General features: G+C 39.1%; 2 protein-coding genes across 2 annotated transcripts; both read right to left on the reverse strand.

Annotated features, from left to right (window-relative positions):
* Positions 1–1435: 1435 nt before the first annotated feature.
* LOC150080169 (rhomboid-related protein 4-like) lies at positions 1436–15110 on the reverse strand. The gene is made up of 2 exons (XM_090381742.1): positions 15008–15110; positions 1436–2572 (listed from the first exon to the last, which is right to left on the reverse strand). Exon 2 carries the CDS (start codon positions 2542–2544, stop codon positions 1531–1533), a length of 1014 nt encoding a protein of 337 aa, XP_090237868.1. The 5' UTR covers positions 2545–2572; positions 15008–15110; the 3' UTR covers positions 1436–1530.
* A 12072-nt stretch (positions 15111–27182) lies between these two features.
* Positions 27183–27935, reverse strand: LOC150080170 (rhomboid-related protein 4-like). Its single transcript, XM_090380633.1, has one exon. The coding sequence runs from the start codon at positions 27933–27935 to the stop codon at positions 27183–27185; it is 753 nt and encodes a 250-aa protein (XP_090236759.1).
* Between the last annotated feature and the right edge of the window lie 30088 nt (positions 27936–58023).

Genomic DNA, 58023 nt, shown 5'->3' on the forward strand with positions numbered 1-58023 from the left:
CAGGTGGTGTTAAAGTTTTTTGAAGATTTTTTTCAGTGTAAAAGTCAAAAAATAATTTATACTCTGGGTTAGAGTGAAGTATTTAGACATGGCGTCATGATCTAGTAAAGGGCCTGATGGCAAAATTGCTTCCAAAAGAATTTGAAGGTGGGTGGGGGAGGAAATTCTTACAAATAAGGTAGTTTCCGACTGTTCCATATGGTGTGACTGGGTTTAGGTTTCACTAAATGAACTAAGGAAGAATTTGAGTTATTATCAACATAGGACTAAATGAAAAAAAATGATATAAAGAAATATTGGTATAAAGAATTATGATTAGTATAAAACAGCTACGATGCACAATGTTTTACATCTTATTTCAATATTTGAAGAAGAAGAATAAGAGAAATTTACATCAATTTGATATATAGAACACTTCCTAATGACACTCTCCAGCAAATAAATGAATATAAACAAACCTATTTTCTGGACAGTGTCATTAGGAAATGTTCTACGTATCATATTGAGGTAAATTTCTCTTATTCTTCTACAAATATTGGTATAAAGAATGGACAGACAGAATTAAATTTTTCAAGAATGTATTTAGCAAGAAGAAATTTCTGCAGACATTTTGGATGTTGCATCTGTGTCCACCCACAAAAGGACAAACAAGAAATTGAAAGTAGGAGTTCTAAAGTAAAAAACAATGTCAATTATCTGGTTGGAAAGTTTTGTTAATATTTTTGTTTGTTTGTTTGTTATTTGGTTTTTAGGAGCATTAGCAACTAAGGCCATATTGCTCCGGGGATATGCGGTGGTCATTCCCTGACCTTTCCGCATCCTCCGTATTTTGTGGTCACGGGCTCGAACCCCGGTCTAATCAAGAAGCATGTGCTACGCACTGCTGCTCCTTCCCACCTTGCTACAGTCAAAATGCATACCATATTCTGTTTTACTGGAAGCAACACCAGGCCAACAAATGAGTGGCACATTTTATGTGGAGAACTGTTCTAACTGCTAATTTTCCCCCCAAATAAAAACTCCTTTCTCTACTGAGACCCATCTTTCTATGCAATAAACCAGGAATATAACAACTGGGAAAGAGACCTAAATATAGTTTAATATGCTAGTTTTCTTTTTAAATTCATATAGCAGTTAAGTATCATCCATAAAGGTATCATTCATATTGCTTTGCTGGTATCAGTATCATGTTTAAAATAAACTAAAATATGTAAAATCATTATGATAAAAATATCTAATATCACAGATCACAACTCCACAGAACTCCACTGTTAAAAAAGTTTTAGCAGCAGAATATAAAAACATTTGAATTCACTAATTCATAGCTCTTATACAAGTATGCAATAAAGAATATTACTGTATTATTTCAAAACTGACTGGAAGAATATTAAAACAATAGTTCACAAATAATGGCAAAATAAAGTTGAGAAATAAATAAAAATAAAATACATATTTTAATATAAATAAATCAGTATTACACATCAATTTTCAGTCATGATGAAAACAAAATAATTTTTTAAAAAAATATGATTAATGGAAATAATATTGGCTTCTTTTGTTTCTAATGTTCTGCAAGTCTGGATACAGTGTAGATGGATAAGGAGATGGGTGCGTGGGACTATTATAAAAATTACTCGTTCCAGGTGGAGCACTAGGCGCTGAGGGATAACGGTTTTCTGAAGTTCTTTGACTTCTTTGGCTCTCCCTCAAGCTAGCTTCAATTGCTTGCCTAAGTTGCTCCTCCTCAGTCATTCCAGGAGGAACATGATGTGCATATGAAGGTGCACTCGTATAAGATCGATAACCTGTTGGACCAACATGAGGTGTATATCCTGGATGTGAAGGATATAAGATGCCAGTAATAAGAGACCATGGCAAATCCACCAGAAATTTAAATGGTGTTTTAACATAAGCAAGACCAATTAGAATACCTGCTAAATGGCCAAAAAATGAAGCATTTGGGGTAAACAACTGAATTAAAAATAGTTCAGCCCACACAGCATATACAGCAGGCAATGGAAGAGGCATGCCTAAAATGTTGCGATCGTAACTTGGAGAGTAATATGATGTCAATACTTTTAAAGCAAAGATTACTCCAGAAAATCCCACAGCACACTGATTATTAAAATTTCCAAGAGAAACTTCAGTAAAAAAGTAACAAAGTCCAACTAACGTAGCATTTGTTAGTATTGAAAATATAAACAAAAGATATAAAAATTTAGGCCCTCCAAAGTGTCTCTCAAGGCTCTTCCCTTTTAACACAAAAGATACCATGTTGTAGTACAGATGCCAATCATCAGCATGTTCCAACGCAGCATATAACAACCTCCTCCAATCCTTCTGATACCATACTGTTTTCACACTCACACAGACATCAAAATCATCATACCATGGCAGTTCAAACAACCTCAGGTATATTGCAGTTTGTAAAGCTACACATAACAACGTCACTGGAGGGATATTCTGCATACCAACAGATCCAAATATATAGTATGCTAGATAAAGAAGCCCCATTCCAGGAGCACGTCTCCGTGATGAATTCATTTTACACTCTCCTATTTATTCCAAAAATCTGAAAAATAAATATATAAATAAATATATATATATAAATAATGGAATTAGATTTATGCATAATCTGAAAAGTAATATATTTACTTTGAAAGCAAAAAATGCTGTTATCAGTATCATGTTTAAAATAAACTAAAATATACAAAATCATTATGATAAAAATATCTAATATCGCAGATCACAACTGCACAGAACTCTACTGTTAAAAAAGTTTTAGCAGCAGAATGTAAAAATGAAGATGTGCGGGTATATAGGAGGACTAGTGAAGTGAAACCTTGTACTCGAAACTTGTACTGAGTAAATTAAAAATGATAATTAGTGCCAAAATGTACAAAATTTTGGCATTAATATTATCATGGACAAAAACCAAAAATTCCAGATTTGCGAAGAGCCATTAAATATCGAAACATTTTTGCTCAAAATGGAATTCCTGATGCCAACATGGACAATGGAAAAATTTGAAAGAACTTTGACAAAAGAGATAGTAATAGTGGCATGTGATGCAAGAAAGCAAGTGTATGAGCTTTTTTTTTTTTTTTTATGTGAACCCCAAATACGAGAGGTATTAGAACCTATAGTACTTATTACCGTGCTTGGGTTGAATTTATATAGTATCAGCCAAAAAAAAAAAAAAATTCAAAACCATTCCCGCCAAATGCCTGTCCAGTTCCTCCTTAAATTAATTTAACCTATCAACTTCCACAACAACAGATGAAGTTTGTTCCAGCAATTAACCACTCGCTGCTAAATGCAAATTTCCACACATCTATTCTACAGCTATTTTTCCTCAATTTGAATTTATGCCCCCTTAGGTTCGTAATCTGAAAAAGTGGAAGAATCCCATCAGAATTCAGCGTGCTCAACCCATTCAATGCCTTATACACCTCAATCAGATCACCTTGCAGGTGTCTCCAGCCACAGCAATTTGCAGAACTTAAGCCTCTTTTTATTCCCCTCACTAATCTTGTTGCCCTTCTCTGTACACACTCAAGCAAATCTACATCCTTCCTAAAATGAGGCCTCCAGACCTGTATGCAGTACTCAAGGCGTAGCCTAACCATTGCCCTATACAGAGGGACAATCACCTTTTCCCTGCTAGCAAAATTCCTGTATATCATTGACAAAACCCCATGACCTACTCTGGCAGCCTTGTCTGCATTGCTCAGAAAACTTCATATCTGACTGCACAATTACTCAAGTCTTTTCATTTTCTACCACCATAAGTGTAGTACCACGCAGTTGGTATGTTCCTCTGGGGTTACTTCTACCATATAGAGTACTTTGCATTTGTCAAGGTTAAACTTCAGTTACCACTTCTTAGTCCATCTTCCCAAATTTTCTAGATCCTGTTGCAGTAGCACACTGCCATTACTGTCATTAACAACCCTGCCAACCTTTGTATCATCTGAAAACTTTGACATTAAGCTTGGTATACCTTCATCAATATAATTGATAAATATATGGATAAAAGGATTGTTGAGTTAGAGAAGACAATAGTAATCATTGGACATTGCTCTTTGTGGACTGATGTTTATTAGTGGTGTCCCCCAGGGTTCTGTGTTGGGCCCATTGTTAGCATTAATGCTAATGCAAGGATTGGAGCATTGTCCAGAATTGGAGCGAAGAGAAATGTCCATTGATCACTACTGTCTTCTCTAACTCAACAATCCTTTTATCCATTGTAGCAGCTTGCCCTTAATGCCATACTGCTCCAGTTTGTGCTCCAGTATCAAAAGCTTTCCTGAAATCAAGTATAGGATATCGAAATTATATTTTGCATCTAGTTCCTTTGTGACCACGTCATAGTATTCAATAACTGGTCAGACAAGACTTCCCATTAACAAGCCCATGTGTCTGAATTTTACTGAAGCCTTGTCTAGTTGATCCTGCAGTGCTTCTTTAACCAGCGACTCGATTATTTTCGCTGTAACAGAAGTCAAACAGGTCTATAAATAATGTCAAAGTGGTTACATGATAGTATCCAGCAGTTGTTTCTCAAAGGAAAAATTTCATAAGACTGGAGCAAGGTCTCTAAAGAAATTCAGAGACAACCTGACTGGATTAACTGTATCAATATACAGGGTGTCTCAAAAATATTGGTAAGAACGTTTACGGTAGGTAGTTAACATCTAAAAGGAATGCGAATCACATAGGAACCCATAACTGGAAACGTCACTGTAAGTCTGTGCACAGCGCTGTTCATCACTTCGCGAGAGGGAAAATTTCTGGTTTACTCATTCAAGCAGTAGTCACTGCACAAAGAGCATGCATCAATATCCGAACTGTGAGCTGGCAGACATGCACCTAGTGTATGGATTAGCAGAGGGTAATGGACAAGCTGCTCAACGAATTTATGGAGAACGCTTCCCAGACAGACATGTACTGGACCACCATTTGTTTGCGTGTGTGTACCAAAATTTGTGTGATTATGGGTCATTTAGAGGTAACAGGAGTAGTGTGGTAAGACCACGTTCGACACGAACTCCCGCTATGGAATTTTTTTTTTTTTTTTTTTTTTTAGTTATTGGCGCATCGGCTTCTGTGGCTATAATGCACCTCCCAAGGTTTTTGCAGTACTCTGATCCATGACCGAGGCGGGATTCGAACCCGCGACCTTTGGGTTGCCAGGCAGGCACTTTACCCACCCGGCTAGCCCAGTTGGCCCCGCCATGGAAGAAAGTGTTGAATGCCATCCAGAATAATCCTACTACCAGCACACGTGCCGTTGCTTCTGCCTTAGGAGTGTCTCGTTGCAATGTACAGCATGTCTGGCACGACGATTCCTTACACCCCTTTCATCACCAAAGGGTTAAGTTACTGCTCCCCCAAGATCATCCTGCACGTGTGGCTTTTGCACAGTGGTTTCTCCAAGAAAGTGTTCAAGACTTGAATTTTCCAGCCTATGCTTTGTTCACAGATAAGGCTTATTTCACTCGGGAAGACTTATTCAATCAGCACAATGCTCATGTGTGGGCTCACGCCAACCCACACGGTGTACACCACCATACAGCACAACATCGCTTCACAATAAATGTGTGGGCAGGTATGGTCAGTGACTGCTTAGTCGGCCCATACCCGTTAACATCTGCATGAACTCTGCTAAATATCAGATCTTTCTTGAACAAATTCTACCAGGGTTACTTGACGTTGCAGCAAATGTGAGATGCAACATTTGGTTTCAACATGACAGGGCACCTGCCATTATGGAAGGGGTGTTCGTGACCATTTTAACAGGAATTTTGGGCGTCGATGGAATGGCCGTGGTGAACCCGTTGCCTGGCCCTCACACTCACCTGATTTATTGAGCCTTGATTTCTTTCTGTGGGGGGCCTCAAATCTATCGTGTATGAATCTCCTGTGGAGACAGAAATGGATCTCAGGGTGAGACTCTTCTGAACTGCTGCTACTGTCAAAGAAACTCCAGGTGTGTTCGACCACGTCCACCAATCCATGCTGCGTCGGTGTTAGGCATGCATCGCATCTCATGGTGGAACCTTCGAGAATCTGTTGTAATATCATGAAATGCATCCATTTCGAACTCCATTGTTAATATTATGTCAAAGAAATGTTTGCCACTAATTACTGTCTTGTGTCATTTCTGCTTTTTGTGCCTCTGCTACTACTACTTTCCTATGATGTTTCCGGTTATGGGTTCCTATGCGATTCACATTCCTTTAGATGTTACCTACCTCCCCTAAATGCTTGTACTAATATTTTTGAGACACCCTGTATAAAATAAATCCGAATGTGGCAATTCCAGAAGAATTTCATTCCATTGTGTACCAAACTAAAAACTATGCAGGTATCTTAAAAATGAACAGAAATATTGTTTAATGTACAGTTGTCCCCAACTATAGCACTCTGTATATTTTGAAGCCCTCCCCCAAAATAGTGCTATTCACTCCACACACCTTTGGAGGAGTGGCCCATTAGGTGTTTGGGTGCCTGAGAGATCCCCATTAGCAAAAAAAAAAAAAAAAAAAAAATTACCATAATGTTCTTTAATTCAATTTTGCAACAACTGCAACTCAGTACTTACTGTAGTTTCCTTGAAATGGGTGTTAATCAATTTAAATTACTTTTGATAATGTAATTATCAAGAAAATGGCTAATTGCCAGGCAAACTGTAAATTCTGCAATGTATTCCAATTTATGGCAAGGAGAAAATTTGAAAGCTGCCTGTTTATTGCTCCAAAAGTTATTTTGTGTTCATGATCGTGGAAGAGAATAGTCTTGGTTCCTGGTCACAGAAGAAAACAGTCAGTGGATTTTTGGCTACTGTAAATGGATAAGTATTTTGATACTTTTACTGTATTCTTTGTTGATTAACATGATACATTGTGTTTTATGGTGATTTTTGGAAGTTACGCCTCCCGGTGTTGGCAACAATATTGTTGAACTAGCTGTCATATTGTAATCGATACGAAATAGTGCAATGTATATATCACGAACTGATAGCGTAAGGTATCACGTAAAACTAGATAATGTAATACGAAGCACTGTATTAGGAATCTGTTAGCTCAGTATAGTATTATCAATTAATCAAAAATATTAATCTTATTAAATTACATTGTTAATTAAACTGTATTTAAACTGAATTCATGACCCAGACTAGAGCTGCAAAGCAAAGATCAGACTAGCGAGAGTGCTGTGACTCGGGGGAGAAACGAAGGGGCGATTCTCCAACGTAATCAGTCTCAAAAAAAATGTGCGAAATGTAAAATGTTTGCTGACTTTCTAAAACGGGACATGATCTAGCTAAGGAGGATGTCTGTGTGTGCTAGATGCCTAGAGTGTCAAGAAATTAGGTGCCAACTCTGCATTCTGATGGGCATCTATGAAAGCTTGCAGTGTAGGGTAAATGTCCTAGAAGAAACTAATGAGGGACTCATCAAGCTCTCAGCTGCACAACTCAATGGCAGAGCTGACTCCTGTGCATCAGGCAACACACAGCATTTCCAAGGCAGAATGTGATGGTCCCAAAGGAACGAGTTATTGTGGATGACTATTGTCAGGGAGACAGGGAATATATTATGCAAGAAGGATAGAACAGGACCAGGGTATGTCTGCCAGGGGCAAAAGTTGATGTTGTTGTAGATGTTATCTTTTAAGAGTACTAAAGGTGATATTGCTATACACGTTGCAACTTATGACATTAAGAGCAAGAGATCTGCAGATTTACTCAAGTATAGGTAAATGTTGAAAAAAAGTCACGAGTTAGGGTTGAACGTGAGAGAGTCTGAAATTCTGTCCAGACACGATAAGAGGAAATATGTGATGAGAGCCTAGTCAATTAATTTGGCCCTGGAGAGATTATGCAAGGCTCAAAGGGTAGAATTTTTTTTTCAGCCTGGTCTGTGCTTGTTGACAGGAGAGACTGCTTCTACAGGGATAGGGAACACTTAAATAGAAAAGGTGCAAGAATATTTGCTGATGCTATCCAGACAGTGTTAAGTGGGTTGGAAAACTGCTAGCTTGGGGGGATACACAGACTAAAAGGTTAACAGTGGCCATAGGCAGAGGAAAAAGTGATTCTTGCACTGCTTCTACTGGAATGAGCAGCAACATGAAAAGCAATGCAATGGAGATTTCCAGGAGTCATAGTGGAACAAGTAAATACATGGCCGTGTTAGGGTAACTAAGAGTAGAAACAGGTGCATACTTACATGTACACCAATGCTAGGAGTATAGTTAATAAATTTGATGAGCTTGAAGTGCTAGTCAAGACATCAAAGGCAGATAGTGTTGGGATATCAGAGACGTGGTGTCACACAGAAAGCAGTGCAGAATTGGAATTTGGGGAGTACAATGTATATAGAAAAGATAGACAGGACAGGAAGGGAGGAGGGATTATGCTGTTAGTTAAGAAACACAAAATCTAAGGAAGTGCATCCAGTTGATGTTGGTGGACAATGCAATATCGAGTCTGTTTGGTGTGACATAAGCACTGGGAAAGTAAAAATGAGTGGGTGTGTGTCATAAGCCAAATTTATGTATGGGTCCAGCCTTTTGCCTCTCCAAATCCTCAATTTCAGTTTTAAGGTATTTTAGTCTTGCACTCCACATGTCCTTGATTTTTAAGTTCTCTAACTCCATTTCAAATTGTGTTTCATGTGAGCTCTAAAGGTAAAGAGCCACAGTTACATGTTAAAAGAGCTGCATGTGGCTCGCGAGTCACAGGTTGCCAACCCCTGTCCTATGCTGGCTTCTTTTCTTCCTCTTTGTGTGTCGGTTGCTGAATGACGTTTCCAAAGCAGCCTTGAATCGACATATTTTGCTAGATCGAAGCAGGTCAGCGGTTTGCCTTACAATTTTAAGAAACAGTAGTGAAGAAACTTTTTTTGTCATCAACGAAACGCTGGCGATCAGATTCATTTGTGAAAATCCTCGTTCACATTCACTCGATGAAATTGGTATCGTACTCAGAGCGTTCATCAAATGCTTCAATTCTTCTGAAACCTTATCAATTAGATATCCCCGAAATCCACAAATTGCATCTCTTTCATTTAACTGTAACCTAACTGACAATTTTCTAACTTCACTTTCACTAAATGCCAACAATTCATGTTTAGAAGGATTGAAACCTTCGTTGTTCTTGTCTTCCTTCTCTCATCATCGGTACTGTCACTAGTTCTTAAATTTGAATTTTTTTTTTTTTTTTTTTGAAACTGTCCAAAATATCGGTGTCATTCGGATATTCAGGTACTGTGACCCAGTAAACAGAGATAAGGAAAATTTACGAAAAAATGTGGATAACACACTTGCACGAAACAACAGATGATTATTTGTCGGGGTAAAAGAAAATCACTTTTCTAATTCTCGAACAGGGCGCTTATGGTTGATTCACAAAGGTGTCCAGCCTATGGTCCGCAAGGAAAGTGAACTAAAACAGCATTTTAAATTTTGTTAATTACCAAAAAAATTCTCATTAAATGTTCTTGTTCAGCAAATGTAATTGTGTATTGTACTTAATATTTTCAATTTTACTTTTACATACAAAAAGATATGGAAGATGTAACACACTAAAGAAATCTAACATTGAATTTTTTTGAATATGGCACCTGTACGGGAAAAGATTGGACACCACTGCAGTAGGTGGACCAGAGCCCATTGGGAATACACCTTGATCTGCTCACTCTTGCTAGCGCGACTCCTCCGTATGTGGGACAGGTGGTCAGATAGGTTTTACCAGGTACCATTAAGTTGTAGAATGCTTTAGCTCTCTTAATGCACGTAGCAGCACTAATTGCCTAAATTGCCTGCAGGGCAGAAACACGAACAGTGCGTACCAAGTTAATTCTCTCCTAATCCATTCGCTATATGAAAATCTTCTTCGCTCAACGGAAACTATTTTAAATGTAACTTCCGAGGGGTATTCAAAATAATTAAACAGAGGTCCGGCTGAGTAATTTAGAATTATAAAAATGGTTTTATATAGAAAATATCTTAACAATAGATAGTAAAAAATGCAAATTTAGTTAAATAATTTTAAGCTTATTTGAATAGTAGGTAAACATGAGAAAAAAAATTTACAGAATACAGTAATACCCGGACTTACGTGAACTCGGAGTTGCGTGGTTCTTGATTTTTTCGTTTGGTGTATATCTAAAATTATAAGTCAAATTATAAGGCTTGGGTGACAGCTTCCGTTTTTGACGACTGGTTTGGTCACCACTTCATACCCGAAGTCAAACGTTATTGCAAGTCTAAACAGATTCCATTTAAAGTAATGCTTCTTACTGACAATGCACCTGGTCACCCTCCTGCCACTCTAATTAATTTTGACCCACGTGTGAAAGTTGTGTTTTTGGCTCCAAACACAACCAATGGACCAGGGAGTCATGAAAACATTCAAGGCTTACTACACGAGGCGTTTGTTTGCACGTCTGAATGAAGCTATGAGACAAAACTGTTAACTGCGAACATTCTGGATGATCTGAATGAACATTTAGCCCATTCACCAAGAAAACCACTTAGGAAGTTATCTTCTCAAACCAGACTGTCACCAACTACTGTTTCCAGGGCTATATAGAAGTTAAAATTGCATGCTTACCGTATTGGTGTTGTTCAGGAACTGAAAGAACTGACAAAACGTACGGTATTGTCGTTGGTTTCATTCTTTTGTTGATGAAAATGGAATTGAGGTGTTGGACCTTGTTTATTTTAGTGACGAGGCTTGGTTCCACTTGGATGGTTATGTGAACAGTCAGAACAGCCGAATATGGAGCAGTGAAAACCCACATGCATATCACAAACGATCATTACATACCCTGAAAATTAGGTTTTGGGGGTGCCATCTCACACCGTCGTGTTATAGGGCCTATATTTTTTGACAAAACTGTGGATGGAGAAGTTTATTGTGACATACTCCAATAGTTTATTCCATTGTTGGAGGTGAATGAACGAGAATGTTGGTTTCAACAAGATGGTGCGACTTGCCATACAGTAAATGAAACGATGGCCATGTTACAGGAATTTTTCGGAGATTACTTGATCTCAAAAAAACTTATGGCCCCCAAGATTTCCAGGTCTTGCTACTCCAGAGATTTTTCTTTGGGGACAATTAAAAGGTGAAGTGTTTCACAATAATCCTCATACTCTTGACAAATTGAAGGCTAACATTGAAAAGGAGATTACAAACATAACTGAGCAAACATTACATAAGGTGGCCGCAAATGTCATGAAAAGGGTACGAACCGGCATCCAGGAGAGTGGAAACCATTTTCAACACTTGTAAATGTTGTGTAATGTAATTTCTTTCTGTTATAAAAGGTAAAAGTATGTGTAATTTATTTCCCTTTTGTGCAATTTGTTAAAATTCCTATAATACGGTTGCATCCTTTATGAAACACCTTGTATGATGAGCAAGGGAATAATGCCAGCAGTGGGGAAGATGGATCACAAATTAGCAAACACATACAACATACCCAATATCCTTCTTAATGAGGTAGAGCAGTGGTTTTCAACTTTTTTTTTTTAATAACGGCACCCCTAAGTAATTTATTTTATATTGCGGCACCCCTACTCAATTTTCTTTATATCTGATTCTGTGTTTGTGTGTGCGCGCGCACACACACGTGCAATATTAAAAAATGTTATATGATATTTATTATAATAATATAATTATAAAAATTACATTTCATAATACAAATTATATATATAATTTTATTCTTTATATAGAGGCACTAAGTAAACCAATTATAGATCACCACAAAATTTTAAAAAATACTGTACACCTTTTTATAATGAAATAAACAAATTTAAAAAAAAAAAAAAAGTTTTAAGTAACTTAAATCCAAATTATGTGGCATCTTTTTTTTTTTGTGAACCCCAAACACGAGAGGTATTAGAACCTATAGTACTTAGTACCGTGCTTGGGTTTGAGGTTAAGAAGACGAAAGAAGATATTTGTTGACATTGGACTTGAACTTCTGTAGATTGTAATTTTCAGGAAATACGTATGAAGGAAGGTTGTTCCAGAAAACGGCAGTTGAATGAATAAATGAGGAAGATGAAAAGTTGGTTCTGTGGGTTTGAAGTTGGACAGTAAATGGATGTTGGCTAGTGGCGGCACGTGTTCGGACTGTTTGTTGCAGCACCCCGGTTGAAAACCACTGAGGTAGAGCATGCATTGAAGAAAGTGAAGAATCAGAAAGCTCCAGGTGAAGATGAAGTTACTTTAGAGTCATTAAAATTGGGAGGAAGCAACATGACACAGAAATTAGCAAGACTCTTCACAAAATACATTAGGAAAGGAGCAAAACCTAAGGAGTGGAATAATGCAATCATAATTATGCTGCACAAGAAAGGAGATAAATCAGAAATTGTAGACCAATTAGCTTACTGTCCCACATTTACAAGCTGTTCACATGGGTCATTACTATCAGATTAGAAAGAATACTTGATGAGAATCAACCAAAAGAGCAAACTGGCTTTGGGACAGGATTCTCCACTGTGGATCATAATATTGCAGCAAATGGAGAAAGCAAATGAATATAAAACACCATTATGCCAGTCATTTATGGATTATGAAAAGGCATTTGACTCCATACAGCATAAGGCAATGTTTCGGGAACTGGAAAGACAAGGCATAGATTATGATTCCGAAGAAAATATATGAGAATGCTACCTCCTTTATTAGACTAGACAAAGATAGCAAATTTAAAATTGAGAAAGGAGTTTGGTAAGTACACAATATCTCCGAAGTTGTTTACTGTTGCCTGTGAAGCTTCCAGAAGATTAGAGTGATTGCAGAAAGGAGTCAATGTGAATGGAGAGTATCTAAACCATTTATGATTTGCAGATGACATTGTGATCATAAGCCACAATCCCAAAGAATTAGAGGAAAATCTTAATCAGTTATGTAGAGTTAGGATTTCAGACTAAAGATGAATATGGCTAAAAAAAAACAGTAATGATGAACAAGCGTCCCACGGAAAGGGATGTAATCATTGAAGGAGCAGTAATTGAAAAGGTGGATTCATATATTGATCTGGGACAGGTCATTAGCTGTAATGGTTGGAAGTCAAGAGAAGGCTAGATAAATGGCTGGAAGTCAAGAGAAGGATAAATTTCAGACAGATAGCATTCAGGAAATATAGTCAAATACTGAGGAGCAATATCCCAATTTGTCTGAAAAGTAAAATAATGAACCAATGTATACTCCCCACCATGGCTTATGGAAGTGAAACTTGAGCACTCACCAAAAGCTGAAAACTACACAGTGAAGAATGGAACGAATTATATTAGGAATCAGACAAGATAAGAAGTTAGATAAGTTGAGAAACTCATGGATTAGGCAGCAAACACAAATAAAGGGCATTCTTATCAAAACTAAAGAATTGAAATGGACTTTGACAGGACACAAAGCTCGAAGACATGACAGATGAAATCCACAAGTTCATATTAGTAAATGAATTGCCATTGCACAAAACAGAAGAAACTGAAAAGTTGGAGAGGCCTTCATCCTGCAGTGGATGAATTGTAAATACAGTATACATATAAAGTTCAGTAAATTTTAAGGTAAGCTTTCTACCATTTACTGAACATAATACTGTATTTATACTTTTATAAATTTAAATACAAAAATTGTGATAAAGTTTTAATGTTGAAAATGGAGCCTTAAAATCAACTACAAACATTGTTCATGCCAACTTAAAATTATTTACATTATATTCTATGGATAAAAAATTCTTAGAATCTTCCCCACTTAATATGGATTCACTTAGTGCTCTGTTTTTAAGCCCCATTTAAAAGAGGTGGGGAACATTTATTTGGGAATGGCCAAAAAGAAGTTTAGGTTACACTGGGGATGTCAGGATATTTGTGCTACCAAATTATGGTCATAGGAACATAACCTGAGCAAAAATGCATTGAGCTAGACAACGGAGCCAAAAGTTTGGCACTGAGGTGTGTCAATCCTTCATAGTTTTAACATTTCAATAATAATTTACTTATATTCACATGATATAATGGTGGTTTCAATTAACAATCACGTAGACCCTAGCTTCCAATTATCAATACTCTTAGTGATGACACTTTACACTGAGCCCACTGTCGTAGTTTTGTTTGAGAAAACAAAACTATTTTCCATTCCGTGTGGGATACAACATTGTTGCTTGCAACTGTCAACGCCGACATTTGTCTCCAAAATATCTCTTAATTAACGACACTGCACTTGGTCGCCGTTCTATCGGAAAAGACAATATTCCTGTTCTGATCATCTGGTATAAACCTGACCTTAACGATACTGCACTTTGTCGCCGTTCTGAAGGAAAAGACAATGTTGCTGTTTTGTCGCTTCGGTATAAACCTGGCCTTAGACAATTGAAATCAATCATAAATGATCGCTTTGTTCCAGCATTCTCAAAAGCTGACTACCTTTGTTTTGGAATACTAAGAAAACTCTGTAGGCGCGTGGCCTTCGTATGGTTGTTTCTGCGAGTTTTCTGAGTTATGATTAACTCTTTTACTCAGATTACAAACCTGAGGGGAGCATAGATTCAAACTGAGGAAAGACAGTTGTAGAATAAATGTGCGGAAGTTTGCCTTTAGCTAGCGGGTAGTTGGTTGCTGAAACAAACTTTCATCTGTTGTTGTGAATGTCAGCAATTTAAATAAATTCAAGGCAGAACTAGACAAACATTTGGAATGAATGGATCAGTGAAATGGGAAGGGTTTTTTTTTTTTTTTTTTTGGCTGATGCCGTATAAGCTTGCTTTCTTGCATCATGTGCCTCTACTAATAACTATGTTTATATACGTTTTGACGACACCTTTCTACATCAAATACCGAAAACTTCGCACGTAACTCATATCCCCCCACCATGCTCCTCTGCGAAAAGGTCACGGTTTCATAGGGAGAAAATCACTAAAAGGTTTTACTCTCAAGAACAGCAAAATAACGAAGATAAGACGGCACAGTCTGTTCTGAAACTTACCTTAACACATCAAAAACTGTACACCTTTACTTACAACTCATCACCGAACAACCCTAATCCGTAACCAATTATCCAGAACGATTCAACGAAAACCGCTTTACACTATTTATATAGTACATAAATTTGCATTTCACAAATTTCTGATGCAATGTCATTCCCAGCTAAAAAAACACATTTTAATATGACGACGAACAAACACCTATCAAATCACGATTGGATTTAACGAATAGCAGATGCATTGCCTCGGAAGCATTAAAAACATGCTCAAAGTGCCCTCTATATGCTTTGGATATTTCCAGAGAATTAACAAAAAAGTCAAATTTTCGAAGAGGCAAAAAAAAAGGTTTTTTTTTTTTTTTTTTTTTTTACTATAATGCTCATTTACAATCTGTTCGAAATAATGAACATTAAGTAAATCTGATGTATGACAAATGTCAGTAGGATTGTCTTGAATAAAGAAGACGTCCAGCGACGACACTTCCATTGAGTTTACTTAACCGCTGGAGACTCCATTCACACTGAATAGATTAGTTTAATTAAAACATTAAGCACTACACTAAGTCCAGCGGATGTTGGCGTTTTAGTCGTCTGGGAACTTCGCTGTTATCCAAAAGGTTCATCACCAGGTAATTTAGATGCTCTTCTAGTCGTTGTTGGTATTTCTCACTGTAATTGCGTATTTCTTCTTTTACCGTTGGCATGTTCAGGTCTCTATGTATCATTTTATTGGTGACACACCAGAGCGAGTTGGTAATGGTTCTCAGCATCTTTGATTGAAAGCGTTATAGTATTTCTATGTTAGGGGTGCTGGCAGTACACCAAAGCTGGATGCCATAGGTCCACACGGGTTTCAGTAAGACTTTGTATATAAGTAGTTTGTTTGCCAATCTTAACTTGGAATCCATTCCAAGTAGCCAATACAACTTGTTAGCCTTTAGCCCAAGTTGTTTCCTCTTTGTCAAAATGTGCTTTCTTCAATTTAAGCGTCTGTCTAGATGAACGCCAAGGTACTTAGCATTGTCTGCTTGTGATATGGCATGGCTGTTTAATTTCACTGGTGAGCATGTTTCCTGTCTCATTGTGAATGTAACATGAGTAGATTTCGTCTCATTGGTTTTCATTTTTTTTTTTTTTTTTTTGCCAACTTGTGTCTGGTTAAGCTGTTCTTGTAACCTTTGTGTTGCATTTATTGGATTTTCATCGGTTACAAGTTCCGCTGTGTCATTGGCAAATGTTGCTACTAGGATTGTTATTTTTGTTATTTGGTTTTTTTTTTTTTTTTTGGAGCATTAGCAACTAAGGCCATATTGCTCCGGGATATGCGGTGGTCATTCCCTGACCTTTCCGCATCCTCCGTATTTGGTGGTGACGGGCTCGAACCCCGGTCTAATGAAGAAGCGTGTGCTACGCACTGCTGCTCCTTCCCACCTGGCTACGAAGGCGCCACGTTGCCACTAGGGTGTTATCGTTAACTAGATCAGCGGTGTACAGGGTATACAATACTGGCCCCAAGACACTCCCCTGTGGCACACCAGAGAGTATTAGGTATAACTGGGTTTGTTCTTTTTTCTGTTTCACACACGTTCGAATCCCGTCAATGATGCGAGGAACTTTAGTGGGCTTTTTCACTCGTGGCTGAGTTAGTCGGTCTCAGGCGTAGATAGCAAGGTTACTCCCAGAAACTGGGTGTTTTTCGTCCAGCAAAACAGGCAAATCGGCCAGAGAATATACGCACTTTATAGACACGAATGCGGGTTAATGTAATCATTTACGGGTAACCCTAATATAATATTTTTCCCCCTGTTTCACACGTCTGCGCGGTAGCACAGTGGTATCGTCACCGTCCTCCCCCACCGGGTGGAAAAAGCCTGGTTTCGAATCCCGTCGATGATGCGAGGAACTTTAGTGGGTTTTTTTTTTCACTCCGTGGCTGAGTTAGTCTGTTTCAGACGTAGATAACAAGGTTTTTTCGTCCAGAAAAACAGACAATTCGACCGGAGAACACACGCAATTTACAGACAAATATGGGTTTATGTAGTCATTTACGGGAAACCCTAATATAATAATTTCTTTTTTTTTTTTCTTTTTTTTTTTTTTTCAGTTTCACTTGGTAATATCTTTCCGTGAGGTATAATTTAATAATTGTATATAATTGGTGAGATAGTACCTGCTTCAGTTTGTATAGTAATCTAGCATGCCAAATTTTGTCGAATGCTTACTGATATCTAAGAACACAACCAAGCAATATTTTTTTTGTTTCCAGACAATTGTTGATAAAATTGACAACTCTATGCACTTGTTCAATAGTGCCATGTTGCTGTCTGAATCTGAATTTATGTGGTGGAATTAAGTTTTCTTTTTCTAGGATCGGTTTCAGCCTTTTTTTTAATATTAGCTTTTCTATTATTTTTGATAATATTGGTAGTAGACTGATGGGCCGGTACGATGTTACTTCATTGGTGGGTTTCCCAAGCTTTAGTATCATTATTATTTGGGCAACTTTCCATGCTGCTGGGAAATAGCTCACACGTATAATGGCATTGTATATGTGCGTTAGAAGCATTAGTCCTTTTGGAGGTAGTTCCTTGAGTATTTTACCAGTAATCAAATCGTACCCCGGAGCTTTTTTAGAATTCAGTTCTCTTTGTATGAGACTCCTTACTTCAGCTGTCAAGTAGGCTTTTACAGGTGGAGACAGTTGATAAAAAGCTTCAAGATAACGGTGGATTTCTTCTTCTTCTTCTGCTGTAGATTCAGAAGGATATGGTTGGAAAACTTTTGCCAGGTGTTCAGCAAAACTGTTAGCTTTTTCTGAGTCACTTTTTGCCCAGTCATTGTTAGGTTTTTTGATAGGTGGTACTCGTTGCGTTGGCTGCTTTATCTTTTTTGTGACTTTCCACAAGGCATAGTCAGTGGCATCAGTTGCAGTTATCTGTTCCAGATGTTCTTGAATTGACTCATTTTTTATTCATTGAGCATTCTTTTTAAATTTCTTGCTGCGTTATTAAAATTTCTTTTGTCTTAAGGGTGTCTGGTCAGTTTCTAGACTCGTCTTAGCCTTCATTTTTCTGCTATTGTTTGTTTTATGATGATTGGCAGATTCTGTTTTTCCCTTGAGTTTTTATTTCTGGTGTAGCTTCCCAGGCAGTAGATTGTATTATTGTCGTCAGATTTTCTACAGCTACTTCAATATCGTCAGATGTTTTAAGATGTATTTTTAAGGTTTACTTTCTCATTTATTAGCTCTTGGAAGTACGTGTTCCCAATCGATGTATTATTATTATTATTATTATTATTATTATTATTATTATTATTATTATAAATTTGTATTGTATTGTATTGTATTGTATTATTATTATTATTATTATTATTATTATTATTATTATTGTTGTTGTTGTAAACAAATTATCTTGATAACATAAAATTGTATTGTATTATTATTATTATTAGCAATATGGTGCAAGGAAGCCTGAGGCTTATGCTGCACCAGCCAAAAAAAATTATTCCCCAGTTACCCTAATACACACACACACACACACACACACACACACACACACACACACACACACACACACACACACACACACACACACACACACACAAGCAAAAGGGAATCACCGAGAAAGAGAAGAATGATGATATCCAGCTCAGGACCCTGGGTGTGCCAAACCCATACTCACCAGATGTGAGTATGGGTTTGGCACACTAGTTCTTCCTAATAAAAACCTCTGTGTTTATTAGGAAGAACTAGTGGTTTCTGTCTGATTGCGATATCCGAGCTCAAATTCACTATTACTGGGGCATGATCAGAAGATAGGTCTAGACTCGATGTTATATCTGTATAAACTCCCGCAAACTCCTGGGGAGGAGAGGCTTGCCTCTCCTTGTCTCCCCAATTTTCTCACTCTGGTGGGGCACGGGCATGCCTCACTACCTGCAGGGGCTATCTACTCTGTCGGCCCCTTATTTCCAACTTCTTCCCCCCAGTCTTCATCCTTCCCCCAAACTTTTGTCTTGCACAGCGTTTAGCCCAACATTTCAAAATCAAAAGAGAACATCAAAATTCTTGCCTGAACCTATTTGGTTTTTAAAACTCACTTTCACCGCACAGCCCCACGTCGCATACTATTAATACTAACTTGCTAAGTATCACTAATATCAACCTCGATTTGTTTATTTATTATAATTATTTTTTATTTTATTTTATTTTATTATTTTATTTTATTTTTGGTCCTAGCCACTGAAATCCCAGGAAAGTAAGTGGCAAGACCAGCCAGAGTACAAATATTGGTAACACCCGGCCGGCCTCCCTGTGGCGGGTATTGGTAACGTCGGGTCTCACTAGGGGCCCAGCGGCTAACAGGCCGGATGAACAATGGGCACAACAAACTACACAGTACATATCCCACACAATTTTAAATCTCTGGCTTGTCCGATACAGAGAACATACGCGGAGATGGGAGAAATCCCAGGTGCCGTCAGACCCCGAACATACCTAATACCTAATACCTAATCCCTTTAGTTATGAAGATGTTTAATATATCGGGAACTTTACTTCTGTCTGTCGGCCAGTATGTTGGCTCGCCTGTAGATAAATGTTAATAATGATTTTCTTGCATTGCTCTTTGTAGTGTTCGTCCCCTCGGTGTTATTCTTCTAGAACCCCATTGTACATGCTTAGCATTGTAATCTCCTTCTGTGATAAATCTATTCCCAAAAGCTTGGAACGGGGTTATGAATTCGATTTTTACTAATATTATAGCTTGGTGAGCTGTAGATTGCTGAAACCGTGATAGGTCCTCTCCAGTATTCAATTGCAATACCCGTTGCTTGGGTAGAATTCGTTTTGTACTTGGTTAGCTCATGGTCCTTTATAGAGATTTTAACAATTGTTGCTGAACCTCCCCGAGCTATTCCTTCAGGATGTTTGTGTCGTAGTAGCTATAGTTCATCATTTTAAGGTGTGTTTCTGCGATCAACATGAATATCTAAGTTATTTTCAATAATTAATGTTTTTACCTCCTGACTGTGTCCATACAGGCCGTTGGCATTCCTAATAGCAATTTTCAATGATTTTATCATTATTTAAATTTTGTTATAAGTGCTGTTAGTAGGTTGAGCATCGTTCTTATGTCTTCTCTCAACCTTGCCTGATTTTCCGCTTGTCTTATTAGAGCTTGTTCCAGTCTGAAGAGAGATTGTTGCACTTGTGTTGGCATGTTTTATGTACGGTTGTTCTGTTCTGTTCTTGTAATTGCTGGGATCTTTCTTTCACTACTTGAGCATAGGACAAGACTGGTCTGGCTTGAGGTTTTTGCCTTATGTCTTGTTCTGTATAGCCTGTTGTTTTTGCTGGTTGGGTTGTTGTTGCAGTTGTATCACCCTGTTTGGTGGAAATGTTTTTACTTGGATCTTCTTGTGAACAGTATATCTTTTTTATAGTTGGTTGGATATACTCCACTAAATAGAGCGCATTTAGTTGGGGTTTATCTGTCAGTTTTGGACAGCTGGCTGTCGGATGGTTTTTGGTGCATTTTACGCAACGTAATGGACGTTGGCGGTATGTTTTGGTGTGTCCGTATTGTTGACATCTTTTACACTGCACTAGTTCCCCTTTTTTTATGAGGTGGTTCGAATTTTACTTTGGTGTTAAGGATGTATTCGATATTTTATATATTTTTAATGTTTGTTTTTGGCATTAGATCGATGAAAAACATAGATAGATGCAATTTGGATACTCTGTGTTTTATATTGCAGATCCTCACAACCTGATGGTTGTGTTTTTCTATATCAGCTTTGATGTCATCTAATTCTGTTGAGTAATGTACATCTCGGAGTACAACCCTATAGCATCTATTTTCTTTCGGTGAATGCGTATAAAAGCTGTAATCGGTATTTTATAGTGCTTTGGCTATTAGCGTATATGCTTTACTAGTTTTTGGCATAATTCTGATCTTTTTTCTGTTTTCAATTTTGTACATACATTCTTCGGGCACAATTCAGTTTAGTTTTTTGCTGGTAATGGTTTTATGTCCTTCTATATGGATGGCATGTACGGCAGGAGTTTTCCTTGTTTGTGTTTCACCATCTTCTTCTCCATTGTCTTCTTTCGTGTCTCGAGCTAGTACATCGAATTTGTTTCTCGTTACTGTTGAGTATTGTTTTGCTATTGTTTTTGCTTTGACATTTCTTGTATCAGATCCGGGGCTATTTCTCTTTGTTTTTCTTGATGGTGTCTTCCATTCATTGCTGTTCTCTGCATTAACAGGGGTTGACATACTGCTACTCATCTTTGATATTCTAGAAGTTATTGGTTGCAAAAGCGCTTGATTTTGTTTACTGATAGCTTGTTGTTGGTTTGGATCAAAATTAGTCAGCTGATTACATATAGATTGGCTTAATGATGGTTGCTGGTATTGCATGCTGGCTTGATTTGTTACTACTGATGCCATTAGCTGCACTGTAACATATCCTTGAGAGTAGCTGTAACCTGAATTGGTGTAATATTGGCTTGGTTGTTGTGGGACATAGCATCCAGCAACGTTGTGCCGATTCATTTGCCTTATCATTAAGTTAACATCAAATATGCGTTGTAGCAAGGAAAAAGTTTTTTTATTATTTATTATTATTTTGCCATATGGTGCAAGGAAGCCTGAGGCTTATGCTGCACCAGCCAAAAAAAAATTTCTGATTTCGAGGTGGAACCCCATGATTGGGGATTCGACCTCGTGATGGGTATTGCTACCAAGTACACAGGGTGGTTGTTGTTGTTGTTATGTCTGGTGTTACTGTTGGTCGAGGAACTCTCTGACTATCCTACAGGTGTTCGGGATTGCGACTTTCTGGAGTTCCTTGTAGGTGTTCTCTGGAAGACCTATTGCTGATAGGCTGTTATGCAGGGTCCTTGGCACCATACCTGTAGTTGACACGATGATCAGGATGGTCGTTACTTGTAGCATATGCCACATCTCTTTGATCTCCTGTCTTAGGTTCGTGTACTTCCAGATTTTTTCCCCATGGGTTTTCTGCAGTTTGCCAGTGTTGGATACCGCTATGTCAATCAGATAGGTAGCCTTTTCCTTCTTTTCGATAAGGATTATGTCCGGTCTGTTGTACGGGACTGTCCTATCCGTTATTATTGCGCGGTCCTAGTACAGCTTGTGGGTTGGGGTCTCTATTACTTCCTGGGGTGCGTACTTGTAGTATGGTACACTTTCTTCGACCAACTGGTATTTCCTTGCTAGCTTCTGAGGTATTATCCTGGCTACCTGGTTGTGTCTATGAGTGTAGTCAGTCTGGGTGATCACCTTGCATCCCACAAGGATGTGTTGGATCGTTTCTGAGGCCAGGTGCCGTCGTCAACATGTATCATCGAACACTCCGGGCTCCTTGGCGATGTATTTTCTATAGTTCCTAGTGTTGATTAACTGGTCTTGGATGGCGAGCCTGAATTCTTCAGTCTTGGGGAAGAGCGTCCCGCTCGTGAGCCATGCATTGGAAGCAATTTTATCTATGTGATCTTGATGGAGATGATTGTGGTGTCTACCATGGAGTGTCTTCTCTGCCCATCTTTCTAGCTTCGTTTGTACTTCCTGGATGGGGGGGACTCCTCGCTCAGATTCAGTGGGTATACCGCTTGTCAATCTTCTTTATGGCCTGGTGGAGTGCTGTTGTGTATTTCGGGAAGTAATCCTTCAGGTTAGCAATCGCTGTTTTCTGTTGCTTGATTAGGTCTATAAGGCTCCTTCCTCCTTCTTCCCGGGAAATTATCAGTCTTTCCACGATAGATTTCGGATGGTGTTGGTGGCTCTTGTTCATCATTGTTTTTTTTTTTTTTTCATGATATCCTTCAGCTCGGAGTTAGTCCAATCTATGACCCCGAAGGAGGATGTTAGCACTGGGACTGCATAGGTGTTTATGGCTTTAATTGTGTTCCCTCCGTTCAGCTTTGCTTTCAGTAGGCTTCTCAGTCTCTGATGGTATTTTTCTGTCAGGCAGGCCTTAATTTCCTTGTGCTGTAACTGCTGAGCCTGCATCATCCTCAAGTATTTGTAGGCCTCTCCCTCTGCCATGGCTTTCATCTCTTTGCCCGTCTGCACCTGGTGGTTGACTAATTTTCCCTGGTGCAATCCATGGGTCTTGCATTTGTCTAGACCAAATTCCATCCTAATATCATTGCTGAATTCTTCGATTATCTGGAGTAGTTGTTGGAGGTGTTTCTTGATGTCATCCATGTATATCAGGTGGGTGAGGGTGTACAGGTTCTTCCTTCCTTCTTTGAGGTTATATCCATATTTGCTATGGTTGAGCATGGTGGACAGCGGTTTAGTGCTAGACAGAACCAGAATGGGCTCAGGGCATCTCCCTGAAAGAGTCCTCTCCTGATGGGGATTGGCCTGGTTGTGATGTTTTCGACCTTAATGGTGGTACTCCATTTCGCTATCTTTTCTTCTAGGAAGTTTGTTACTATCGGATTGACTTTGTAGATGTTCAGCCTCCCTATTAACCAGCTATGGGGCACGGAATCGAATGCCTTGCGGTAATCGATGTAGGCTGTGTACACATTGCGGCGCTTCTTGTAAGCTTGCTCCCTAACTGTGGCATCTATGGTTAATTGCTCCTTGCATCCTTTGCTCAGCCACTTGCATCTTTTCTGCTTTTCGGCCATTATGTTCTCACTCTCCAAGTGGTCTGATATCTTCCTGGTAATGCAGCTGGTAAGGATCTTGTACATTGTTAGGAGGCAGGTGATTGGGATATATTTCGCCGGGTTTTTGTATCTTCGTTTTTATGCTTCAGATATGTGAGTTCTTGAGTAAGAAACTTCGGGATTTTCGCTGGGTGCCTTATCATTCGGGTTAACTGCTCTGCCAGGTGCTTGTGTGTGCAAGTGAGCATTTTTGTACCAATAGTAGTGGACGTTATCTATTCCTGGAGTTCGCCAGTTGTGAGAATTCTTGATCGTCTGTTTTACTTCTTCTTCCCGAATCTCCCACTATCTCATTTATTGTATGTCTTGGTTTTCTTGCGTTCTAGTTCTATCCAGGGGGCTCGGTTGTTATGTCTTACTTCCCTGCTCCATACGTTTTCCCAGAACTCCTGAATCGTCTTCTGCTCGGGTGGTCCGTTTCCTTCTTTCCCGTCTTCTCCGAGACTCCTCTGGAAGCCTCTTTGGTCCTCATCGAAGATTTGGTTGTTTATTTTCCTCTGGAAGCTCTCTTTATATTGGTGTAGTCTCTTGCTGAGTGCAAGGAGGTTCTGCTTCAATGTGTCCAAGTACTTTCCTATTCTCTGATTTTTTGTCTATGTTTGCTGTGGACGCTGTCTCTTCTGAGGATGGTCTTTACTTTTCCAATCAATTTCTTACTTCTATTGCCCCGTTAGTACTGGGTCAATTGGCCTATCTTGACTCTTAATTCCCTATCTTTTACCGAAGTCTTCTTTCCCAAGCTGGCGGTTCCTTCTGTTTTCGGTTCTTCTGCTGCTGATCTCTCGTTTCTCTTCCATTAATCCTCGTGGCTGCTACCACAGCACAATACATGGCTGTGTGGATGGCTTCCAGTGTTGCACCATTTCTGTCGATGTAATGAGGTATTATGTGCCACTCGTCCTCTATTCTGGATATCATGACCTCGTCTCTTTCCACTTCAGCTGCTGTAGGTTATATTTCTTCTTGCTCTTCCTCCTCTGGTTTGGCAGTGGTATGTTCTTCCTCCTCTGGTTCCATATTCTTTATCGTTTGTAGTTCGTCCTGCTTGATTTTTTTCCAAGATTGCAGGAGCTATCAGGTTCTTCGTGACGATGGTTCTTATCTGGTCCGCTATTCACTGTTCAGTGACATGAATATCTGGGAATCATTCCAGCCACTTGGTATGTAGTCTCGCCCTATAAGTTGTCATATCGGTCTCCAGCTTCGTTATTTCGTTGTATGTAGAATAACGCCACTTGCTCCACTGTCTTCCTTGTGGAGATCATCTCTGATTTTTCGAACCGACCCCTCTGCCTAAGGCCTAAACGCGAGTGACTTTATCCTGCGCCACACTCGATGGAATATGATTAATATTTCTCTGCGACATCATCCAACTTTGGAGGTGGACCTGTTTAGCTTTGCCTTATGTCCAATGGTAGTTCTCGGGAGTGACGCCAAATGACGCCACAATCTGCCTTAGCCGCCACTCCGACCTTAGATAGGCAGATCCCTTGGAGCAACTTTCAGGATGTTTTATTTGTTTATTAATTTTTATTACTATTAGTTTATTTATTATTATTCTAATTTATTACTATTATTATTACCAGTCTCCCAGAATGACGGAGCTGCATTCGCTTCCGCCAAGGCGGTACTTGAACTCGGGTACATCGGGCTGGTAGCCCAGTGTCGTAACCACTGGGCCATCGTACCCTTTATTATTATTATTAGCCATATGGTGCAAGGAAGCCTGAGGTTTATGCTGCACCAGCGAAAAAAAATTGAGTACGCTGAGAGAGAGAGAGAGAGAGAGTGAGAGGGAGATAAAAGTAAGAGGGAGTCACCAAAAGAGAGAAGAATGATGATATCGAGATAAGGACCCGGGGTGTGCCAAGCCCATACTCACCAGATGTGAGCCCCATGTAGGACCACTTATATGCAGTGTGGTCAGTTTTAGTGGGCTCGCGAGAGCCCATTGTTATTTTTTTTTTTGAAAATTTGAGAGCCCATTGTTGAAACGATCATTTATTTTACAAATTAAATCCTGAATTTAATTATTGAGTTTCCAGAGCCGGAAGACAAGCGGGGCACCATCCCCAGAATTTTAATGGCACAATCGACCAGTTATGTATTTTAAAATTGCTTCATTTTTGGATTAATCACAGTAAACTTAATTACATTTACGTTCAGTAAATCACATTTAAAATAGTTTTCGTAGAACGACGTATTACGAGAGACAACTTTGTACGCATTGTTCTCACCTCTGGCCTTTAGGCAATTCAGGTAATTAGAAAGCGCGAATTAAGGGTGAAAGGGATTACCGTTCCACAACGTTAGTGGGGTCCGTGAAACCTATGCAGCCACATTCCGAGAAGGCGCGCTAGTTTTCTATATCCAGTCAGAGGGTGAAGAAGATTCCCGACACGAATAATAGCCTCTGGTCAACCTGTGTTGTGGTTCCCCTTTACTACGACAAGAAGTGACATTTTTCTCGGAGAAGTGAGTGATCCACGCGTTTCAGTAAATTTTTTCTTTCTATATTTATATGGTCACAGTAGCTGAATATCCCAGTGATTCTGATATTTTGCACATTATTCAAAGAACTCGTGAGAGTAGCGACATCGAGGGGGTGGGAAGGTAACTAAGATGTTAGTAAATATGCAGTCGTCTTTAGCACTGAAATGCCTTTTCCAACACAAAACTATTTTAAAATTCTGGGGTTCTTCCGACTGCAAAAAATTTTCTTTGTTACAAAGAGAAGCGTTCAAAGTATACGTGTGAAAGTGCTTTTTCATTAATGAACAATATCAAAAAAAAAAAAAAAAAAAGGCAAAATTGTTGACATCACGCTTGGAAGATAATTTGCGATTATCTTCATAATGGAGAAATTAATTTCAAAGGTATGGCATCATCTCTTCAAAGTCAAGGTTCGCACTAATAAGGTAATAAATATTAGCGCCTAAACTTTTTAATTGAGAAATATAATTCTTGTATGCCTAATACAGCTAAAAAATTAATTTAAAAAATGCATTTTTAATCTTTAAGCAAACAAAATTATATTTTAATGTATGGTGCTCGTAAGTATTGTAAGTTTCAAAATCTTGTTCGCTTAAAGCAAAAGGTTAAGAACCCCTGCTGTAGTGGCTTTTATGTGCATTTGTTCACTTTATTGATTTTAGCAATATTCATTTATTATAAATAGGCAATTACTCCTATTTAAATAAACCCTTTATTAACAAAACTATCAAAATCTAAAACTGCAAAACAATCAAAGTTCTCACTGGTTATTGGTACAAACAGGACACTCGAAATCCGATATAAGTGAAATTGTGCAAAGATTTAAAAAAAAAAACAGTATATACTCATTCTAGATAAGAATTCATCATCACGATAAGAAGCACTGATTGCTAAGGAATAATGTTCAACTGAAGTTCTTCCAAATGTATCTTTATCTTGGTGTAGTTGCCATTCCTTGTACACATAATCTTTCTAATTCCATCCATGAAACTGATAATTAAGAAAAGGGTCATATCCATTCTGCGGGAGTGACAACAAAACATTCATAACAGACCATGGAAGATCGATTATATATTTAAAGTGTGGGTTAATATAAGCAAGTCCAACTAAAATACCTGCTAAATGGCCAAAAAATGAAGCATGAGGCGTGAATAGCTGAATTAAAAATAGTTCAAGCCAAACAACGTAGACTGCAGGTAAAATAAGAGGTACCCCCCATATATCGTATTTGTAATTTGGAGAGTAATAAGATGTTAATACCTTTAAAGCAAAGATTACTGCAGAAAATCCTACAGCACAAGCCCCATTAAAATTTTTTTCATAAAATTCAGTGGCAAAGTAACAAAGTGCAACAGAAGTAGCATTTGTTAGTACTGAAAATACAAGCAATAAATACAAAAATTTGGCACTCCCAAAAGATCTCTCAAGACTCTGCCCTTTTAATACAAAAGATGCCATGTTGTAATATAAATGCCAATCATCGGCATGTTCAAAAGAAGCAAATAATAACCTTTCCCATTCTTCATAATACCATACGGTATTCACACTTACGCAGGCTTCAAAAGGATCTTTCCATGGTAGCTTAAACATTCGCAAATATATTGCACTCTGCAGTCCTACACAAAACAATGTCACAGGAGGAATATTTTGTGTACCAATACGTTCAAATATATAATAGGCCAAATAAATGATTCCAAAACCATGATGTCTCCTTGGCGCATTCATTTTACAATAACTTCATACCTTCTGAGTCCATTAATCTGAAATTAGATAAAAGAAATTATATTTTAAAAATAGTACAAAGATTTCTGCACAATAAAAATTTTTTAAATATTTTAATTATATTTATATTTTATATTTTTTTATATTATTTATATTTTTTTATATTTTAAATATTCTATTTAAAATATATCATGAAAAAAATCTTAATTTACATGCACATCTCTCACAACCTTCCGTATTTTCTTACCGCAAGGTATTAGTTTCTATTATACAGCGTAATTCTGGAGGAACAGTAAATATTTTGATTACAGGCAACTCTCGATTTACGAACATCCGCTATAACGAACGAAATAATTCATTCAAAATTTCTTAAATTCTCCAATAGATAGAATTCCTTATGAAACAAAATGCCAAACGTATAGTGAATATAACTGTAAGATTTAAATAAATAAACTTTTAAAAAATGTATTCATTACAATAATTATCGGAAAATTATTATATGAGAATTATACTCAACTGTTCTTGGTTAATAAAACTAATCTAGCCAGTAAAAAAAAAAAAAGTTGGTTTACATGTCACGCTGCGTAGAATGTTTTCTCTTGGGAGAAAATGGCTGCAGCTTTTAAATCAATTTCTGAGGAATTGGCAATCTTTGAAGAAGAAGACGCAAATATCGAAAGAATTGCAAAAGTGAAAAGAGGCGTTTATGACTGTCTAGCATGCTACAGTGAGATTTTTGAATAATAAAAAAAAAAGAAACTAACTGTGCAATCTTCCATAAAACCATTTTAATAAAGTGGAAACCCAGCTATTTCTTCATTATCAGACGCATTTCTATCTATCTCACTGCACCTAGTGTAACTTATGTGGAAAACATTGAACTCTGATGAAGATACAGGGCGGAGTTTGGCCTAGGCAGACTAACTGCCTAGGGTCCGTAATTTTTGGGGACCCGTAAAATGGTTTTATTATACATTTTTTTCATTATTTTATTTTAAATAAATTTATAATGTTCCGCGCCGATCAATCAATGCATATCTGGTGAACCATCGTGTATATACCGCGCCAGGTGCGGTATACACGATGATTCATCAGATAGTGAATATCTGGTGAATATCTGGTGAAACCATAAAAAACCCAGGGGCTCACATCTGGTGAGTATGGGCTTGGCACACCCAGGGTCCTGAGCTGGATATCATCATTCTTCTCTTTCTTGGTGATTTCTTTCTACTTCTCTCTCTCTCAGGGTAATAGGGAATTTTTTTTTTTTTTTTGGCTGCAGCATAAGCCTCAGGCTTCCTTGCACCATATGGCTAATAATAATAATAATAATAATAATAATAATAATAAAAACGCCACATGCTGATATGGCGTTTTTCTATGGTTTTTGTGGTGGAAGTGCTTAATTAATTCTATTTATACCGTTCGCACACTGATTAGGTAGATTAATTATTCAATCAATGTCTCTGTTGTATGTTAGTTGAACTATTTCATTTAAGTTGGCAACTTCAATAATAGAGTTCAAATGTATTTTTATATTTAGTAATAGAAGACATTTTTTAACCCATTCAACTGGGTCCTCCATTATAATTTCTGAAAGGTGGCAACTCTAGGTGGGGCTCGAAATGAGAATCTTGCCTATGGCCCGATTTTTCCTTAGTCCGCCACTGTGAAGATATTGACGAGTAAAAGTTGAATCCAGTACATATGTATGTACAGTACATATATTACGTTAGTACTGTACTCATTTTCTTAATGTTCTTAATTAAAATTAACAAGTAAGATATCTTGTTTTTTCATTCTTTTCTTATTGTATTTTACGTTACGTATTGTATATAAAAAAAATCATAATGCATATATACATTATAATAAAAGGTATTGTATACACCATTTGATGCTTAGTTCATAGTTTTAATGCTTTGAAATGGCTGCTAACATTTTACGTACCACAATAACATTTTACGTACCACAATTTTTTTTTTTTATTTTACTGTATCGCAGTCATTCCTGTGGTTACAAATGCTGTACGTTGTTTGGCTGTAAATATTTGTGTTTATGTAAATACGGTGAAACTCTCACTTGTGTCTGTTTAAGCAAAAGGTATGCTTCAATTGTCATGGTATTAAGTTCTTACCAGTTTACGGTAGTAAGTAATTAATAACTGAAATATTCTATATTCCAGATAATTATAAATCAGATATTATGTATTTCATGTATTTTATAACTGTAACATAGAATTGTAACATAGTTGTATATGTATGTTCACTCTCTAGCCTGTGGCTGTAACCGGGTGTTCTCATAAGAGAAATAAATTGATGATAATAATAATAATAATAATAATAATAATAATAATAATAATAATAATAATAATAATAATACGTACCGTAAAAGCTCAGGAATGCAAGATACACATAACAAACAAAACGTATAACGAACAACGTCTTGGAATGGAACTCGTTCGTAAACCGAGAGTTGCCTGTATTCGGAGTAAAAAAAGTTCATATAAACACGTGTCCAATTCTCAATGGATACGGAGATACAGCTGTTTGAAACTGGCGCGCACAGCTCCCTGAATCAGATGTGACCAAGAAGCAGTTATAACCTCACGCTGTTTGGTGTTAGAAGTGTTGTTGTTAAGAATGCCACACATCTGAATATGCTGATATGGTGTTTTTCTATGTTTTTTGTGGTGGAAGTGCTTAATTAATTCTATTTATACCGTTCAGCGTTTAAGTCACCAATTCACGAGTTCACCAATATCACGGGTGACCTCACCCGTGACGGTATCACGGATGACCACTTATGAGAGTTACACCCATAACTCTCATAGGTGGTCAGGCGAAAAACCGCATGCCGCTGAAGATGTAAGTATCTTCTTACAATTAACCCTAGGGGCTCACATCTGGTGAGTATGGGCTTGGCATACCCAGGGTCCTGAGCTGGATATCATCATTCTTCTCTTTCTTGGTGATTCCCTTTTGACTCTCTCTGTCTCTCAGGGTAACTCGGGAATTTTTTTTTGGCTGGTGCAGCATAAGCCTCGGGCTTCCTTGCACCATATAGCTAGCAATAATAATAATCTTCTGAACCTTCAACCGACGCACGTTACTAAGTAATAAATACTGTAGATTCTAATAACTTTCGTGTTTAGGGTTTTCATAAAAAAATGATTTTTTTTTTTTTTTTTTGTCCTCGCCTTATTCCCAACATATAAAAATTAAGTTAGCGTTTTTACTGTTTTGGCATGGAATTTTTACGGCCGGATGCCCTTCCTGACGCCGTCCCTCACCCTTTATCCGGACTGCGGTGGTCATTCCCTGACCTTCCCATCTTCCGTATTTGGTGGTTACGGGCTCGAACCCCGGTCTAATCAAGAAGCGTATGCTATATACTGCTGCATCTGGCTACGGAGGGGTTTCATATAAAAAATATAATAATAAAATAATACAATCGAATGACCTTCCATAATCAAATGAAATAATTTGATTATTATATTTTTCGTATGAAATAATCAAATGATTTATCCATAATCAAATAATGGATAAAATGATTTATCCATAATCAAAATATAAAAGCAATGACCTATAAAATTATTAAGATTACCAGGAGTACTTTTGGTGAAAAAAAATCTTTCATTAAATTATTCAAATCATTCGAATGATGAATGAAAAATCATTCGAATGACGAATGAAAAATCATTCGAATGATGAATATAATCGAAATTACGTCCATCACTGGTTTGTACCTTCATTACACATTTAAGAGTAGAAAATTGCCCATGGACATATGTAATGGCCCCTTATTTTTTTGTAACATCTTGAACATTTTTTTTTTTTAATGTGTGAAGTGTGTTAGTTGTCTGACGGCACCGGGAGTTTCCCGATGTATTCTTTGTTTGTTATTTGGTTTTTAGGAGCATTAGCAACTAAGGCCATATTGCTCCGGGAATATGCGGTGGTCATTCCTTGACCTTTCCGCATCCTCCGTATTTGGTGGTGACGGGCTCGAACCCCGGTCTAATCAAGAAGCGTGTACTACGCACTGCTGCTCCTTCCCACCTGGCTACGGAGGCGCCAGTATTCTTTGTAAATGACACAGAACTCTGTGGAGGCCAGAAATTTAAAGAGTGTGTGTGTGTGGAGTGGTTTGTTGTGTAGTTTGTTATATTCTGTTGTTTCTCTGACCATTTAGCCATTGGGTCCCTATTGGGACTCATCGTTGACCTCACTTTGCCACGAGGAGGCAGATCAGGAACCCAGTAGATTATTTAAGTACTCTGGCAGGTCCCACCACCTATTTTCTGAGGATTTCAGTGGCAAGGCCTATAAAAAAAAAGGGGAGTGAACACGAGAATTTGGAAAGGCCGAAAGAGGTTTACAAGAAAGAGTTCGAATTTTTTTACGCTGATTAGAATTTGGCGGCATTGTTAGGGGCGTATTCAGTCGGTTTAGTTAGAGTGGAGGGGAGACTGGGGGAAACAGGTAGAAGGATGGGGACAATACAGTAGACATCCCTAAAGAGGTCAGTGGGGGACGAGCCCTACCAGGCAAAGTATGGGCGCGGCAGGGAGGGGAGGAGAAAGAGACCTGTCTCCTCCCTCCCCTGCCTGGAGATGGGGTTTTAAAGGGAACCGGGTTAGAGTACCCAGTTCAGTTCGCCAAATGGAGTGTTGGCAGTAAAGCTACAGTATGTCTTCATCGGTGATATTTGTCAGGTCCATGTCTTGTCGAATTCGGTAGGAAGGTCAAATTGCCCATCCTGCTCTGGCTGTGAGATATGTTAGCTGGCAGTGGGGAATCCACCAGGCGTGGGGGAGAGACGCACATTTACTTCATTCATAATCCGCATTCTCACTCTACTTGCATTCTATTCTTATACTTTTTTTTTTCTTATAGTTTATAATATATTTTTTTGTATTTTTCTGTTAGGTTATATATATATATTTTTTTTTCTTTTTCATTCAATCATTCATCTCTTTCTCACACACCAGGGGGGTAGGAAATGGTGTGTGATGTAGTTTAAATGCTAATGCTTAATAATTAAGCTAAATAAGAAAGAATGTCAAAGATTAAAACTAGGGTTAGTGTGAACTTAACTTTAACATTTATGTTTTGTGTTCTTTTTCTCACACACTTACACCCATTCATTCTTCTGGCTTTCATTTCATTTGTTTGATTCTTGCTTTCTGAACTGCACTCTCTGGCATCTCAAATTACTATTATTCTTCAGTTGTGATGCAGGCCTAGCCGCAAGTTTTTTGCAGACCAGGGGAGAATGCAGTCATAGTGTTGTTAGTAAATGTTTGTTAGTATATATAAAGTAGTGTAAGTTATTATTAACTTTGTATTCTTTCAGCCAATTACATTTGCTCTTCCACTCCTTCCCATTCACCATAACACTCATTCACTCTCTTTCCCTCGTGCTGGGTCTGTCTTTCTTTCACCAAGACTGACATTTATTCCCTTTTACCATAATTCCTAATTCACTCTTTCATTCAGTGACCAACCTATTCATTCTGTCTTTCATTCTATATTGCATCCCCTTTCTACCAGCTTACTGATATTTTTCAGCTAATCTGCTTCCCTGGCTGCCTGTACATCTCCTTCCCCCTACATGCTTACTTATTTAGTGTGGGGCTCCAGGTTCCTACACATGGCAGGGTAGTCCTAGGTGGGTACCCAGGTCAATCCAGTTTTGTCATGTCATGGTGTAGAATACTGCTGTCCTGATAGTTATTAGGTCATCGTCTGGGTATGGTGGGAGATGTATGCAATTTTAACTATTGATTATTATTTAATTTCTGGGGGACTGAATTGCCATTCTTTGGATAGTTCTGCGCATTTCGAATACTTTCTGTGTGAAGATTGTAAAGACTTTATAATTTTCCTCTTCTATAAAGAATAGATGTTCTTCTCTCCTTGGAAGGGGGCCAATCTGTGCTATTAGCTGTGTTCTGGGGATGTCATAAATTAGACACAGGTGTAATTTGGGTCATCAGTCAGCCCTGGGGAGGTTAGTTTTGCTTTTAGGGAGCCATGACCTGTCAATATGAACGTTGTAAAAAGTCCAGGGGCATATCACTAAGGCGGCTTTGGGCTGACCATTTCCACCCGTGGCAGAAAGCTTTTAGTAACTAGACCTCTGGTTTCCTGCTCCCATTTTGTTTGCCATAGCTCATGGAGCTTTGCGGCCATTCTTTTTCTTTCAGCATTGAAGGTGCTATCTGTATCAAGAGCTATGCCCTTAAATTCTGTGGGTATGCCCTTTTTAAGTCATACCAGGACAACAGTATAATACAAGCCTCTTTTGGCTACTTCCGGGTAAAGTGGGAGAGCTCCAGCCAGCAAATGTAGCGCAGGTGTGCTCACTGTGCGACATGCTCTGGTAATGGTGAGAAGTTTTGTCCTTTGTATCGATTCTAATTTATTCATGTTTCTTACTATGGCCGAGCAAGTGAACCACGCACCAGCTCCATAGTGATAACAGGTAGGAACATCATTTCAGGGTATATGATTGCCAAGGTCTTTCTTTTGAACCACCAGGTATGATGCAGGTATGATTGCCAGGATCAGTCTGATCGACTGATCCTGGCAATCATACTACATAATTTCTCACTTTCTTCGCCAAGTAGGTCAAATGGGGATAAAACGTTAATTTAGAATCAAAGCCCACTCCAAGATATTTTAGTTCTGTAACTTTTTTTATAGTAGTTGTGTTAATTTTAATTTGTGGGCATCTTCTTATGTCCAAATTGCCTTTTAGAAGTATTTGTTTGGTTTTTTCAGGCGATATTTTGAGCATGTGCATTTTTGCCAACTCCTGCAGCTGCAAGAGGGCGACATTTGATTTTTGCTCTACAAACACTCGCGTGTTACCTCTTACAAGGAAAATCATGCCATCTGCAAAGGCCAGGCTTTCCACAGGGCTCAGATCCAAGGCCAAAAATTCATCCAGAACAATGTTCTATAAGAAAGGGCTCAAGGGCTCACAAGGCGTGTCAATTCCTGGAACCTTGTGCGCACTGAGACACATCTGTCTGTAAGGTAGCTGTTTATTACCTTATATAGGTTTTGTGGGACATTTGCCTAGCGGAGTCTCCTAAGGACACTAGGCTACCAGAGCGAATCTTTCGTATATTTTCCCTAGTATAGGGAATAGGGCTATTGGTCTATATGATTTTGGTTCAGCAGGGGGTTTCTCAGGGTTTTTGAGAATTAATCTTAACACTGCTTTTTTCCATATTTTTGAGAATATACTTTCTGTCATACAAATATATAGTGCTATTAATTTGTCTGGTGTTATTTCCACTAATTTTTTGATAATCTCAACCTTTAAGAGGTCAAAATCTGGGCATTTATTGTGTTTGGTTTTAGCTAGTGCTATTTCTAAGTCTTGTATAGTAAACAGAGGTTCAATATTGGCATTGTCATATTCAGTGTTTTCTTTTATAATGTCCAGCTGGGTGGGGGAATGATCCCCACTCTGAATAATACTGTCTAGGATGTTATTTACAGAGTCTGCCCAACACAGGGTTGGGGTTCCATCTGATTTGATAGTAGTTTCTAAGACATCTTTCTGCTTTTATCTAACAGGGTGTCATTTGCGTAAGCAGCTTGTCTTGCAGTAAATGACAACTTTTACATATGTGCAGCGCCGTTCCCCTGGCGGCGGAAATTTGAACTAATTCTTGTTTCTTCTGCAAATCGCTTCTACATACTCTAAATGACATGCCTACGATTTTCAGAGCGCTAATTCTAACTGTTTTGACACTAGGATCTCCTGAATGGGGAAACTTATTTTATAATCACCTATTTATATTAATTTTATAATATTGGCTTTATACATAGGGCGAGGGCCTGTATGTAATCATCACATGAGACAGCACGTTCACGAGTCTTATATAACAATACAGCGAGGCATGCACAGACTGCCTAAAGCTAACAATACTGCATTAAAACCACGTTTGATCTATGCTTTTCTTTTTTTGGCCTAGGAGAGAAAACATAAAAAGTCTATGCGGCCTTAAACATCACATGTTTTGTTTTAAACTCAAAGAGATAGTAAAAACTACATTTTTAAAAATAAATACTTTTTAAATTAATAGAATATTAATAGTAGTTACTATTATCAGTAGTAATTATATGAGTGGCAGACGGCAATGTATTGTGCTCACTGCAGTAGAAAGAAATTCTATAGGCGATTGAGAGTCAGTCGATATATCTTTCAGCAAATAGCGTCAGATTTCATCAGTTGTATACACAAAGTTTACAGCACTTGAGGAACTAATTTCTGCGCCACCTGCCTTCCTGTTTAATAGACAGCACGTCTATTAAATTAATAGAAATTTCATGGCAAAAAATTGGGTCTCCCATTCAGCTGCGCCCTTCAGACCTTATCATCCCATTGTCATTATTATTATTATTATTATTATTATTAGCCATATGGTGCAAGGAAGCCTGAGACTTATGGTGCACCAGCCAAAAAAAAAAAAAAAATTTCTGAATTACCCCAAGAGAGACAGAGAGAGAGAGAGAGTGAGGAATCACCAAGAAAAAGAAAAATGATGATATCCAGCTCAGGACCCTGGGTGTGCCAAGCCCATACTCACCAGATGTGAACCCCTGGGGTTAATGCCAGAAGCAAGAACATTTTTGATACTATTTAGTATTCTTGTTTAGTATCTGAGTTTCAAGTACATGTATAGTATCTTGGAAACCATGCTTTGTACATGCTGTAGGGTAGAACCAGTGATGTGTACAAAGAATATTCGGGGAGAACAGAGATGTTTTTCAAAATATTATTTCGCGTGCATTACCATGGTTAGGTAGCATGCAAACTATGAAACCAATAAGAAACAAGTGCAAACGAAACTTCATATAAACATTTAATATGTCACATACCTCTAATAACAGCTCATCGTTTAGTCTTGGAAAAAAGGTAAAAAATGCTAACTCAGTATTGTTCATACTTGAAACATTTATCTCTTCTTAATTCCATAGTACTTATAAAGCTGTTAAATAAGTTTTTTAACTGAATTATTTACCGGTCATGTTTGTGATGTAATAAAATTTTCACGATGTCCTAACGATCAAGATATCAAAAATTTGATTCCATAATAAAAATCTGAACTCGTGGAGTGAATTCAGTAGCCGAGAGAGAAATCCGAACTCGTATGGGTTTAAAAATTTCGATTAAGTCCAACAATATAAAATACCTAGAAGGCGCCCTCTATTCATTTAATATATTTTAGAAGTTTGACGAGTTTATTAATAGTATTAGCCATATGGTTCAAGGAAGTCATAGGCTTTTATACAGAGTGCTTAAAAGTTAGAATTGTTTCTCACGTTCGCGTATATTATCAAGTCGGTACACCGTTGGTTGAAGTTTATAAAGAAGATTCTGATGACTTCGCTAATATTAATTTTCTAGTTCAATAGTAATTCTCGAAACGTAGTTGTGTATATTTTCAGGTTAAAATTTGCGAACTTTTTCTCCCCCCCCCCCCCATCTTTAACTATTTCTCGGTCGTCCACAGTTTATTTGACCTAAAGTATATTATAATGATAAACACAAAAAACATTCACCACATTAGGGTCTGCTTCTTGAACGAATTTTTGTAAACAAATATCGAAGCAAAGATTTATATCGGGTTCATAGAATTTATACATATATACACCGATGAGCAAAATCATTATGACCAGCGAGTCGTCATGCAAATCGAAGAAACTGGAGGTGAACTACGGCAAGTGCGCGGGTCGGGACACGGTATAAAAAACACCTGATACTGAGCTTCATTAATCAGTATTACTCTTGTTCTTCAGATGGGGAAAGGCATCGGACTTAAGCGAATTTGACAAAGGTCAAATTGTAATGGCCAGACGATGGGTCAGAGTATATCCGAAACGGCACGCTGGTGGGATGATCACGGTGAGCCGTGGTTAGTACCTACCGAAAGTGGTCCGAGGCGAGGAAACCCACGCCTCGGACCACTCGTGATCGTCCAATATCTCGGAGCGAGATATTGGACGATCACGGCTCGTCGATGCTCGAGGTTAGCGAAGGCTCTCCCAGATGGTACGTGGCAACAGAAGGGCGACTGTGGCGCAACTATCCGGTAATTGAAATGCTGGTGACGGAAGTAATGTGTCACAACACACAGTACATCGAACCCTGCTAAAAATGGGGCTGCGTATCCGCAGGCCGCTCCAAGTGCCCATGCTAACCACGGTTCACTGGCGATAGCGCCTACAATGGGCACGCGAGCATCGAAACTGGACCTTGAGTGATTGGAAGACGGTCGTCTGGTCCTATGAATCACGTTTCCTGCTGCACCATGTGGGCGGCCGGGTACGTGTGCGTCGTTTACCTGGGGAAGTGATGGTGCCTGGATGCACCGTGGAACGAAAACAAGCCAGTGGCGGTGGTGTCATGGTTTGGGCGATGTTCTGCTAGGATACATTAGGTCCAGACATCCATGTGCCAGATACTCTGACGTCTACCACCTACTTAAACAAGCAAAGTCTTAGAAATATTAATTGTTTCTCGTCTTCTAAATTACTATTTAGACAGAAACCTAAGTTCCCCACTTCAATTTGGCTTTACACGTGGAAGGTCTTCTGTTGATGCTATTTGTCAGGTTTTGAGTTCTGTTCAAAATTCCAATTCTAAATATGTCCTCGGTCTATTTGTTGATTTCCAAGAGGCATTCGACACTGTTTGGTGGCCGAGTGTCCTGGCGAGGTCCAGAGAGGCCTGGGTCTCTGCTCCTATTTACCGTCTCCTTTCGAATTACTTTGATTCTCGTAGCATCACAGTTTCCTCACGATTCTGCTCTGTCTCCAGATCTGTTTATAGGGGCTGCCCTCAGGGCTGTTCTTGGCCCTGTGTGCTGGAACATGGTCCTTGATGGGTGGCTCTCGGTTGAGCGAGACAACATCCCTCAGATAGCTTACGCAGACGACCTTGCTATTCTGCTTTTTGGTAATTCCCGCCGGGAGCTAGAGTGCAGAGCAAATGAAGTTCTAGTGGACTTGGATATCTGGTGCAAAACACATAAACTTCAAATCTCGACTAATAAAACAAAACAAATGTTGCTAAAAGGCTCTCTTGATGTGAATAGACAGTTTGTTATTAAGTTGAATGGAAAAATGATTAGGAGTACTCGGCAGCATAAATACTTAGGAATTTATTTTGATGACCATCTTAATTTTAATTACCATGCAAAATATGTACTTCAGAATATAAAAGCTATGACCTATAAAATTATTAAGATTATCAGGAGTACTTTTGGTGTAAAAAAATCTTCCATTAAATTATACTGCTCTTGTATATTTATACCAATTGTGTGTTATGCGGCTGGGGCTTGGGGATACAGAATCGGTAACTCCCTTGTTCAAATATATCTTACCCAAGCACAAATATTCTTTCTTCTCGCTGTAAGTAGAGCTTGTTGAACTGTCTCTACAGCTACTCTCCAGGTCCTCAGTCATCGACTGCCAATCCAATATGAAATAATGTTACACTATCTTTTATATTGTAGAAGAAAAAATGTTCCTGCGATTGTAAATGGTATAACATATAGTACTGACTTGCAAGAAAATGTAGACATTAAAAGAATGAGAAATGAATGTTGTAGAGCGTGGCAAAATACCTGGTCTATCTCTACTTTGGGTAGGGAGACCTTTAAGTGTTTTCCCGAGGTTGTTGATTACGACAAGAAAATGGACTGGTTCAATCCTGGTTTATACGTTACGTTTTTATACACCGGTCATACAAGTCTTAACTTTAAATTGTTCTCACTAGGATTAAGTAACACTCTTCTCTGTAGTTGTGGTGCTCAAGAAACTGTTGAGTGCCTCGTCTTTCATTGTCCTCTGTACAATTCCATTTCATTGTCCTCTGATGATTTAAGACTGGACTTTCAACTTCTCACAAATGTATTTGTCTGCTCCGAACTGCCAAGATTGGTTAACTGTTCTGAATATTATACTGCCTTCTCCACCTATGCAGAGAAATTGTTTAAACGGAGCAAAAGAATTCTTGCTCCTGAGGTTCAGTAAAATGCTAGACTGTTTCTTTGGATTACTCTTACCTGATGGATTGATCAGTCTGCTGGACTCCGAAGAGCAGTATTTATTTATGTATTATCATTGTATATAGTCGTTTTATGTACCATCATTGTAAATAGTCTTTTTATGTATAAGTAATCATTGTACTTTTCATGCATAATTAATCATTGTACTTTTATGTACAATTAATCATTATAAATTGTACACAATGTATAGATTACTTTCAGCGGTGAATAGGGGAAACCCTGGAGCCCGCCAAAAATAATAAAAATAATAAAAGTGGTCTCCGACAGTTTTTAAATTCTGTACAGTGGGATAAACTGACGATGTTACCAACAGTAAATTCTAAGTGGGAAGCATTCAAGGAATTAATCGTGGATGCTACTAAAAGTTTCATACCTATTAAGAAATATTGTTCAAGGTTTAGGCCTAAATGGTTATCAAATGAACTAATGAGACTCGTGACAGGGAAGAAAAATGCATGGGATGCATATAAATTATCAAGCGACTCAGACGCCTATGGCAGATATAAGCTAGTCTGTAATCAGGTGACAAAGGAGGTTAGGCAGGCGAAGGCAGATTACGAGAAATCCTTGGCAAAAGATGCTAAGAAAAACAGCAAGGATTTCTTTACTTATATAAACTCTAAAAGGAAGGGGATGAATCTGATTGGTCCACTTGACATCGATGGTTCAACTGTTGATGATCCTGCTCAGATAGCAAACAAACTGAATGAGTATTTTGCATCTACATTCACACATGAGGAATTATTAAGGTTTGAAAATGGCAGAAGGTTATCAAATTGTAGCTTAATGATTTTGTAATAACTGAAAGCAAAGTGGAGGAGAAATTTTTGAAGTTAAACATAAGAAAAGCACCTGGGGTGGATGGGATCTATCCAGTTATATTAAAGGAGGCGGCAAAGCAACTAAGCAAACACTTTGCCATAATTATGAGAGCATCCTTGGACTCAGGGCAGGTTCCCACGGACTGGAGATGTGCAAATGTATCACCAATTCACAAAGGGGGGGGATCGAAGGGTGACACGAGTAATTACAGACCAGTTAGTTTAAATTCTGTTCCGGGTAAAATAATGGAGTCACTGGTTAAAGATGCAGTGCAGGATCATCTAGACAAGACTGCAGCAATAATTCAGACACAGCATGGGTTTGTTAAGGGAAAGTCTTGTCTGACAAATTTGATAGGATATTATGATGTGGTTACAAAGGAACTGGATGCAAAAAATAATTTTAATATCATATATTTGGATTTCAGGAAAGCTTTTGACACTGTTGCGCATGGAAGACTATCGTACAAATTGGAGCAGAATGATATTAAGGGTAAGTTGCTACAATGGATAAAAGGATGGTTAAGTGGGAGAAGACAGAGGGTGGTAATCAATGGGTGCTGCTCTTCGTGGACTAATGTTATTAGTGGTGTCCCACAGGGTTCGGTGTTAGGTCCACTGTTGTTTTGTATACTTATCAATGATATTGATGAAGGTATATCAGGCTTAATGTCGAAGTTTGCAGATGATACAAAGGTTGGCAGGGTTGTTAATGACAGTAATGGCAGTGTCCTACTGCAACAGGATCTAGATAATTTGGGCAGATGGGCTAAGAAGTGGCAACTGAAGTTTAACCTTGACAAATGCAAAGTACTGCGTATGGGTAGAAGTAACCCCAGAGAAACGTACCAACTGTGTGGTACTACACTTAAGGTGGTAGAAAATGAAAAAGACCTGGGAGTAATTGTGCAGTCAGATATGAAGTTTTCTGAGCAATGCAGACAGGCTGCCAGGGCAGGTCATGGGGTTTTTTCAATGATATATAGGGATTTTGCTAGCAGTGAGAAGGAGGTGATTGTCCCTCTGTATAAGGCAATCGTCAGGCCACGCCTTGAGTACTGCGTACAGGTCTGGAAGCCTCATTTTAGGAAGGATGTAGATTTACTTGAGCGTGTACAGAGAAGGGCAACAAGATTGGTGAGGGGAATGAAGGGATCCTCTTACCAAGAGGGGGCTTAAGTTCTGCAAATTGCAGTGACTGGCGACTAGGCACCTGCGCGATGATCTAATTGAGGTGTATAAGGCCTTGAATGGGTTGAGCACGCTGAATTCTGATGAGATACTTCCTCTTGTTCAGATTACGAACCTAAGGGGACATAAATTCAAATTAAGAAAAGACAGATGTAGAATAGATGTGCAGAAATTTGCCTTTAGCCAGCGGGTGATTAATTGCTGGCACAAACTTCCATCTGTCGTTGTGGAAGTTGATAGGTTGAATAAATTTAAGGAGGAACTGGACAGGCATTTGGAGGGAATGGTGTTATTTTTATTTTTTTTTATTTTTGGCTGATGCTGCATAAGCTCATACACTTGCTTTCTTGCATCACATGCCACTACTACTACTACCTTGACCTGACCTAAACAAGGACTTGAACATCACTTCATTGACGCGGAAGAGGAGTACCGAGCGCTTTCCCAGTATGCACAGGACTTCTTCACAAGGAGAAGGGTGTTAATTGCCATACATCGAGACTGATAGTACAGTAACATAAACAAATCGCATAAGACAGAGACAACTTCTGGAAAAGAAAACTATGGAAGAAAATAAAATGAACGGAAAAGAAAGGAATAAAGAAAAGAAGAAGGAAAAAAGAAGAAGAAAAGAGAATGAACGAAACTAAAAAAAAAAAAAAAAGGACAGGGATTGCCCCATGAGTGTCCCAACCAAAATCAAGTGAACAAGAATAAAGACAACAAACTGCAGCCTAGCTCCCAAAGCCTTATGGCAGTCTGAAGAGGGCACTCTAGCTCCCTTCACCTTTAAACCCTACTTCCCCGGGAGACAATTCTCTCGTCCCCCACCCTCATTTCTACTCTGGTGGAGCATGGGCATGCTACACTAAAACTTGGGGCTGTCTTCCCTATTGACCCCATACTTCTGTTCCCCCCCCCCAAGTCTTCAGTTCCCCCTCTCTATCTTAACGCTAGCGAAGCCCCACACACCTAAATTTAAACACATCCAAAATACCTTCGCCCACGTTCCGGCCCAATTTAAGCGACGTCAACCCCACGATTGACGCTGGTATGTGTATGCACGTTTGTGTGTACATGTATATGTGTGTATACATGTACTTGTATACACACATATATACATGCAATATAAATACAATATAAGAATTTTCATTTTTATTTTATTTATTTATTTTTTATTATTATTTTATTTATTTATTTTTTTATTATTACTTTATTTATTTATTTTTTATTTTTATTTTATTTATTTACTTTTTTTTTTTTTTTTTTTAGGTCCTAGCCACTGAAATCTCAGGAAATTAGGTGGCAGAAGCTGCCAGAGTAACTTAAGTCTACTGGGTTCCTGGTCTGCCTCCAAGCGGCGAAGGTGGGCCAACGTTGTGCCTCAGCAGGGGTCCAGCGGCTAAACGACCAGATGAACAACGGTACACGGCACTACACATATACAATATCCATACACTTTTAAATCTCTGGCATTTACAGTGAACTGGTACACCCACAATGAAAACTACGCGCAGATGGGGGAAACCCCTGGTGCCGTCTGACACGAAATACACCTTACCTAAACATCAGGTACGATCGCCAATATGGCTGCAGTTCAGTGTGCACGTGCTAATTTACGCTCTGTTAATTTCAGTATAAATTAGTGATTTTAACCTGTGCTACAGCTTGGATTTTCTACATAACAAGGCTTTTAAGGACAAAGAACAACAGCGAAGTTTGTCTCTTGATGTATGGGTCTATTAGTGTGTTTCAACGCGTTAATTACTCAACGCCAACGATATCGTGTCTCACTGCTTGACGTGAAGATCACTATATCCTATAAGCGCAAAGTCCAGTCAGCGCCCCCTTCCCAAAAAATAATAAATAATTGTAGATAATTATTTTAATATTTTTTGTAATGTGTATATAAACACATAAAAAAACAAAACAATACATTAATGCTAATATGTCCGCCGTTATATTCGGACACGTGAGACATCGCTCCGTAAATATTGCCTAATAAGATGTGTTTAGATTATGGTCTAAGTTTCAAAAAGTGCTCCCATAAGAATATATTAAATTCAAGAGTTCAGTGGTGAGTAACTTTTAGTTAATCATTGGGATTAACTAAAAGTTACTCACCACTGGACTCTTAGTTAATCATTGGGTATATAAACACATAAAAAAACAAAACAATACATTAATGCTAATATGTCCACCGTTATATTCGGACACGTGAAACATCGCTCCGTAAATATTGCCTAATAAGATGTGTTTAGATTATGGTCTAAGTTTCGAAAAGTGCTCCCATAAGAATATATTTTATTCAAGAGTTCAGTGGTGAGTAACTTTTAGTTAATCATTGGGATTAACTAAAAGTTACTCACCACTGGACTCTTAGTTAATCATTGGGTATATAAACACATAAAAAAACAAAACAATACATTAATGCTAATATGTCCACCGTTATATTCGGACACGTGAAACATCGCTCCGTAAATATTGCCTAATAAGATGTGTTTAGATTATGGTCTAAGTTTCGAAAAGTGCTCCCATAAGAATATATTTTATTCAAGAGTTCAGTGGTGAGTAACTTTTAGTTATTCATTGGGATTAACTAAAAGTTACTCACCACTGGACTCTTAGTTAATCATTGGGATTTAAGCAAGATGCTAGCTTTGTTTTCTGTTCTCCTTTGTTTACGAGACTGCATGGTCACCATGTGGCTCGCGGGGGGGAAATAAAGAAGCGCTCCGAGATAACGCGGCTGCCGCGCTAGGATCTGGCCCTTGACTGGGGAGGGTGCCCCATCTATGTAAACCAAATAGACTACTTCTGCAACCTAACTGTGATCAAAATTGCGATTCTAATGCTGTGAAATATGAATTTAATGATCTCCATCTCCATCCTAAACTTTCCATGGTGTCATCCAAACTTCTTTCTGGTGCATTTTACAATAATTTTAATGTCATCATCATCTCTGCATCCCCCAGAAAGCCCATAGGGAACTAACTCTACCGCTGTAAGGCATTTCAGCACCTGGCTAATTCCCCCCACCTAAAGTGATAGAGCGGGGGAAAGTATAGCCCATATCTTCAAACGCACCAGTGACCACCTAATACACCCACGAACTTGTGGCGGGCATTATTTGCCAGCATTTTACAAACCCCATCAATAGTTTCTCGCTCATTCTAACAGTCTCGCTAATCCGATCTGTAACAGGCCAGGAAGAAACTGTTAACCATATTCTTCATCGATATCATTATTATAATGGTCTTCGGCGTGACCTACCAAGTGTAGTTCCTAACTTGGACTCCAGCAACAATAAATTCTGGTTGAGTCTCAGACAGCTTTTAATGCTATGAATGTGTTTGCTTCTCGTGAATTTAAAAGAAGAACCGAAATTAGGTCCTAGTTTTACTGTTCCTGTGATTTCTTTGGATCCTCTATTGGATTAGGAAAGAAATATCTTTCATTTTTGATTGGATTCTATATTTGCAACTGATTAGTATCATTAAGTGCTACACTTTCCTGGATTTTATAATAGACTTGTTCTTGATGTGGAACTGTTTTCAGCAGAATAGGTATTTACTGTATAAGGAATTTTGCTCTACTCATCGAGATACTATTTGGCCTTTAGCGTTTCATAGTTTATGGAATTAATATTTTTTGTGAGTGAATACCACTGACATTTCATATTACAGACTTTTCCTAGTAACTCGGTTATTAACTGTCTTGGATGATCGGGACTTTTCGGGCTCTCTTAGAGCTTGTACAAAAGGCAAGAACTTTTTAAAACATAATTTTGAACCCTGCCTAATGTGATTTCATCCAGGATTTGGACATGTATATTACTTTTGCGTTAACCCTGAAACCTTTAATTTATTGGGCCAGGTTATGGCATTACCCTGGCATTACATTGGACGAATCTGTACATAGTGTATATTCTGCTGTGTCCCTGAAAAAAACACGAATTCAGAATTCGTGGAATTTGCTTTCACTGTGTTTTTTGTTAGAAGATTAATTATTTCTTCAACAACTGAAGATGTTCTGCCTACAAGGGGTTAGGCAAACTGTAAATTAAGTTGTTTTGCTGATCCTAGTTCTTAGGATGGGATTTTCCATGAGATAGGTCTCCATGGTTAGAGAAGTTAGTCCACTTCTCCACTTCTTCCTACTTTATTCTTGCTTTACTTTTTCTCATTTCTAACTATTGGAGAGTCCCTCTGTTGATTCTCCTCTATTCTATCCATTTACCTCCCCAGATCCCAACCTTCTTCCTCTGTATTCCTCTTTTTCGGGCACTCTCAGGTGTTATGCCCTGGGCTTGCCCAGCAGGAGATTATTGATCCTGGCCGCCTCCACGTGTCGGGGATGGGGGGTGAGACGTAGTGACCAGGTGTTACTGCTTCTTACCTGCTAAGAGCCAGGCACCGGCCGATAACATAACAACAGAACACATCATAACACTTACACGTCCAACATACTACATACAATTGGCCGGTTTTGGCATAAGCTTCAACACAAGAAGTACAATAGCGGCTTATGGGGGAAACCCTGGGATCCGCCACAACAACACATGAATATCCCTGTAACAGAATGGACGTCTGCGTAGGTAGCACAGTGTTATCGTCACCGTTCTCCCCACACCGGCTGGAAAAAGCCCGGGTTCGAATCCCGTCGATGACGCGAGGAACTTTAGTGGGCTTTTTCACTCCGTGCCTGAGTTAGTCATCTCAGGCGTAGATAGCAAAGTTTTTCCCTCTCAGAAACTGAGGTTTTTTCGTCCAACAAAACAGGCAAATCGACCAGAGAACACACGCAATTTACAGACACGAATACGGATTAATGTAACATTTACGGGTAACCCTAATATAGTAATTTGATTTTTTGTAACAGAATGGAGGGGGAAATGGAAAAAATCAAGGGTTCCCAGCAATCAAAACAAACCGAAGACATTCAGATCTTAACGGACCAACTGAATGACCTGGATGACATCCGGTCCACGGCCCTCTGGACCAAACGAAAGAACTCGAAGCCGCCGATGGTTGTCATGTTGGAACGGGAAACCCTTTCTCAGACTGAGGAAAGGGAGCCACAAGAGATAAACACAACATAAAAGGAACAGCACGACCCGCCCTTGGATCCTACACTACCACACGGCACTGTATATGAGAAGTCTCTCTTCCTCAAAACGGCCCTGGAAAATATTTTCAAAGAACACCGGAACAGAATTTCGACTGGACTCAGAGCCCAGATAGTAACTATATTTAACAAAATGGAGACTATTCTCGTGGATACCTATTTAGAGAGTGCAAGAGCCACTACACGGCTCCAAGCACACATGGAATGTGGGGCAAACCAAATGCCACAGCGCGCGCCCACATATGCCCAAGCGCTGAGGACCAAAACACAGGGACCTCCAACGACGAAAATGCAAACTGTACCCAAACGAAAGACACTACTGCCAACTCCGCACTTGGTCATCCTCCGATCAACCTCCACAGAAGGACACGCCACCAGTGAAGTGGTAAAAAGCAAAAAACACAGTCATAACGAAACTAGCAGAGGACCTCAAAACGACCAAAATTAAATCTGTCCGGAAAACACACAACACAGGCGTAATAATTGACACCGTAACACAGGAAGATGCCCAAAAAATAATCGCAAACCCTTGGTCTGGAAGCTGCATCCCCCCTAGAAAAGACGACCCAGCATAATTATATATAACACTGAAAATGACCTGACACCAACCACGCTTCTAGATGAGTTATATGCTAGAAACCTCCAGCAGGAACACCTGGATGCAAACCCAACAACACTAATAATCCCAAGATATCAAACCAAATCCCGAATAGGCAGTATCACCAACTGGGTTGTAGAGCTGTCGCCAGCTGGCTGGAGGACCATCAATCAACACAACAGGGTTTTTATAAACTGGGGCAGCCATCGATACAACGAGCATGTGACACTGTCCCCAAGTGTTTCCGGTGTGGCCGTTTTGGACACACCACTCACACGTGTGCCCACACTCAGCCAACTTGCGGACACTGTGCTGAGATAAGCCATGAATTCAAGGCATGTCCCAAGAAAGAAGATCCGCCAATATGCGCAAATTGTAAAGCGCAAAAAATGCAAGCTGATCACTCAAACAGGGACAACAAGTGCCTGGTATACATCAAAGCAAAGGGAGCATACCAACTATGGCTTGATTATGGAAGTACACCCTAAACAGTTTAACAAAAAGTAAGGTAAAATTCGCCCAACTAAGCGCACTAAGGCAGTTGCGGCACAACTAGTGAAGAAAGCCATAGAAGAAAAGATTGATATCATGCTTATACAGGAACCATATACTCACAGCAAGGCAGTCAGAGGATACCCCCTGAACAAGATAGTTCAGACTGATGGCGAAATCCCATGGGCAGCCATCCTGATAAGAAACCCTGATTACACAGTAACTAAGCTTCCAAACTACTGTCTCCTTTGGGCTGCATATCCTCTGGACCTGGAGGTTATTCGTCGCGGCCTTGCATACTGCATAAAGAGAGGAATTCCCACCACCATTCTGGATATAACACTCGATCTAGCTAATGATCCAAAAAACGAAATGAAACAGATTTACTCTAAGCTCTTCCAGCATTGGCAAAGATCTTGGGAGCAAACAGCCAAAGGTGAAACAACTAAAAGATTTCTTCCACAAGTTATGATAACTGCACCAAAACCTCCTCCGCGGTACTTACCAGGCCTTCACGTCTCGTTCTTCCTCACTGGTCATGGATCGTTTCGGGCCAAGCTGCATGCCCTGGGTCTCACCGATTCTCCTCTCTGCACATGTGGTGACAATGAAGACTGGATTCACCTCATGTATAATTGCCCTCTTTATGATTTACCCAGAAGTCTCCTAATTACCAGAACTGGAAATATACCCAGTGGTTAGGAACATCTCTACATAATTGACGAAACCAACTATAAGGCCTTCACTACTTTTGCCCAGACTGTATTTGAAATGCATCAAATTCATCTACAGCAAACTGTTCAACGCACCCCCATCTTATAATGAAGCCAAAACTCAATTCACAGTACATATCCTGAATGGAATCAAAGAAAACATCAACAGGATATTGATCTTTATCCTGACTTAACAGGAATCTCTCGACGTTCACAAAGGAAGCTATCTGACAAACCCACCAACCCAAAAAAGGACTTTTCTACAGTAGACACAAGAACTCCAAGCAATCCTTGAGCTTCATGAATCCATTTGCCTCCTCTCATCCCCTAAGAGAAGATTATCCATGTCCTCTACCCAGTGTGGGACACGGCTCATTGCCTACAAGTCACCCTTGGCTGAAGAAGATTAAATTGCTGACACTGAGCTCTTGCCCAATGTGGGACCCACTCACTTGCTGGCACCTCTTCTCTTCGAGGTGTAGGACAATATTGATTTTCCTACTTGTGTAGGAACTCACATAAATACTCCTCTGGGAGTGGGACTGACTTTTGACTTATGAAATGGAGGGTCATGCTATTAGGCAACCTGACTTTGTGGGTCACTTGACCTTACAATCTTTTCTCTTCTTCCTGAGGTAGGGTGGGCTCCCCTTTGGGGTGGCCCACCCTACCTCGCCCTCTTTCTTCTGCTTACATTCTTTCTTCTCCTCAATCTTTCACCCCTTCTCCTATTTCAAAAAAATATATATATATTTTTTTTATTTATTAATTTATTATTTTTTTATTTTATTTTATTTATTTATTTTATTTTTTTATTTTATTTTATTTTTTTATTTTTTATTTTTTTTTATCTTTATTTTTTATCTTATTTTATTTTTTATATTTTATTTTTTTTATCTTTATTTTTTATCTTATTTTATTTATTTATTTATATATTATTATTATTTTTTAAATTATTTTTTAAATTATTTTTTTATTTTATTTTTATTTATTTATTTTTTTAAATTTAATTTAATTTTATTTTTTGGTCCTCCCTGGGAAGCTCAGGCTAATCCCAGGGTCGGCCAGCCAGAGTTCTCTTCCCACTTACCTTGTGGGAAGAGAACTCTGATAACTAGCAGTCTGGGGTGTTCCACAGACCCTAGGCTAAGCGGCCAGATGAACAACATAACCCGCACTAAGCAAACATGAACATGAACATACACTAACATATGCTATCTGGCCTTGACAGTACTGTCTTACTTCACAAGATTCAAATGCGGAGTTTGCGGAAGCACCGGTGCCGCCTGTCAAAAAACACTATGTCACTATGCCCACATAATTACGGCGTTAGGAGAATTTTATGCAGTCTCACTCTACAGTCGGCCTGGAGCTGACATCCTCCCGGCCATAACCTACCTGCAGACCATTAGTACAGAATTTCCAAATGCAAGAATCATCATAGGCACTGATGTTAACTGCCGCTCACCGGCATGGTATAAAGTGTAAAGTGTGTTTAGGGTCAAGCGGCACCAGGGGTTTTCCCCATCTCCGCGTAGTTTACATTGTGGGTGAACCAGTTGACTGGAAAAGCCAGAGATTTAAAAGTGTATGGACTTTGTATATATTTGATGCCTTGTACCGTTGTTCATCTGGTCATTTAGCCGCCAGACCCCTACTGAGGTCCGACGTTGTCCCACTTTAGGAGGCAGACCAGGTACTCACTAGTATATAGTTCACTCTGGCAGGTCCTGCCACCTAATTTCCTAAGATTTCAGTGGCAAGGACCTTAAAAAAAATAATAATAATAAATAAATAAATAAATCGCGTACGCGTCGGGGGGAGCGCTAGAAGTCCAAAATGTTGGGCAAAATTAATTTAGATTGGTGATTTTAGAGTGGGGCGAAGGCTGAAGACTGGGGGGCAAATAGACAGAAATATGGAGCCGAAAGGGAAGGCAACTCCAGTTTACAGTGGGGCATGCCCATGCCCCACCAGAGGGAAGAAATAGGGTGGCAGGGTGGGGAGGGGACAGATTACTGTCCCCTCCCCACCCTGCCAGGGAGAGGTGAGACAGTGAGCCAGGCAAGAGAGCTGGCCTGGTATAAAGTGTAAAGTGTGTTTAGGGTCAAGCGGCACCAGGGGTTTCCCCCATCTCCGCGTAGTTTACATTGTGGGTGAACCAGTTGACTGGAAAAGCCAGAGATTTAAAAGTGTATGGACTTTGTATATATTTGATGCCTTGTACCGTTGTTCATCTGGTCATTTAGCCGCCAGACCCCTACTGAGGCCCGACGTTGTCCCACTTTGGCCTGGTATAGTGAAACCCCAGAACGACGCGGTGCGGGGAACGGACAGCGCCTTGAGAAGTATCTTGCAAATAGCTCCTACTCAATACTAAACCAGCCAAACAATCTCCGGACATTCTCTAGTACGATGGGGGAGACCACGATAGACATTACTCTGGCCACCAGATCTATCGCGGACAATATCACCTCTTGGACTATCACTGAAAACTGGACTACATTCGACCACAGAACAATTACTTTCCATCTGAATCGATCAATAGTCAGAAACACAATACCCAAACAAATGGAGCACAGGTATGCTATTGAAAAGGCCAATTGGCCCCACTTGCAAGGACACTCAAGACAGCATGGACGGGACCTGAGACTCATGAATGACAACTGCCTGACCTCTGCGGTCCTCTGCGGAGGCTAGACAGATACCACAGGACCTGACAGTGCAGCTCTGCTGCAAAGCGCCTTATTGGCGATCTAAATCGAGCTCCCTGTCTCGATTTACTTTATACTTTCCTCCCCTCCCTGCCTCCTTTCCTCTGGTGGGGCCTGGGCAGGCCCCCACTGACCACCCAGGTCGTCTTCTCTATCGTTCCCATTCTTGTCTTTCCCCCCAGTCTTCAGTCTACCTCCCCCACTCTACCTATACACCAGAGTATGCCCCACACATCAATGAATAATGGAAAATTGAACCTCGCACAACGACATTTGGCTACCAAATTCTAGCGTTTTCCCCCATTTTATTTTATTTTTTATTTTATTCGTTTTTTATTTTATTTTATTAGTTTTTTATTTTATTTTATTTATTTTTATTATTTTTGTTTTATTTATTTTTTAAAGATCCATTGAAATCTTAGGAAACTAGGTGGTAAGACCTGCCAGAGTAAATAATATCTAAACTACTGTATGTGGTCTGCCTCCACGGCCATTTCCACCCGGTGTGGGAAGGATGGTAACGATACCACTATGCTAAACGTGCAGACACCATCGCCCCTACATGTATATATATACCTGTCTCACAGTGGCACCAGGACTATTCGTTCATCTCCACCAATTGTCATGTAAAGAAGAAAAAAAGCCTCTCAATCACATCGGCCTGAAGTGAAAATGTATATTTACCAGCCCTCTCTTCCATCAGGTGGCAGCCACCAACATGGGCAAATACTACTCGATGCTCGCCCTAGCATAAGGAGCTGAACCTCGGTCTACTCCCATATCAGTGCTAACATAGCACCAGAAAATCCCACACCCACCAGTGGCTGTGTAAAACCGGCAGGTACCCGCAAAATCCCGCTCCCAGGTCGCCCACACCCGAGAGCCAGCAAAAAAAAAAAAAAAAAAAAAAAAAAATCAGATGCCCTACATTAAAAAAAAAAAATCAAATTATTATTTTAGGGTTTCCCGTAATTAAATACATTAATCCGTATTTTGTGTCTGTAAATTGGGTTTGATTGACTGTAAGTGGAAATGGACATTATTGAGATTGGAACTGAGACCACATATATTTGTGAAATGAATATGTAATATACAGTATAAGGTAAATATGGTTTTAATCGCTAATACCCTTAAAACACACAGAAAACACTAGCAACCGACTTCTCACTATTGGTTGATCATATTGTTAAGGTGATTAAGCTGATTTTTATTACCAGGATTCACGAATATGCTTCTGTGTCTCCTGATAATTTACAACGCTGACCAACCAAAAAAAAAAAAAAGAGAGAGAGAGAAAGAAAGTTTATTCGTACCTCTGCAGCAAAGGCTGCAGATTTTAAAATTTCGTCTCTACCATGTCTCCATTGAAAGATATACCGAAATTTTAGAACTTAGAGGACGACAAATTTCAAATTTCATACAAAACGACATATGTCTTAAATAATAGGGTGAAAAGAACAACGGTTCACATTGCCCACACACTTTTAAATCTCTGGCCTTGACAGCGTATTGTCTCACACATGTCTTTTATTTTAAAATTAGCATTAGTTGAGGCATATGATGCAAGAAAGCAAGCTTACACAGCATCAGCAAAAAAAAAAAAAAAAACTTTCTCATTTCACCCATCCGGCCACTCCAAATGTTTATCTAGTTCAGTCTTAAATTTATTTAAGCTATCAACTTCCACAACAACAGATGGAAGTCTGTTCCAGCAATCAACTACCCACTGGCTAAAGGCAAACTTCCGCCTATCTATTCTGCAACTGTCTTTCCTCAGTTTGAATCTATGCCTCCAATTTCGTAATCTGAGCAAGAGGAAGAAACCCATCAGCATTGAGCCTGCTCAACCAATTTAAGTCCTTATACACCTCAATCAGATCAATTCGCAGGTGCCCATCTGGAGGCCAGGCACCTGCAAGGTGATCTGATTGAGGTGTATGTTTGATTAATTAATCAAGCGTATTATCACACTTTAATCACTCACAATGTACAACATATTCTAGATGGGCAAAAAATCAGTTGCCTTTATTCAATATCCAATAGGCTACATTTTTCAGCTATTGGCTACCCCCCCCTCCTACTCTAGCTAAACCGACAGTGTCAAACCCCAATATAACCATAAGCTCCAAAATGGCAAACTTAACTCATCACCGCGATAAAAAACCTTTTGGCTATAATTTAACCGTCAACGCTCCTTCCGCCGTTTTTTTTAGACCCTAATAAAAAAAAATTTATTAGGGTCACCTGGAAAGTTTTTCATCCAACCATGTGTATTGTGTTTGTAAATTGCATGTGTTCTCTGGTCGATATGCCTGCTATGCTGGACCATATCGCGACAGACTGATTCTTTATTTTTTGGTTCGTTTTTCTGTTTGACTGAATGAAATAATCCGAGATTTCTGGAGAAAACTGTACTGTTCTGGTCTGAAACTAACTTGGCTAACATGAGGGGAGAAAAAACCCATAACAGTTTCTCTCGTTATTGACCGAATTCGTACTGCAGCCTTTTCCATACCCCTGTGGGAGATAGTGTTACTCGCGAGGTACAGTGCAGTAATGTAGCCCTTGGCCCTTGGCTCAAGAGGTTAGTTAGTCGGGGATACCTCGCGACCTTATATTAGGGGCTCTAAAATGCGTGCTCAGCGCCGTCTATACTGTACATATCACCTAAATTTGTCATTGCTGTAGAGATGACTTGGAATGCTTTTTCGACATTCTTGAGAACTCTTGAAGTCAAGAAACATGAGGATCGTTTTTCTTAACACTTATGCTGTTTTCAGTTAAAACTCCTAAATACATTTCCATTATTATTATTATTATTATTTATTTTTTAGGTCAGGGTCACACTATGATATTTTTTATATATTCTGAATCACTCTGGGTATTATCACAGATTAGATAAGAATTTGTGGTTACTTCTAAGTCTATGGAGTGTCTACTATAGCTCATATAACTATGGTTTGCCAACTGTTTTTTGTAATTGGTTATCTAGTTTTCTCTTGATCGCTCACTGAGGGTGATGGTAAATGGCTCTCTGTCTTCTAACCGCTCCACTAATGCCGGTGACCCCTAAGGTTCAGTTCTTTCCCTCACTCTTTTTCTCTTGCATATTAATGACTTTCTTCCATTAACTGGAAATCCTATCCATAGTTTTGCCGATGATAGCACATTACATTCAACTTTCCATTTTGAGAAACCTTGTGCTGCTCAATCAGCTTCAACTTCTCGAAAATATCTGTTACCGATTCCTTAAATGCCGATCGACGTGTTGTCACACAGATATAAGGAATGCGGAACTGGAATTTGGGGAATACAATGTGTATAGAAAGGATAGACAGGACAGGAGGGGAGGAGGGGTTATGCTATTAGTTAAGAAACACATAAAATCCAAGGAAGTGAAGCCAGTCGACATCGATGGACAGGGCAGTGTCGAGTCAGTTTGGTGTGACATAAGCATAGGGAAATCAAAATTAAGAGTAGGAGTGTGCTATAGGCTTAATGACTCTGATGAGTATAATAACATATTGTACAGGGAAATAGAGTGGGCCAGTAAATCAGAGAGTCTTATAATGGGGGATTTTCATTTCCTAGATACTGACTGGAATTTGTGCGTTGGTCACTCATACACTAGCAAGCCTTTTGTGGATTTATTGGATGATTGTTTTTTACATCAGCATGTTCGTGCGGCAACAAGAGGGAACAATACTCTTGATCTGATTATCAGTAGTGATTCTTCATGCATTAAGAATCTGCAGATAAATGAACCACTAGGTGGCAGTGATCACAGTGTGTTGAAGTGGGATTTACTCAAGGAGGTAACTACCATCAGAGGTAAAGGGAAGGGTTTTTGTTTTCGTAAAGGCGACTATGATGGTCTGGGACAGTATTTAAATTCTATACAGTGGGACCAACTGATGATGTTACCAACAGCAAACTCAAAATGGGAAGCATTCAAGGAACTAATCTTGGAAGCTACCAGGCTTTACATACCAACAAAGAAATATTGTTCAAGGTTTAGGCCTAAATGGTTGTCAGATGAACTAATGAGACATGTGGCAGAGAAGAAAAATGCATGGAATACATACAAATTAATGGGTGACATGGAAGCCTATGATAGATATAAGTTGGTCTGTAACCAAGTCACAAATGAGATTAGGCAGGCAAAGGGAGACTACGAAAAATCCTTGGCAAAGGATGCAAAGAAAAACAGAAAAGAGTTCTTTACCTATTTAAACTCAAGTAGGAAAGGGATGAATCAGATTGGTCCACTGGATATTGATGGTTCAACAGTTGAGGATCCTGCTCAGGTGGCTAACAATCTAAACGAGTATTTTGCATCTACATTCACGCAAGCGGAGTTATTCAGGAAGGAGAATGACGTAGGTAACGTAAACATTGGCAGTGAGCTAGATGATTTTGTAATAACTGAGAGGAAAGTGGAGGAGAGATTGTTGAGGATAAACATAAAAAAGGCACCTGGGGTGGATGGGATCTATCCAGTTATATTAAAGGAGGCAGCAAAGGAAGTAAGCAAAGCCCTAGCCATAATTATGAGAGCTTCTTTGGACTCAGGGGAGGTACCCATAAACTGGAAATGTGCAAATGTAACCCCAATTCACAAAGGAGGATCAAAGGCTGACAAAAGTAATTATAGACCTGTTAGTTTAACTTCTGTTCCAGGTAAATTAATGGAGGCACTGGTTAAAGAAGGACTGCAGGATCATCTAGACAAGAATTCAGTTATAGCTCAGACAGCAGAACTTCTGGAGTCCGCTGACGAGGCTACTAGAGACGGTCGTGTTCCAAGCCGCTAAGTGGATTTTTCTTATTTATTGATTTGAAATTATTGTTTTTCTAAAACTTTTGATTTAAATTTAGTAGTATAACATTATTTTGTGATTTTCTGATTAACTTGGTGTATTTATTCTTTACTCGGCCTTGTAATTGCATAAAAGTATCGGTAAAGGTTTCCACGTGTTTCAACTCCGCTACCGTTCGTAATTTAGCATTAGCATTAGTAGAGGCATTTGATGCAAGAAAGCAAGCTTATACAGCATCAGCCAAAAAAAAAAAAAAACCCACTACCACTTCACCCCTCTGTTCGTTCAAAATACCTGTCCAGCTGAGCCTTAAACGTATTTAGGCTATCAACCTCCACCAAAAGGGATGGCAGTCTGTTCCACCAACCAACCACCCGCTGGCTAAAGGCAAATTTCCGCACGTCTATCCTACATCTGTCTTTCCTCAATTTGAATTTATGCCCTCTCAGGTGATTTTTCTGATCTAGAGGAAGAATCCCATCAGCATTGAGCATGCTTAAACCATCCAAGGTTTTATACACCTCTATCAGATCACCTCGCTGGTGCCTAGTCTCCAGACACTGTAATTTGCAAAACTTAAGCCTTTCTTCATAAGAGCACCCCTTTGTTCCATTCACTAATCTTGTTGCCCTTCTCTGTACTCGTTCCAGCAGCTCTACATCCTTCTTGAAATGAGGCCTCCAGACCTGTATACAGTACTCTAGGTGTGGCCTGACCATTGCCTTGTACAATGGAATAATCACCTCCTTATCCCTGCTGGAAAAATTCCTGTATATCAATGACAATACTCCATGAGCTACTCTTGCAGCCCGTCTGCACTGCTCAGAGAACTTCATATCTGCCTGCACAATCACCCCCAAGTCCCTTTCATTCTCTACCACTGTCAGTGTAGTACCACAGAGTTGATACGTTGCTCTGGGGTTGCTGTTTCCCATGTGTAGTACTTTACATTTGTCAATGTTAAACTTCATTTGCCACCTCTCAGCCCATCTGCTCAACCTTTCCAGATCCTGTTGCAGCAGTGTAGTGTCAGTAGTGTCCTTGACAACCCTGCCTACCTTTGTATCGTCTGCAAACTTGGACATTAAGCTTGATATACCATCATCAATATCATTTATAAATACAGAAAACAATAATGGACCCAACACTGAGCCCTGAGGGACTCCACTAATAACATTAGTCCACGATGAGCAGTGTCCATTGATTACCACTCTCTGTCTTCTCCCACTCAACCACCCCTTTATCCATAGCAGCAATTTGCCTCCAATGTCACACTGCTCCAATTTGTGTAGCAGTCTTCCATGTGCAACAGTATCAAAAGCCTTTCTAAGATCCAAGTATATAATATCAAAGTTATTCCCTGCATCCAGTTCTTTTGTGACTGCATCATAGTATCCAATCAAGTTGGTCAGGCAAGACTTCCCCTTAACAAAACCATGCTGTGCCTGAGCTATAACTGAAGTCTTGTCTAAATGATCCTGCAGTGCTTCTTTAACCAGTGCCTCCATTAATTTTCCTGGA

The sequence above is a fragment of the Mastigoproctus giganteus genome, chromosome 9 (assembly GCF_048544385.1).
Source record: "Mastigoproctus giganteus isolate SK-2022 chromosome 9, ASM4854438v1, whole genome shotgun sequence".
NCBI lineage: Eukaryota > Metazoa > Arthropoda > Arachnida > Uropygi > Thelyphonidae > Mastigoproctus > Mastigoproctus giganteus.

Coding starts and splice junctions, on each gene's coding strand:
- LOC150080169 (XM_090381742.1), bottom strand. CDS start 2,544: ATGAATTCATCACGGAGACGTGCTCCTGGAATGGGGCTTCTTTATCTA.
- LOC150080170 (XM_090380633.1), bottom strand. CDS start 27,935: ATGAATGCGCCAAGGAGACATCATGGTTTTGGAATCATTTATTTGGCC.